Here is a 72,089-nt window from a genome sequence, read left to right as displayed (position 1 = left end):
ACCTGAACCCGAGGGGGACCAGTATCCTTGCAGGCAGGTTTGCTAGAGTTGTTGGGGAGAGTTTAAACTAATTTGGCAGGGGGATGAGCACCAGAGTGATCGGGCTGAGAACGGGGTAGTTAGTATTCAAGTTGATGCCACATGCAGTGAGACTGTGAAGGAGGACATGCGGATGACAGGGTAAACTTGCATTCAGCAGGATGAGTTTAAGTGTAACACCCTAAAGGTTGAGTTGGTGGTGAGGAAGACAAATGCCATGTTAGCATTCATTTCAAGAGGTCTAGAATACAAGAGCAGGGATGTGATGCTGAGGCTTGATAAGGCACTGGTGAGGCCTCACCTTGAGTATTGTGTACAGTTTTTGGCTTCTCATCTAAGAAAAGATGTGCTGGCATTGGAGAGGGTCCAGAGGAGGTTCACAAGGATGATTCCAGAATGAAAGGGTTATCATATGAGGAACATTTGATGGCTCTGGGTCTGTACTCACTGGAATTCAGAAGGACGAGCGGGGATCTCATTGAAACCTTTCGAATGTTGAAAGGCCTAGACAGAGTGCATGCGGAAAAGATGTTTCCCATGGTGGGAGAGTCTAGGACAAGAGGGCACAGCCTCAGGATAGAGGGGCGTCCATTTAAAATAGAGATGTGGAGAAATTTCTTTAGCCAGAGGGTGGTGAATTTGTGGGATTTATTACCACGGGCAGCTGTGGAGGCCAGGTTGTTGGATGTATTTAAGGCAGAGATTAATAGGTTCTTGATTGGACACAGCATCAAAGGTTACGGGGAGAAGGCTAGGGAATAGGGTTGAGGAGGGGATAAAAGAATCAGCCATGATTGAATGGCGGAGCAGACTTGATGGGCCAAATGGCCTAATTCTGTTCCTATCTCTTATGGTCTTATAGTAACATAGGGGCAAAATCAAAAAGGATGATGAATACAGGACTGAAGGTGTTATATTTGAATGCATGCAGTATATGGAATCAGTTAGAGATTGGCTGGTATGACATTGTGGCAAGTGTAGCACTTGTTCTGCTTTCTGATTTCCACAGGGATCGCTCCCTACGTGACTCCCTTGTCCATTTATCCCTCCCGACTGATCTCCCTCCTGCTACACCTGTCCCTACATCTCTTCCCTCACTACCATTCAGGGCTCCGAACAGTCCTTCCAGGTGAAGCGACACTTCACCTGCGAGTCTTTCAAGGTCATCTACTGTATCCAGTGCTCCCGATGTGGTCTCCTGTATATCGGTGAAACCCAACGTTGATTGGGAGACCACTTCATCGAGCATCTACGTTGTCCACCAAAAAAGGCAGGATCTCCCAGTGGCTACCTGTTTTAATTCCACTTTCCATTCCCATTTTGACATGTCCATCCACGGCCTCCTTTACTGCCATGATGAGGCCACACTCATGTTGGAGGAGCAACACCTTATATTCCATCTGGGTAGCCTCCAACCTGATGGCATTAACATTAATTTCTTGAACTTTATGGCCTCATTTGGTATCATTTTGTATATTATTGACTAGCTTATCTTTATATTTCATTTTTTGTTGCCATAGAACCATAGAACCATAGAACACTACAGCACAGAAAACAGGCCATTCGGCCCTTCTTGTCTGTGCCGGAACTTTATCCCGCTAGTCCCATTGACCTGCATCCAGTCCATAACTCTCCAGACCTCTCCCATCCATGTACCTATCTAATTTATTTTTAAAACTTAAAAGTGAGCCCGCATTTACCACGTCAGATGGCAGCTCGTTCCACACTCCCACCACTCTCTGAGTGAAGAAGTTCCCCCTAATGTTCCCCCTAAACCTTTCCCCTTTCACCCTAAAGCCATGTCCTCTTGTATTTATCTCTCCTAATCTAAGTGGAAAGAGCCTATTCACATTTACTCTGTCTATACCCCTCATAATTTTGTAAACTTCTGTCAAATCCTCCCTCATTCTTCTACGCTCCAAGGAATAGAGTCCTAACCTGTTCAATTTTTTCCTGTAACTCAACTCCTGAAGACCTGGCAATATCCTAGTAAATCTTCTCTGCACTCTTTCCATCTTACTGATATCCTTCCTATAGTTAGGTGACCAGAACTGCACACAATACTCCAAATTTGGCCTCACCAATGTTATATACAACCTCACCATAACATCCCAACTCCTATTCTCAATACTTTGATTTATGAATACCAGGATGCCAAAAGCCTTCTTTACAACTATGTCTACCTGTGATGCCACTTTCAGGGAATTATGTATCTGACTGAACTCCCAGATCCCTTTGTTCCTCCGCACTCCTCAGTGCCCTACCATTTACTTTGCATGTCCTACCTTGATTTGTCCTTCCAAAATGCAATATCTCACACTTGTTTTCATTAAATTCCATCTGCCATTTTCTGGCCCATTTTCCCAGTTGGTCCAGGTCCCTCTGCAAGCTTTGAAAGCCTTCCTCACTGTCCAAAATGCCTCCAATCTTAGTGTCATCAGCAAACTTGCTGATCCAATTTACCACATTATCATCTAGATCATTGATATAGACAACAAGCAACAATGGTCCCAGCACAGATCCCTGAGGCACACCACTAGTCACAGGCCTCCAGTCTGAGAAGCAATCATCCACTACCACCCTCTGTCTTCTCCCACACAGCCAATTTCGAATCCAGTTTACAACCTCTCCATGGATACCGAGTGTCTGAACCTTCTGAACTAATCTTCCATGTGGGACCTTGTCAAAGGCCTTACTAAAGTCCATGTAGACAACATCCACAGCCTCTCCTTCATCTACTTTCTTGGTAACCTCCTCAAAAAACTCCACAAGATTCGTTAAACACGATCTACCACACACAAAACCATGTTGACAATCCTTAATCAGACCTTGGCTGTCCAAATACTTGTATATCCGATCTCTCAGAACACCTTCCAATAATTTACCTACTACTGATGTCAGGCTCACCGGCCTGTAATTACCTGGTTTACTTTTGGAGCCTTTTTTAAACAGAACAACATGAGCTACTCTCCAATCCTCCGGCACCATACTCACGGCTAAGGACATTTTAAATATTTCTGCCAGGGCCCCTGCAATTTCTACACTAGTCTCTCTCAAGGTCCGAGGAAATATCATGTCAGGCCCGGGGGATTTATCTACCTTTATTCGCTGTAAGGCAGCAAGCACCTCCTCCTCTTTAATCTCTGTATGTTCCATGACACTACTGCTTGTTTCCCTTCCTTCCATGTACGCTATGCTAGTTTCCTGAGTAAATACTGATGCAAAAAAAGTGTTTAAGATCTCAACCATCTCGTGAGGCTCCACACATAGATGACCACTCTGAATTCTAGGGGACCAATTTTGTCCCTTACAATCCTTTTACTCTTAATATCCTTGTAGAAACCCTTCGGGTTTACCTTCACATTATCCACCAAAGCAACCTCATGTCTTCTTTTTGCCTTCCTGATTTCCTTCTTTAGTATTTTCTTACATTTTCTATACTCTTCAAGTACCTCATTTGTTCCTTGTTGCCTATACCTGCTATACACCTCTCTCTTTTTCTTAACCAGATCGCCAATATCCCTTGAAAACCAAGGTTCCCTATGCCTATTAACTTTGCCTTTAATCCTGGCAGGAACATGCAAACTCTGCACTCTCAGAATTTTGCCTTTGAAGGCCTTCCACATACTGAACACATCCTTGCTAGAAAACAACTTATCCCAATCCACTTTCCCTAGATCCTTTCTCATTTCCACAAAATTGGCCCTTCTCCAATTTAGAACCTCAACTCGAGGACCAGACCTATTCTTATCCATAATTAACTTGAAACTAATGACATTACGGTCACTGGACCCAAAATGTTCACCTACACATACTTCTGTCACCTCTCTCACAGGTACCTCTATATATTGATTTAGAAAACTTTCCTGAACACATTTGACAAACTCCAAGCCATCCAGCCCTTTCACAGTGTGGGAGTCCCAGTCAATATGTGGAAAGTTATAATCTCCTACTATTTCAACTTTCTGTTTCTTGCATCGGTCTGCTATCTCTCTACAGATTTGCTCCTCCAATTCTCTCTGACTATTGGGCGGTCTATAATACAACCCTATTAGTGTGGTCACACTTTTCCCGTTCCTCAGCTCCACCCATATGGCCTCTGTAGACAAGCCCTCCGGGCTGTCCTGTCTATGCACAGCTGTGATATTTTTCCTGACTAGTAATGCCACTCCTCCCGCTTTCATCCCTCTCCCTCTATCACCTCTGAAACAACAGAACCCTGGAACATTAAGCTGCCAGTCCTGCCCCTCCTGCAACTAAGTCTCAGTAATAGCAATAATGTCGTAATCCCACATGCCAATCCACGCCCTAAGCTCATCTGCTTTACCCACAATACTCCTTGCATTGAAGTAGATGCACCTGAGAACATTTCTATCATGCACAAACCTTTGATTTCTGTCTATACATGCAGTTTTTGCATGACCTTTATCCTCCTCCACCTCACTATCTGCTCTAACACTCTGGTTCCCCTCCCCCTGCAAATCTAGTTTAAACGCCCCAGAGCAGCACTAGCAAACCTACCCACAAGGATGTTAGTCCCCCTCCAGTTCAGGTGCAAACTGTCCCGTCGGAACAGGTCCCACCTGGAACAAAGCCCAATTGTCCAGAAACATGAAGCCCTCCCTCCTGCACCAACTCCTTAGCCACGTATTCAGCTGCATTATCTTCCTATTTCTAGCCTCACTAGCACGTGGCACGGGTAGCAATCCTGAGATCGCAACCCTGGAGGTCCTGTCCTTCAACTTTGCGCCTAACTCCCTAAGCTCTTTTTGCAGGACCTCCTCCTCCTTCCTATCCACATCATTGGTCCTTACATGGACAACGACATCTGGCCCTCCTTCCTGAGAATACCGAGAACTCGCTCTGAGATATCACGGACCCTGGCACCAGGGGGGCAACAGACCATCTGGGATTCTCGATCTCTCTCACAGAACCTCTTATCTGTCCCCCTAACTATCGAATCCCCTGTCACTACTGCCCTCCTCTTTTCCCTCCTTCCTTTCTGAGCTGAAGGTCCAGTCTCAGTGCCAGAGACGCGACCACTGCAACTTGTCCCTGGTAGGTCGTCGTCACCAACAGTATCCAAAACGGTATACTTATTATTGATGGGAACGACCACAGGGGTGCTCTGCTCTTTCTGTCTATTCCCCTTCCCTCTCCTGACAGTCACACAGCTACCTGCATCCTGACTTTTAGGGGTGACTATCTCCCTGAAACTCCTGTCTATTTCTGCCTCTGCCTCCCGAATGATCCGAAGTTCATCTATCTCCAGCTCCAGTTCCCTACCTCTATTTGTCAGAAGCTGCAGCTGGATGCACCTTTTACAGGTGTAGTCATCAGGGACAATTGTGCTGTGCCTGACTTCCCACATACTGCATACAGAGCACTCAACTGCCCTAACTGCTGCCTCCATTACCTACTCCTAAGTTAATTAAATTAATTAAGGAACTTACCCGGCCTTACCTCACTGGCAGCAGGCTCGTCCTCAGCCTCTCCTCACCGAAGCCTCTCGAGCCAAAGCCTCAAAGCTCCACTCCTACCCTGAGCCACTCACACACTGGCCGCTCCTCTTCAGTTACCCCTCCTTTTATTTGTCCTTGCCAATTATCTCAAGTACTCACTCCCTCAAATCAACTAATCAACACTCTGCCTAACCCTTCAGTTGCCCTCCACGCTCCTTTTAAAGCACACTCACCTCAGGTCCTCAGCTGCTTCCTAGCAGTCAGCGCTCTCCCAAGCCCCTGGTTCCTCCTCCTGCTGCGACAGTCCCGCGATCACACTGTCCTCTGTTGGTTTTTAGAAATTTCCCAATCCTCTAACTTCCCACCAATTTTTGATCTATTATATGCCTTCTCTTTTGGTTTTATGTTGGCTTTGACTTTTCTTGTCAGCGATGGTTGTATCATCCTGCCTTTAGAATACTTCCTCTTCTTAGGGATTTATCCATCCTGTGCCTCCCAAATTGCTTCCAGAAACTCCAGCCATTGCTGTTCTGCCGTCATCCCTGCCAGTGTTCCCTTCCAATCAACTTTGGCCAGCTTCTCTCTTATGCCTCTATAATTCCCTTTAATCCACTGTAATACTGATACATCTGACCTTAATTTCATCCTCTCAAATTGCAAGGTAAATTCTATCATAGCATGATCACTGTTTCTTAACTTTATTTTAATCTTCCTAATCATACCTCGTTCATTACGCAACAGTTCAGTGGTTGGTAAGTTGATAGAGAAGATCTTGAGAACCAGGATTTATGAACATTTGGAGAGGTATAATATGATTAGGAGTAGTCAGCATGGAATTGTCAAGGGCAGGTCATGCCTTATGAGCCTGATTGAATTTCTTGAGGATGTGACTAAACACATTGACGAAGGGAGAACCGTAAATGTAGTCTATATGGATTTCAGCAAGGCATTTGATAAGGTACCCCATGCAAGGCTTATTGAGAAGATAAGGAGGCATGGCATCCAAGGGGACATTGCTTTGTGGATCCAGAACTGGCTTGCCCACAGAAGGCAAAGAGTGGTTGTAGATGGGTCATATACTGCATGGAGGTTGGTCAGCAGTGGTGTGCCTCAAGGATCTGTTCTGGGACCCTTACTCTTTGTGGTTTTTATAAATGACCTGGATGAGGAAGTGGAGGGATGGGTTAGTAAATTTGCTGATGACACAAAGGTTGGAGGTGTTGTGGATAGTGTGGAGGGCTGTCAGAGGTTACAGTGAGACATTGATAGGATGCAAACTGAACTGAGAAGTAGCAGATGGAGTTCATCCCAGATAAGTGTGAAGTGGTTCATTTTGGTAGGTCAAATATGACGGCAGAATATAGCATTAATGGTAATGCTCTTGGCAGTGTGGAGGATCAGAGGGATCTTGGGGTCCAAGTCCATAGGACACTCCAAGCTGCTACGCTGGTTGACTCTGTGGTTAAGAAGGCATACGGTGCATTGGCCTTCATCAATCGTGGGATTGAGTTTAAGAGCCAAGAGGTAATGTTGCAGCTATATAGGACCCTGGTCAGACCCCACTTGGAGTACTGTGCTCAATTCTGGTTGCCTCACTATAGGAAGGACATGGAAACCATAGAAAGGGTGCAGAGGAGATTTACAAGGATGTTGCCTGGATTGGGGAGCATGCCTTATGAGAATAGGTCGAGTGAATGTGGCCTTTTCTCCTTGGAGCGACGGAGGATGAGAGGTGACCTGATAGAGGTGTACAAGATAATGAGAGGGATTGATCGTATGGATAGTCAGAGGGTTTTCCCCAGGGCTGAAAAGGCTAGCACGAGAGGGCACAGTTTTAAGGTGCTTGGAAGTAGATACAGAGGAGATGTCAGGGGTATGCAGAGAGTGGTGAGTGCGTCAAATGGGCTGCTGGTGGTGGTGGTGGAGGCGGAAACGATAGGGTCTTTTAAGAGACTCCTGGATGGGTACATGGATCTTAGAAAAATAGAGGGCTCTGGGTAAAGCCTAGGTAGTTCGCACAGTTTTGTGGGCCAAAGGGCCTGTATTGTGCTGTATGTTTTTTATATTCCTATGTAACACGCAGTCCAGAATTGCTGATCCCCTGGTGGGCTCAACCACAAGCTGCTCTTAAAAGCCAGCTTGGAGGCAAATTCCACAAATTCTTTCCCATGGGATCCTGCATCAACTTGATTTTTTCAATCTATCTGCATGTTGATTAACATAACGTTGCCTTTTTGGCATGTTTTCTGTCTCCCAGTGTAATTTTTAACCCTATCCTGGCTATTGTTCAGAGGACTGCAAATAACTCTCATGAGTGTCTTCTTGTCCTTGCAGTTTCGTAACTCTACCCACAAGAACTCTACGTTTCTTGTTCCTTTATCACCTCTTTCTAAAGATTTGATTTCATTTTTCACCAGCAGAGCCACTTCTCCTCTGCCTTCCTGCCTGTCCCTTCGACAGATTGTGTATCCTTGGTAATTAAGCTCCCAACTACAATCGCCTTTCAGCCATGTCTCCATGATACCCACAACGTCTACCTGCCAATCTCTAACTGCACTACAAGAACATCTACCTTATTCCTTGTGTTTCTCCTTCCCCTTCCCACATCTTTTAAATCTACTTCTCATTTTTTTTTCTCCAGTCCTGCTGAAGGGTCTCGGCCCAAAAGGTCGACTGATCTCTTTTCTTTAGATACTGCCTGGCCTTCTGAGTTCCTCCGGCATTTTGTGTGTGTTGCTTGGATTTCCAGCACCTGCAAATTTTGTATGTGATTACCTTATTCTATATACTGCCTGCATTCAAATATAACACCTTGTACTGTATTTATCACCTTTTTTATGAAACACTCTGGTTTCCTTTGCTGCATAAGTCTAGGGTAAACAACCCCTGTCCCTGCCAAACTTTAGAGATTGAGGTGCACTGGATCCCATCCCAAACCTCAGTTTGTGTGGATGCTACCCTGTTACAAATTAATGCTACGAAATAACCGACAGCACACTGCATACGATTAAAAGAATTATAGTTATGAATCTTAACTGAAGGGTTAGTAAAGAATAACAAAAAGAAAAGGGCCCATTCTAATTAAACAGTCAAATGTGCACAAGTTGGATTCATCTTGAACTTCACTCACCCGCTGGGCCCTCGGTCAACATGAAAGCACACACCACCTTCCGAACGTTGCTCGCAATCCATCTCGAACAAACGGGTCTCCCACTGGATCGTACGCTACGACCAGTTCTCCCCAGCGTCTTCTCTCTTCATCTCCTCTCGAACAAAAGCCCAAAACCAACCTTATTGTCCCTCTCCAAGAAAAGCCTCCCGCTAATTAGATGGCACACATTCCACAACATCCCTTCAACAGTAACCCAAACAGGCTGAAATCAGAACACGTAGCTCTTACAGAGCTGCACAAAATTAAATACATGCTGCATAACAGTAATAAATATGAACCAGGGCATTACAATTAATTTTTTTCCCAATTACACTGCAACACATCCCACTGACTACAATTTTGCCCTATCATCTTCCTGTCCTTCCTTACAGTCTGATTATATATAACCTCGGCTTGTAGACCAACATCCCTATCCTCAGCCCTTCACTTCAGTTCACACTCCCCTGCCAATTTAATTTAAACCCTCTCTAACTGCTCCAGCAAGCTGTGCTGCCCTTGAAGAGGATCCAGAGGAAGTTCACAAGAATGATTAGATTAGATTATGAGGACACTCAGTCCTCTTTTATTGTCATTTAGAAACACATGCATTAAAAAATGATACAATGTTCCTCCAGTACGATACCACAGAAACACAGGACACACCAAGACTAAAACTGACAAAAACCACATAATTATAACATATAGTAACAACAGTGCAAAGCAATACCGTAATTTGATAAAGAGCAGACCATGGGCACAGTAAAAAAAGGTTCAAAGTCCCGATAGTCCCACCATCTCACACAGACGGTAGAAGAAAGAAAAACTCTCCCTGCCATGAACCTCCAGCGCCGCAAACTTGCCGATGCAGCACCCTGGAAGCACCCGACCACAGCCGACTCTGAGTCCGTCCGAAAACTTGGAGCCTCCGACCAGCCCTCCGACACCGAGCACCGAGCACCATCTCTGCCGAGCGCTTCGACCCTGCCCCGGTTGCCGAGCAACAAGCAAAGCCGGGGACTCGGGGCCTTCCCCTCCGGAGATTCCGGATCACACAGTGGCAGCGGCAGTGAAGACGCTTCAGAGGTTTCTCCAGATGTTCCTCCCTGCTCTCACGTCTGCCGCCATCAAATCAGGATTGTGCACGGCACCCTACCTGACAAATAACAGACATCACCAGCGGAGTGGCCGCTGCGAGCTGCGTTGCGCCGCCATCTTCTCCTCTCCACTGACTACAATTCTTACAGAATGATTCTGAGAAAGAAAGGGTTAATATATGAGGAGTGTTTAATGGTTTAGGGCCTGTACTCATTGGAGTTCAGAAAAATGAAGGACTTTGAATGTTGAAAGGCCTAGATAGAGTGGATGTGGAGAGGATGTTTCCTACAGTGGTGGAGACTAGGACCAGCAAGTACAGCCTCAGAATAGAGGGATGTCCACTTAGAACATGATGAGGAAGAACATCTTTACCCAGAGGGTGTTAAATCTGTGGAGTTCATTGCCACAGACAGCTGGGCAGGCCAAGTCATTGGGTATATTTAAAGCAGAGATTGATAGGTTCTTGATTTGTCAAAGTGTCAAAGGTTACAGGGAGATCGCAGGAGAATGGGTTTGAGAGGGAAAATAAATCAGCTATGATGGAATGGTGAACTAGACTCGATGGGCTGAATGGCTTAATTCTGCTCCTACAGTTTGTCTTATGGTCTTATGTTTTTATAGATGCTGTCTGACCTGCTGAATTCCTCCTGCATTTTGTGTGTGTTTTTATCGTCACTTTATGGTGGTGGAGAGGTTTGTGAGTTTCTGAAATCCCAAGAGCAATGTCATCTGGAGCTTAACTCCTAGTAGGGTCACCCATGCCGGTATGGTCAAGGGTGTTCCAGACAAAGAGCGATCTAATCAAGACCTGTGGTGGAGCTGGAGGAGGATAATGACACGTCACAAGGGCAGTGAAGGTGGAGGAAGGCTGCAGCTGTGAAGGGTCCCCAGTCATCTTGCACTCCACGTCACCGGAGCCTGACTCCGATCTGTCAAGGACGGTGTGGTGGCTGCCCGTCCATCAGCCTCCCCGTGTTAAACAGTCATACGCAGGCTGGTGGATTCACCACGAAGGGAATCCGCCCTAACATTTGGTTATATGGACCCCAGACTGGCCTCCACAGCCACCTGAGGACATCACCAATATACAACACTTTCATGCGAGTCCTGCCCTGGTTTTTCACAAAATGCACGGTGATTGCTGGTTTGTTTACACCAGCAAATGCTTTGATTTCTGATACAGGAGCTCAGCTGCACTCTGCTGTTCCAAGTTCCCTCAATTACAATGACGAATGACAACTCTGGCAGTCACTTCCTCAAGGTAACCATTCACTGGAGCTCCCTGGCGAGACCTGACGTTGATGGGAGGGCCGCTTCGTTGAGCACTTTTGCTCCTTCTGCAACAAGCAGGAATTCCTAGTGAACAACCATTTTAATCTCGGTCTCCATTCCCTTTCTAACATGTTGGTCCATGGCCTCCTCCACTGCCATGACGAGGCCACACTCACGTTGGAAGAGTAACGCCACATATTTCGTAACCTCCAACTTGGTGTCATGAACTTTGATTTCTCTACCTACCGGTAAATTCTCCCCACTCCCCCCCTCTCTTTTTCCATTCCACACACCCCACTCTCACCCTTTCTCTTCTCCTCACCTGCCCATCGTCACCCATTGGTGACCCACCTTTTCCCTTTTTCCCATGGTCCACTCTCCTCTCAGAATCTTTCTTCTTTAGCCCTTTCCCTCTTCCACCTATCCCCTCCCAGGTTCACACTTCATCTCCCGCCACCTCCCACTCACCTTCCCCGTCATCTGGTCTCACCTATCACCTGCCAGTTTGTACTCATCCCCTCCCTCCTATTCAGGCTTCTGTCCCCTTCCTTTCCAGTCCTGATGAATTGCGTAGACCCAAAATTTCAACTGTTTATTCCCCTTCATAGATGCTGCTCGGCCTGCTGAGCTCCACCAGTATTTTGTGCATGCTACTCTGACTGCCAGCATCTGCAGAACCACTGTGTTTCTGGTGTATGTCATTTGTGGTTAAGGGGTGGGGACAGGAATAGACAATATGTCTTGTTGTGTAATGACCATGGTGTGACTCATGCTGTTCAGCTGCTAGAATTTTACGATAAATTACTTTGGAGTATTCAAAATCAGAATCAGGTTTAATATTACTGGCATTTACAGACAGATTGAAAGAGCAGCCTCAACATTCGCCAGGCTGACAAAGAGAGTCTGGGAGAACAGAAAGCTGACAACGCACACCAAAGTTGCAGTCTGCAGGGCCTGCGTCCTCAGCACACTGCTTTACGGCAGCGAGACCTGGAGCCTCTACTCCAGACAAGAGCGGTGTCTCATCACCTTCCACCTTCACAGCCTGAGACGCATCCTGAACGTCACGTGGACTGACCGAGTCACCAACAATGAGGTCCTGGCCCACGCCCAGATACCCAGCCTCTTCACCCTGCTCCAACAACGCCATCTCCGCTGGCTGGGCCACGTACACCGCACATCAGACGGGAGGATCCCGAAAGACCTGCTGTACGGGGAACTGGCCTCCAGCAAGAGAGCACAAGGACGGCCCCATCTTTGTTTCAAAGACATTTGCAAGAGAGACTTGAAGTCACTGAAAATGAACGTCGAGAGGTGGGAGGACATCGCAAGCAGTCGCTCTCACTGGAGGCTGGAACTATGCAGAGGTCTAAAAAGAGGAGAAGAGAAGCTGAGGCTTGCTGCCAAAGAAAAGCGCACTCGTCAGAAAAACAGCACCAAGACAACACTGGAGGACAGCGCCTTCAAGTGCAGTCGCTGCTGCCGAGACTGTCATTCCCGTGTGGGACTCTACAGCCACAACAGACGCTGCTCTAACACAGACTGAAGCAAGACTTTCCAGGCGCAGATCTGTGGTCTCGTGAGACTAACGGATGCCACCATCATTCAGAATCAGAATCAGGTTTAATATTACTCGCATATACCATGAAATCTGTTGTTTTGCAGCAGAATACTTTGCAATATATAATAATAAAAATATAAAATACAATAAAAAATATATAATTAAATTAAATAAGTAATGCAAAAAGGGAGGGGAAAAGGAAGATATAGTGAGGTAGTATACATGGTTTCATTGTCAATTCAGAAACCTGATGGCAGAGGAGAAGAAGGTGCTCCCGAAACATTAAGTGTGTGTCTTCATGCTCCTTAATGGCAGCAATGAGAAGAGGGCATGTCCTGGGTGACAGGGTCCTTAATGATGGACGCTGCCTTTTTGAGGCATCGCCTTTTGAAGGTGTCTTCAACGTTGGGGAGGCTGGTGCCCCTGATGGAGCTGGCTGAGTTTTCAACTTCCTGCAGCTTTTTCCGATCCTGTGCAGTCACCCCTCTGTACCAGGTGGTGATGCAACCAGTTAGAATGCTCTCCACATTACGTCTGTGGAAACTTGCTCGAGCTTTTGTGTTCATTTCTGGTCCCCTCCTTATACAAAGGATGTGGAAACTTTAGGGAGGCTGCAGAGGAGATTTAGATTAGATTAGATTATGAGGACACGCAGTCCTCTTTTATTGTCATTTAGTAATGCATGCATTAAGAAATGATACAATGTTCCTCCAGAGTGATATCACAGAAACACAAGACAAACCAAGACTGAAAAACTGACAAAAACCACATAATTATAACATGTAGTTACAACAGTGAAAAGCAATACCGTAATTTGATAAAGAACAGACCATGGGTACAGTAAAAAAAGTCTCAAAGTCTCTCGAAAGTCCCATCATCTCACACAGACGGTAGAAGGAAGAACAACTCTTCCTGCCATGAACCTCCAGCGCTGCAAACTTGCTGATGCAGCACCCTGGAAACACCCGACCACAGCCGACTCTTGAGTCCGTCCGAAAACCTCGAGCCTCCGACCAGCCCTCCGACACCGAGCACCGAGCACCATCTCTGCTGAGCGCTCCGACCCCGGCCCCGGCAACAGGCAATAGGCAAAGCCGAGGATTTGGGGCCTTCCCCTCCGGAGATTCTCGATCGCACAGTCGCAGCGGCAGCGAAGCGGGCATTTCAGAAGTTACTCCAGATGTTCCTCCGTGCTCCTCACGTCTGTTCCCATCAAATCAGGATTGTGCACGGTACTCTAATTAACAAATACGATATAATTTTGGAGTGGTCGCGCGTGCCGCCATCTTCTCCTCCCCTCTGATCCAGGATGCTGCCTGGATTAAGGAGCATGTTGTATGAGGAGAGAATGAGTGAGCTGGTAAGATACACAATCCATTCACCATGCAATCAATTGGCCACACGTGGAGAGGGGTGGAGAGGGAAAGATGTGCTTAGTGGTGGGGTCCTGTTGAAGGTGGCGGAAGTTGCAGAGGATAATGTGCTGGATCCGGAGGCTGGTAGGGTTGTAGGTGAGGACAATGGGAACTCTGTCCCTGTTGTGGTGACGGGAGGATGGGGTGAGGGCTGAAGTGTGGGAAATGGAGGAGATGCGGGTGAGGGCATCATTGATGACAGTAGAAGGGATACCATGATCCTTAAAGAAAGAGGACATTTGAGATGTCCTGGAACGGAAAACCTCATCCTCGGAGCAGATGCGGCAGAGACGGAGGAACTGGGAATAAGGAATGGCATTTTTGCATGTGGCGGGCTGGGAAGAGGTATAGTCGAGGTAGTTATGAGAGTCAGTCGGCTTGTAGAAGATGTCAGTGGACAGTCTGTCTCCAGAGATGGAGACCGAGAGATCAAGAAAGAGGAGAGAAGTGTCCGAGATAGACCAAGTGAATTTGAGGGCTGGGTGGAAGTTAGAAGTAAAGTTGATGAAATTGACGAGCTCAGCATGGGTGCAGGAAGCAGCACCAATGTAGTCGTCAATGTACTGAAGGAAAAGTTGGGGAGCAGTACCAGAATAGGTTTGGAGCACAGACTGTTCCACATAACCAATGAAGAGGCAGGCGTAGCTGGGTCCCATGCAAGTTCCCATAGCTACACCCTTAGTCTGAAGAAAGTGGGAAGAGCCAAAAGAGAAGTTATTGAGTGTGAGAACCAATTCCGCCAACCAGAGGAGGGTAGTGGTGGTGGGGAACTGGTGAGGTCTATTATCCAGAAAGTAACGGAGGGCTTTGAGGCCTTCTTGATGGGGAATGGAGGTGTATAGGGATTGGACATCCATAGCGAAAATGAAGCTGTTGGAACCAGGGAACTGGAAGTTATTGAAGAGGTGGAGGGCATGGGATGTATCCCGGATGTAGGTTCCGCCTCCTTCTACTACCCATTGTGTTTTCCCCTATTCCTTCTTCACTTTTCTTGCCTATCACCTCCCTGCTTCCCCTCCCCCACCCCTTCATCTTTCCCCTTACGGGTTTTTCACCTGGAGCCTACCAGCCTTCTCCTTCCCACCCTCCCCCCACCTTCTTTATAGGGCCTCTGCCCAATCCCCCTACAGTCCTGACGAAGGGTTCCAGCCCGAAACATTGACTCATCGTTTCCACGGATGCTGCCCGACCTGTTGAGTTCCTCCAGCGTGTTGTGAGTGTTGCACATGATTATTACTCCTTGGTTGCCCAGTGAATTACGAGCATTTTTCCGGCAGTTTGGTGCCAGAGGTGTGGTGACACTTGTGGCCTGACCAGCTCATCCTACACAGATTTGATTTGACACTAGTAACACATTTCACTACATGTTTCGATTTATATGTGATAAATAAAGCTTATTTTTTAATTATCCTGACTGGGAACTTTATCACTTTTTCTTGATCATCACGACAACTCCCTTCATCTCCTGAGCCAGCACATAGATATAATCAGAGGAAAAACACACAGCATCTTGACTTTCTTAGAAGGTCGAAGAGGATCAGTATGTCACCAAAACCTGACAAATTTCTGCAGATTCACTGTTGGAAGTATCCTGACTGGCTGCATCATGGTCTGGTACAGCAATGCACAAGAACATAAGAATCTGCAGAGAGAAGTGGACAGCCTGATCCACCACAGGCACATCCCTCCCCACCACCACTTGTACCTACAGGAGGTGCTGCCTCAGAAAGACACCGTCCGTCAACAGAGATCCCTCCCGAGTCTCCTTCTCGTAGCTCCCATCGGGCAGGAGATACAGAAGCCTGAAGTCTCCCACCACCAGGGTCAGGAACAGCTACTTCCTATCAACCATTCAGTTCTTGAGCTGACCGGAACAATTCTAATCACTACCTCAGTCCAGCAGCACTGTGACCACTTTCACCACTTTGCACTAAACTGGACAGGTTTCTTTATTCTAATTGTGTTTCTTCACGTAAAAATCGTGCATAGTTTTTGATTAATTTGTTTTTCTTGTGAACGATGTTTATCTGATAGAAACATAGAAACATAGAAAATAGGTGCAGGAGTAGGCCATTCGGCCCTTTGAGCCTGCACCGCCATTCAGTATGATCATAGCTCATCATCCAACTCAGAACCCTGTACCTGCCTTCTCTCCGTACCCCCGATCCCTTTAGCCACAAGGGCCTTATCTAACTCCCTCTTAAATATAGCCAATGAACTGGCCTCAACTGTTTCCTGTGGCAGAGAATTCCACAGATTCAGTACTCTCTGTGTGAAGAAGTTTTTCCTCATCTCAGTCCTAAAAGGCTTCCGCTTTATCCTCAAACTGTGACCCCTCGTTCTGGACTTCCCCAACATCGGGAACAATCTTCATGCATCTAGCCTGTCCAATCCCTTTAGGATTTTATACGTTTCAATAAGATCCCCCTCAATCTTCTAAATTCCAATGAGTATAAGCGTAGTCGATCCAGTCTTTCATCATATGAAAGTCCTGCCATCCCAGGAATCAATCTGGTGAACCTTCTTTGTACTCCCTCTATGGCAAGGATGTCTTTCCTCAGATTAGGGGACCAAAACTGCACACAATACTCCAGGTGTGGTCTCACCAAGGCCTTGTACAACTGCAGTAGTACCTCCCTGCTCCTGTACTCAAATCCTCTTGCTATGAACGCCAGCATACGATTCGCCTTTTTCACCGCCTGCTGTACCTGCATGCCCACTTTCAATGACTGGTGTACAATGACACCCAGGTCTCGTTGCACCTCCCCTTTTCCTAATCGGCCACCATTCAGATAATAATCTGTTTTCCTGTTCTTGCCACCAAAGTGGATAACCTCACATTTATCCACATTAAATTGCATCTGCCATGAGTTTGCCCACTCACCCAACCTATCCAAGTCACCCTGCATCCTCATAGCATCCTTCTCACAGCTAACACTGCCGCCCAGCTTCGGGTCATCCGCAAACTTGGAGATGCTGCATTTAATTCCCTCATCCAAGTCATTAATATATATTGTAAACAACTGGGGTCCCAGCACTGAGCCTTGCGGTACCCCACTAGTCACTGCCTGCCATTCTGAAGCTGCGTGCTGGTGATGCTGCTGCAAGTGAATTTTTCAAGTTCAAGTTTAATGTCACCTCACTGTACATGTATACAACCAAGTGTGTCTCAGGAACTGCTGATCTCCTGAGAGTTTCATGCACAGTAATTTCTGGAACTTGCAGAGAATGGTGTGAGAAACGGGAAAAAAAAACATCCAGTGAGCAGCAGTTCTGTGGGGGGAAACACCTCGTTACTGAGAGAGGTCAGAGGAGAATGACAAGACTGGTTCAAGCTGACAGGAAAGTGACAGTAACTGAAATAACCACGTGTTACAACAGTGCTGTGCAGAAGAGCATCGTCGAACGCACAACATGTCAAACCTTGAAGTGGATGGGATACCACAGCAGAAAACCATGAATATACACTCAGTAAACAACAGGAATTCTGCAGATGCTGGAAATTCAAGCAACACACATCAAAGTTGCTGGTGAACGCAGCAGGCCAGGCAGCATCTGTAGGAAGAGGTGCAGTCGACGTTTCAGGCCGAGTTGGGTCCTGACAAAGGGTCTCGGCCTGAAACGTTGACTGCACCTCTTCCTACAGATGCTGCCTGGCCTGCTGTGTTCACCAGCAACTTTAACATACGCTCAGTAGATACTTTATTAGATCCGGGAGGAACCTGATAAAGTGGCCAAGTTTACCTCAGTGATAATAAGCCTGATTCTGACCCTCTTTCAGATATTAACCCTGACTTCCTGGACACCCTCAAGAGACAATGGTTCAAGAAGGTGAGATGCATTCCTGAGGACCCTCAGCATCCAGAACGTGGGCTCTTCTCTCCTCAAAACTGGTAATTGGTAAAAACCGGTTTCTTATTGAACATGTATTGAGATAGAATGAAAAGCATTGTTTTCAATCCATACAGAGCATTACACAGTGCACTGAGGTAGAACAAGGTAAAACAATACAGAATGCAGAGTAAAGTGTAACAGCTACAGAGAAAGTGCAGTGCAGGTAGACAATTGGGACACCACAGTTGCATAGCAGTTAGTGGAATGTTATTACAGCTCAGGGCACCGGAGTTTGGTGTTCAATCCCGGCGTCCTCTGAAAGGAATCTGTATGTCCTCATCATGGAATGTGAGTGTTTCCTCCGGGTCTCCGGTTTCTTCCTACAGTCCAAAGATATACTGGTAAGTAGGTTAATTGACTGCAAGTTGTCCTGTGATTAGGCTAGGGTTATATAGGTGGGTTTATGGATGACATGGCTGGATAGACTGGGAGGACCTGTTTTGACTCGTATCTCTGAATAAAAAAAATAAACAAATAAACAAACTGGGAGGGAGGAGAAGATGGCGGTGCGACACAGCGCCTGCGGCCGTTCCGAATGAATTTGATATGTGTAGCTAGGGGGCCGTGCACAATCCTGATTTGATGCAGACAGCCGTGAGAAGCGCAGAGGAACATCTGGAATAACTTCTGAAATGCCCGCTTCGCTGCCGCTGCTACTGTGCGACCGAGAATCTCCGGAGACGAAGGCCCCAAATCCTCGGCTTTGCGTATCACCTGTTGCCGGGGCCGGGGTCGAAACGCTCGGCAGAGATGGTGCTCGGTGCTCGGTGTCGAATATCTGGTCGGAGGCTCGGAGATTTTCGGACGGACTCAGAGTCGGACTGTGGTCGGATGCTTCCGGGATGCTGCATCGGCAAGTTGGCGGCGCTGGAGGTTTACCGTCTGCGTGAGATGATGGGACTTTCGAGAGACTTTGAGACTTTTACTGTGCCCATGGTCTGTTCTTATCAAATTACGGTATTGCTTTGCACTGTTGTAACTATATGTTATAATTATGTGGTTTTTGTTAGTTTTTAAGTCGGTTTGTTATGTGTTTTCGTGATATCATTCTGGAAAAACACTTTTATCATTTCTTAATGCATGCATTACTAAATGACAACAAAAGGGGACTGCATGTCCTCATAATCATAAACAAATACCAAGGTGCAAGACCATAGTGAGTTAGAATTTGATATCAAGTAGCTGTAACAAGAGAGCTGTGGATGGTGGCAAACCCACATGCAGAGTAAGTTCGAGAATACACCCAGACTCAGACTTCAAATAAACAAAATGATACAAATGAAATCTAAAGGCGAAATCACAAACAGCAGTACTCATGGAACTCATACGATTGAGCACTGAGTGCTCAGCCCAAGCCCTTTAAATGCCGACTTTCCATGAAGGAACGTGGCAGACGATATTGCCAGTCTGAGTCTTAACAGGATAGTGGCAGCTGGCCATACTTCGGAGAATTGGAGCACCAAAACTTGGATGCCTGCCGCTGTTCAGTCGGGACCATGACAAGCAGGATAAACAAAGGAGGGTGGGTGAACATTGTGTACTTGGACTTCCAGAAGGCCTTTGAGAAGGTGCCACACATGGAGCTGTTTAAGAAGCTAAGAGCTGATAGTATATCAGGAAAGATACTGGCATGGTTAAAGCAGCGGCTGATAGGCAGGAGACAAAGAGTGGGAACAAAGGGAGCCTTTTCTGGTTGGCTTCCAGTACCTTGTGGTGTTCCACAGGGGTTTGTGTTGAGAACACTTCTTTTTATGTTATATGTCAATGACTTGGATGACAGAATTGATGGCTTTGTTGCAAAATTTTCATAGAATACAATAAGTAGACATGCAGGTAGTTTTGAGGATATAAGAAGGCTACAGAAGGACATAGACATATTAGGAGAATGGGCAAAGAAGTGGCAGATGGAATACAGTGCCGGGAACTGTATGGTCATGCACTTTGGTTGAAGAAATAAAAGCATAGACTATTTTCTAAATGGAGAGAAAATACAAAAATCTGAGGTATAAAGGGACTTAGAAGTCTTTATGCAGGATTTGCTAAAGGTTAATTTGCAGGGTGACTCTGTAGTGAGGAAGGCAAATTTGATGCTAGCATTCATTTGAAGAGGACTAGAATATAAAAGCAAGGATGTAATGTTGAGACTTTATAAAGCACTGATAATGCCTCACTTGGAGTATTGTGAGCAGTTCTGGGCCCCTTATCTTAGAAAGGATGGGCTGACACAGGAGAGGGTTCAAAGAAGTTTCACAAAAATAATTCCAGGGATGAATGGCTTGTCATATGAATAGCCTTGATGGTTCTGGGCCTGTATTCACTGGAATCCAGAAGCGTGAGGGGTGACCTCATGGAAACCTATTGAATGTGAAAGGACTTGATAGAGTGGATGTGGAGAGGATGTTTCCCATCATGGCAGACTCTAAGGCCAAAGGAGACAAGCCTCAGAATAGAGAGGCACTCTTTTAGAACAGAGATGAGGAGGAATTTCTTCAGCCAGAGAGTGGTGAATCTGTGGAATTCTTTGGCTCACACAGCTGTAGACACCAAGTCTTTATGTATATTTAAGGCAGAGGTTGATAGATTCTTGATTGGTCAGGGCATGAAGGGATACGGGGAGAAGGTAGGAGATTGGGGCTGAGAAGGAAAATATATCAGAAATGGTGGAGCAGAGTCAATGGGCCAACTGGCCTAATTCTGCTGCTATATCTTATGGTCTTATGTTCTGAGGTACAGTGACATCATGCTGAACCGCATAAACAGTATGCAGATATACTGTGTACTGTTATCTGCAAAGTTAACATTGGATACCTCTACCTAGAAATATCAGAGTAAAATGTTACAGAGAAAGTGCAGAGCAGGCAGACGATAAGGTAGCTTTTGAGATCAAGATTCTACGTCTGATAACAACAAGATAGAAGCCGTTCTTGTGCCTGGTGGCACGTACTTTCTGCCTTTTGTATCTTCTGCCTGTTGGGAGAGGGGAGATGAGAGAATGCCTGGGATGGGTATATCATGGGTATCCTCATCGTATACTCTGTGCCTCTATTTGTATCTCCATGGTCCATGGTATTTTTTCTTTCGGAATTTTTTCCTCTAGTTTATTTTTGATATCTTCTTGTTTTCAGAGAGTCACAACTTTGTAGAGCATGCTGAAAGGTCCTTTGGCCCATAACTGTCCATACCTGCTCAAATGTATATCCAAGCTAATCACGTTTCCCAACACTTGACCCATATTACTCTAGACTCTTGTCATGCATATTTCTGTCCACACACTTCTTCAATGTCCACCTTCTTCAACGTCCACCCACTTTGATGACGCAGTGATGATGAAGGGAGAGCTGTAGATGTTGTCCACGTGGACTTTACAAAGCCATTTGACAAGGTCCCTCATGGGAGGCTCATCCAGAAGATTAAGATGCAAGGGATTCATAGTGAATTGGCTATTTGGATTCAGAACTGTCTTGCACATACAGTAGGTATTTATTCAAGCTGGAGGTCTGATTAGTGGTGTTCCACAGGAATCTGTGATGGGACCTCTGCTGTTTGTGATGTATATAAAGTAAATGATCTAGATGAAAATGTAGATGAGGTTAGTAAGTTTGCATATGATACAAAAAGTGGTGATGTTGTGGATAGTGTGGAAGACTGGCAAAGTATACAGCAAGGTATAGATCATTTGTAGATATGGGCAGAAAAATGGCAGGAGAAGTTTAACCTGGTCAAATGTAAGGTGTTGCACCTTGGTAAGTCAAATGTAAAGAGACCATGCACTAAAGGCAAGGCCCTTAGTAGTTCATGTGCAGAGTAATCTTGGAGTCTAAGTTCATAGCTACCTGAAAGTGGCTACACAGGTTGATAAGCTGGTTAAGAAGACAGATAACAAGCTTGTCCTTAATATTCAAGGCATTGAGTAGAAAAGTCAAGAAGATATGTTGCAGCTTTATAAAACTCTAGTTAGGCCACATCTGGAGTATTGTATCGAGTTCTGGTTGCTCTATTATAGGAAGAATATTGAAGCTTTGGAGAGGGTTCAGAAAAGGTTTACCAAGATTCCGTGTGGATTACAGGGTATGTGTTATAACGAGAGGTTGGGCACACTAGGGTTATTTTCAATGTAATGGCAGAGGCTGAGGGAAGATCTGATAGAGGTTTATAAGATTATGAGAGGCATAAATAAAGTAAACAAATTTGACCTTTTACCCAGAATTGGAATGTCTAATACCAGAAAACATGCATTTAAAGTGAGAGGGGTAATTTCAAAGGAGATGTGAGGGCAAATTTTTTACACAGAGTGGAGGGTGCCTGGAATGTGCTGTCTGGAAAGGTGATAGAGGCAGATACATAGGGACCTTTAAGAGACTTTGAGAAAGCAACATGAGTGGGAGTAAAATGGATCCTCAATTTCCTCACTTGCAGAGCCAGTCTGGATTGACAACAACATCTCCTCCACAATCACCGTCAGCACAGGTGCACCACAAGGCTGTGAGCTTAGCCCCCTGCTCGACTTGCTTTACATTATGACTGTGTGTCTAAGCACAGCTCCAATGACACATTCAAGTTTGCTGATGAGACCATTGTAGGCTGAATCAAAGGTGGTGATGAATCAGATATACTTTATACTTCATTGTCGCCAAACAATTGATACTAGAATGTACAATCATCACAGTGATATTTGATTCTGCGCTTCCCGCTCCCTGGATTACAAATATTAAATATTAAAAATATTAAAAACAGCAAAAATTAGTAAATATACAAAATTAAATTATAAATCATAAATAGAAAATAGAAAAATGGACGGTAAGGTAGTGCAAAAAAACCAAGAGACAGGTCCGGATATTTGGAGGGTACGGCCCAGATCCGGGTCAGGATCCGTTCAGCAGTCTTATCATGGTTGGAAAGAAGCTGTTCCCAAATCTGGCCTTACGAGACTTCACAAAATAATCTGCAGATGCTGGGGTCAAAGCCTCATATACCGTCTAGGTAGTCTCCAGCCCCTTGGTATGAACATAGGATTCTCCAACTTCCGGTAATTCCCTCCCCCTCCCTTCTCCTATCCCTATGTTGCTCTGCCCCCCTCCCCCAGCTGTCTATCACCTCCCTCATGGTTCTGCCTCCTTCTACTACCCATTGTGTTTTCCCCTATTCCTTCTTCACTTTTCCTGCATATCACCTCCCTGTTTCCCCTCCCCCACCCCTTTATCTTTCCCCTTACTGGTTTTTCACCTGGAACCTACCAGCCGTCTCCTTCCCAACCTTCCCCTACCTTCTTTATAGGGCCTCTACCCCTTCCCTCTACAGTCCTGACAAAGGGTTCTGGCCCGAAATGTTGACTGATCGTTTCCACGGATGCTGCCCGACCTGCTGAGTTCCTCCAGCGTGCGAGTCTTCAAGCTCCTGAGCCTTCTCCCGGAGGGAAGAGGGATGAAGAGTGTGTTGGCTGGGTGGGTCATGTCCTTGTTATCCTGGCAGCACTGCTCCGACAGCGTGCGGTGTAAAGTGATATAGGAGGGAGATTGAAGTTCTGACTGAGTGGAACCACAACAACGACTTCTTACTCAATGTCAGCAAGACCAAGGAGCTGACTATTGACTTCAGGAGGGAAAAACCAGAGGATCATGTGCCAGTCCTCATCAGAGGATCAGAGGGTCAGCAATTTTTAATTCCTCGGTGTTAGGATTTCAGAGGACCTGTCCTGGATCCAGCATGTAAGTGCATTATGAAAAATGCACATTAGCGCTTCTACATCCTTAGGAGTTTGCGAAGATTAAGCATGCTATCTAAAACTTTGACAAACCTCTATAGATGTGTAATGGAGAGTATATTGACTGGATGCATCACAGCCTGGTATGGAAACACCAATGCCCTTGAACAGAAAATCCTACAAAAATAGTGAATACAGCCTAGTCCATCACGGGTAAAGTCCTCCCAACCATTGAGCACATCTACACAAAGTGTTGTCACAGGAAAGCAGCATTCGTCATCAGAGACATCCAGTAAAGAGCACATGCTATCTTCTCACTGCTGCCATCAGGAAGAAAGTGCAGGAGCCTCAGAACTCACACCACCAGATTCAGGAATAGTCAAGTCAAATTTATTTATATAGCACATTTAAAAACAACCCACGTTGACCAAAGTGCTGTACAGATCAGAGCAAAATACAAGAAACACAGACGTAACCAAAAAGGCAAGCAGCTTATAGGCACAAAAGAAACAGCACAAGGGCCTAGGCACAAGCCAAAAATCAGCCACATCAGGGGGATACAAACGCTAGTGAATAAAATTAAGTTTTGAGCCTGGATTTAAAAGAGTGGATGGAGGGGGCAGATCTGATAGGGAGGGGAATCCTGTTCCACAGTCTAGGGGCTACAACAACAAAGGAGCGGTCACCCTGAGCTTAAGTTTAGATCGTGGGACAGCCAGGAACAGTTATTACCCCTCAACCATCAGGTTCTTGAACCAAAGGGGATAACTACACACAATTTCACTCACTCCAACACTGAAATGTTCCCACAACCAACGGACTCACTTTCAAGGACTCTTCATCTCACTTTCTCCATATTTATTGCTTCTTTAGTTATTATTATTTATTTCTTTTTGTATTTTCACAGTTTATTGTCATTTGCACTCTGGTTGAATGCCAAGTTGGAGCGGTCTTTCATTGACTCTATTATGCTTATTATTAACCATATAACCATATGGTGCCAAGCTGTATGGGTCCTAATGCCCTTCCCTTGGACAACATTGGTGTCATGGAGAGGGGAGACTTGCAGCATGGGCAACTGCTGGTCTTCCATACAACCTTGCCCAGGCCTGCGCCCTGGAGAGTGAAGGCTTTCCAGGCGCAGATCCAGGTCACAGCATGGAAACAGGCCATCTCGGCCCTTCTAGTCCATGCCAAACTCTTACTCTCACCTAGTCCCACTAACCTGCACTCAGCCCATAACCCTCCATTCCTTTCCTGTCCATATATTTATCCAATTTAACTTTAAACGACAACATCGAACCTGCCTCAACCACTTCTGCTGGAAGCTCGTTCCACACAGCTACCACTCTCTGGGTAAAGAAGTTCCCCCTCATGTTACCCCTAAACTTTTGCCCTTTAACTCTCAACTCATGTCCTCTTGTTTGAATCTCCCCCATTCTCAATAGAAAAAGCCTATCCATAATAATCGATTATTATTATCAATTGATTGAGTATGCCTGCAAGTAAATAAATTTTGAGGTTGTATATGGTGACGTATATATACTTTGATAATAAATTTACTTTGACCTTTAAACTCTGGAAGATACGGACATTGTTTAGGCAGAGGGGGTTAGTTAGGTTGACCGTTTGATTACTGATTTAATTGGGTCAGCATAACAATGTGGGCTGAAGGACCTGTTCCTGTTCCGTACAGTTCTATGTTCTATGTAATGTTCCTGCCTCAACCACTTCCTCTGGCAGGTGGTTCCTAATATCTACCAGATATACGTAAAGAAAGTTGCCTTTCAGGTGCTTGTTAAACTTCTCTTCAGTGAACTTAAAACTATATCTTCATGCTTTAATTCCCCATCACTGGGAAAAAAAAGACCACACAGCCTATCTATGCCCCTCAGGATTTTAGAAAACTCATACCATCTGGTATGGGGAGGTATCTGGTATTACTGTAATTCACACATTTTATTATTATTATGTATTACAATGTACTGCTGCCACATAACAACTAATTTCATGACATATGCTGGTGATATTAAACCTGATTCTGCTCCTGCTTCTGATAAACCTCTGTAAGATCAGCCCCCAGTCTGCTGCACTCTGGGAAGTAATATACCTCAGCTCCTCAGGGCATCACAGGCACATTCCTCCCAACCATTGAGGGATCTACGGGAGAAAGCAATATCCATCATAAAACATCCCACCATCCAGGCCGTACCGTCTCCTCTCAGTTACCGTCAGGCAGGAGAAACAGGCCTGAAGTCCCCCACCACCAGGTGCAGGAACAGCTACTTCCTTTCAACCGTTCAGTTCTTGAACCGACCTGCACAACTCTAATCATTACCTCAGTACAGGAACACTGGGACCACTTTCACCACTTTGCTCCATAATTACCTGTGTTTTTCATTTGAATTATGTTTTTTACTTGTAAAATATAATGTTTATATGCAGGATTCCCCGACGGTTAATTTGCAGGTTGAGTTGGTGGTAAGGAGGCCAGAGGGTGGCGAAACTGTGGAATTCATTGCCACAGACTGCCGCGGAGGCCTAGTTGTTGGGTATATTCTAAGCAGAGGTTAATATGTTCTTGATTAGTAAGGGACATAGGGAGGAGACAGGAGAATGGGATTGACAAATCAGCCATGATGGAAAGGTGAAGCAGACTCGATGGGCTGAATGGCCTAATTTCGCTCCTAGGTCTTATGCATTCAGATGCTTCTGATCCACTACTTAGTTTTGAATGACTTACAGGGATAGGTGGGACAGGCTGGGAAGTTTTCCTTTCTTTTTTAGTCTTTTTATTAGTTTCATAAAATATAAACATGACATAATAATAGTACAAAGTTATTGGGAATACATTGTTATACTTAACATGAGTAATTATAAAACCAAGTAGTACTTAATTGACAAAACTCCCAATCATATAGGATACCAATGAATAATACAGAGCAAAAAAAAAGTTTTCCTTCTGAGTGTGGGTGACTGAGAGGTGATCTTATCAATGGTGCAATCATGAGAAGTATAGATAAGGTGAACACACTCTGACTTTTCCCAGTGAAGGAGGACTGAAAAGCAGGGGGCATAGACTACGATGCACAAAAACTAGAACAGTCAGGATGGGAAATAGCTTCTTCCCCCAGGCCATTAGGCCATTAGGCTTCTGAACTCCCAGCCGCATCGCATTCAAAGTATAACTGGATAATTTGTACTGTCCCTACAATATTAAATTTAAGCACTTAGTTTATCTATGCATAATTCATTTGTAGATTCAATCCTCCAGAACCTCTCCCATCCTCATTGATGATTCAATCCTTACTCGCCTAAGTTATTGTGTGTTATATGTGTGTTATGGGCACCACTGTCCTGTCTACACCCTGGTCCAGAGAAACAATGACTCGTTTGACAATAAACTTGACTTGGGATCAACAGGCATTAAGGAATCCTAGAAGCAGGTCAAATTCAAAAAGTAGGTTTTTAGAAGTGCTTTGAAACATTGCAAAGTACTAGCCTGGGGTATCTCAGTTGGTAGAATGTTCCAGATTTTTGGTGCGTAAGAGCAAAAGGCCGTATCACCTGTTCTTATATTATCGGCTCCAGAAACACTAAGCAAACCAGTATTCATAGATCTAAGATTATGAATGAGGATGTAAGGGGGTAGACACTCCAACGTATATAGAAACATAGAAAACCTACAGCACAATACAGGTCCTTCGGCCCACAAAGCTGTGCCGAACATGTCCCTACCTTAGTACTATCTAGGCTTTACACTTACTCTCTATTTTACTAAGTTCCATGTACCCATCCAGGAGTCTTTTAAAAGACCCTGTCGTTTCCGCCTCCACCACCGCCGTCGACAGCCCATTCCACGCACTCACCACTCTCTGCGTAAAAAACTTACCCCTGACATCTCCTCTGTACCTGCTTCCAAGCACCTTAAAACTGTGCCCTCTCATGCTAGCCATTTCAGCCCTGGGAAAAAGCCTCTGACTATCCACACAATCAATGCCTCTCATTATCTTGTACACCTCTATCAAGTCACCTCTCATCCTCTGTCGCTCCAAGGAGAAAAGGCCGAGTTCACTCAACCTTTGCTCATAAGGCATGCTCCCCAATCCAGGCGACATCCTTGTAAATCTCCTCTGCACCCTTTCTATGGTTTCCACATCCTTCCTGTAGTGAGGCAACCAGAACTGAGCACAGTACTCCAAATGTGGTCTGACCAGAGTCTTATATAGCTGCAACATTACCTCTCGGCTCCTAAACTCAATCCCACGATTGATGAAGGCTAATACACCGTAAGCCTTCTTGACCACAGAGTCAACCTGTGTAGCAGCTTTGAGTGTCTATGGACTCGGACCCCAAGATCCCTCTGATCCTCCACACTGCCAAGAGTCTTACCATTAATGGGAGTCTTACCATTGGGAGGAGAAGATGGCGGCGTGACGCAGCTTGTAGCGGCCACTCCAGTGAATGATATCTGTTATCTGTCAAGTAGGGTGCCGTGCACAATCCTGATTTGATGGAGCCGGACGTGAGAACACAGAGAAACATCTGTGAAACTTCTGAAATGCCTGTTTCACTGCTGCTGCTTCTGTGTGATACAGAATCTCCAGAAGGCAAGGCCCTGAGTCCTCGGCTTTGCTTGTTGCTCGGCGGCCGGGGCGGGTCGAAGCGCTCGGCAGAGATGGTGCTCGGTGTTGGAGGTTCAAAGTTTTTGGACGGACTCAGAGTCTGTCGCGGTCGGGTGCTTCCAATGGTGCTGCATCGGCAAGTTTGCGGCGCTTGGAGGTTCATGGCAGGGAGAGTTTCTCCCTTCTACTGTCTGCGTGAAATGATGGGGCTATCGGGACTTCGAGACTTTTTTTAAACCGTGCCCATGGTCTGCTCTTATCAAATTAGGGTATTGCTTTGCACTGTTGTAACAATATGTTATAATTATGTGGTTTTGTCAGTTTTTGTCTTGGTCTGTCCTGTGTTTCTGTGATATCTTTCGGGAGGAACGTTGTATCATTTTTTAATGCATGCATTTCTAAATGACAATAAACAAGGACTGAGTGTCCTCATAATCTAATCTAATCTAATCTAATCTAATCTAATCTAATTAATGCTATATTCTGCCATCATATTTGACCTATCAAAATGAACTACCTCATATTTATCTGGGTTGAACTCCATCTGCTACTTCTCAGACCAGTTTTGTATCCTAGCAATGTCCCACTGTAACCTCTGACAGCCCTCCACACTATCCACAACACCCCCAACCTTTGTGTCATCAGCAAACTTACTAGCCCATCCCTCCACTTCCTCATCCAGGTCATTTATAAAAATCACGAAGAGTAGGGGTCCCAGAACAGATCCCCGAAGCACACCACTGGTCACCGGCCTCCATGCAGAATATAAACCGTCTACAACCACTCTTTGCCTTCTGTGGGCAAGCCAGTTCTGGATCCACAAAGCAGTGTACCCTTGGATCCCATGCTTCCTTAATTTTTCAATAAGCCTTGCATGGGGTACCTTATCAAATGCCTTGCTGAAATCCATATACACTACATCTACTGCTCTACCTTCATCAACTTGTTTAGGCACATCCTCAAAGAATTCAATCAGGCTCGTAAGGCAGGACCTGCCTTTCACAAAGCCATGCTGACTATTCCTAATCATATTATGCCTCTCCAAATGTTCATAAATCCTGCCTCTCAGGATCTTCTCCATCAACTTACCAACCACTGAAGTAAGACTCACTGGCCTATAATTACCTGGGCTATCCCTACTCCCTTTCTTGAATAGGGGAACAACTTCCGCAACCCTCCAATCCTCCAGAACCTCTCCCATCCTCATTGATGATGCAAAGATCATCGCCAGAGGCTCAGCAATCTCCTCCCTTGCCTCCCACAGTAGCCTGGGGTACATTTCATCCGGTCCCAGCGACTTATCCAACTTGATGCTTTCCAAAAGCTCCAGCACATCCTCTTTCTTAATATCTACATGCTCAAGCTTTTCAGTCTGCTGCAAGTCATCCCTACAATCACCAAGATCCTTTTCCGTAGTGAATACTGAAGTAAAGTATTCATTAAGTATCTCTGCTATTTCCTCCGGTTTCATACACACTTTTCCACTGTCACACTTGATTGGGCGTATCTCTCACATCTTATCCTCTTGCTATTGATCCTATTCTCTCACGTCTTATCCTCTTGGAGGAACTAGATTATTCCAAGTCTTATCTACAATTAAGAGTATTTTTAAATTGATCCTAAAGGTCACAGTCAGCCGGTGTAATGATGCCAAAACCAGTGAAATGTGCTCAGATTTTCTTTTTTTGGTTAAGGTTCTTGCTGCTGCATTTTCAACAAGCTGCAGCCGATTTATAGCTTTCTCAGGCAGTCCAATCAGCTAAAAACAAAAGCTGTATCAGCCCTGCAGAAGGCCCACAAGGTCGACTGTCTATTCATCTTCATAAATGCTGCCTGACCTGCTGAGTTCCTCCAGCATTTTGGGTGTGTTGTCATCAATTCAACATTCAACATTGAATTGAATTGAAAATACACTTGGACTAAGATGTTAACTGTCCTGTGCTATCACCAGTGGGATCATCAATTGATCTGCCACCTGTCTTCAGGAGTTTCGGCCCGCTTATGATCAAGACTCCCTCGAGGTGGTGGGCCAGCAGTGCTAAAGCACCACCTCCCACTGGTGAGCTTAAAAACTTGGCATCTGCCTCTATCAGAGTTGTTGGTCGCTTCCATCCAACAGATAGTCTGCTCTTCAGGTGTCTATGCAACTACTGAAGGGTTTGAAAGATATGTATAGACTGTCTGACTATCTGCCCCTCTGGACATACTTGGTCCACACCCATGCTGATCCTTTCTCTGCTGCCTCAGCTACAGCCCTGCTGGTTGACTTGATCTCTCTTCTAGTGAAGCCAAGGTCACGCAGCCACTTCTGGAAAGTGAACGCTATAAAGCCATGGCAAACTTCCAGGTTGTTTAATGTCATATCCAGTACACAAGTGTAAAGGGGAATGAAATATTAATTACTCCAGATCTCATGCAGCTCAAAAACACACAATAAGATAAAAGAACACAATAAACATTACTGCTAGATAGCTTATGTACATAGATCAATTGTATGAGAAGAGTCTGAATGGGTACTTCAACCCTGGACTCTCTCAGGCTATAAATCTGATGCTCTGCCAGCTGAGTTTAACCAGGAAATTATAAAAAGTGGAGAGACTAATTTAAATGCTGGCTAAAGCAGAACTGAATTATAACATGAGGTTTGGGAAATACCACAGTTACGCAACGTTGAATGAGCATCAGACCTACTGCTGCTAAGAGGGTGTTGTGTAATCAGCAGTGTAATCCATATGCAGTAGCATTGTACTGTTTGTTTTTAACCTGTGTTGTAAATGCACCTTATTATTTGTTAATTTATTAGTGGTAATATTACTTCGTGTGTGTGAGTTATATGTACTTAGTCCTCCAGAGGAACACTATTTCATTTGGCAGTATACACTATACTGTTGTGTGACATTAAACTTGAGCTCGACTTTTGTCACTTATTGACGTAACTACCCACTACTAGATCAACTCCATCCTCTTGAAATTTTTCACACTTCTTCTGTGTGTGTGTTTGTGTTCTTCAGTCCTGAAGAAGGGTCTCGGCCTCAAATGTCGACTGTTTGTCCATTTCCATTGATGCTGCCCGAGCTGCAGAGTTCCTCCAGCATTTTGTATGCATTGCTATGTATGTTCATGTGTTCTTGCATGTGTGTGTGTGTGTGTGTGTGTGTGTGTGTGTGTGTGTGTGTGTGTATGTGTGTGTGTGTGTGTGTGTGTGTGTGTGTGTGAGTGTGTGTGTGTGGGATTGCTTCTACACAGGAGCACAGAAGTGCCAACTCTGCACAGCATAGTAAACACGGTGCCCACTCTTGAAGAAATGGCCCCATGCCCGTGCATGAGGTAATTCTGCCACTATTCTCCTACTGCCATTCTCGGAGTCTAAATTTGTGCCTCTCACAGATTACAACATTCCCTGGGCTTTATGTCAACCATAAGTTTGCAAAGTCAATTCATTCTAGAAGCAACACACACAAAATACCGGAGGAACACAGCAGGTCAGGCAGTATCTATAGAGATGAATAAACAGTTGACATTCTGGGCTGAGACCCTTCATCAGGACTGAGGAGGAAGTGGAAAGACGCCAGAATAAGAAGGTAGGGGAGGGGAAAGGAGGATGTCTAGAAGGTGATAGGTGAAGTCAGGTGGGTGGGAAAGGTAGAGGGCTGGAGAGGAAGGAATCTGATAGGAGAGGAGAGTGGACCATAGGAGAAAGGGAAGGAGGAAGGGACCCAGAGGAAGGGGGAAGGTGATAGGTAGGTGAGAAGAGGTAAGAGGCCAGAGTGGGGAATAAAAGAAGAAGGGAGGGGGAGAAATGTTCATGCATCAGGTTGGAGGCTACCCAGACTGAATATATGGTGTTGCTCATCCACCCTGAGCATGGCCTCATCTTGACACAAGAGGACGCCATGGAGCAACATGTTGGAACGGGAATGAGAATCGGAATTAAAATGTTTGACCACTGGGAAGTCCTACCTGTGGTGGATGGTGTGGCAGTACTCGATGAAGGGATCCCCAGTTTACGACGGGTCTCACCAATGTAGAGGAGGCAGCGGTGGACACAATAGACAACCCCAGCAGACTCACAGGTGAAATGTTGCCTCACCTGGAAGGACTGTTTGGGACCCTCAGTAGAGGTGAGGGAGAAGGTGAATGGGCAGGTATAGCACTTGGCCACTTGCAGGAATAAGTGCCAGGAGGGACACTGGTGGGGAGAGATGAATGGACAAGGGAGTCACGGAGAGAGCAATCCCTGCAGAAAGTAGAGCGCTTGGGGCGTCAGAGTTCAGAGTTCAAACCGAGCGTCTTCTTTCACATCCTCCCCGTGGAATGCCTGTGTTTCCTCCAGGTGCTCTGGTTTCCTCCCACAGTGCAAAGATATATCAGTTAGCAGGGTAATTGGTCATTGTAAATTGTCCCACGATCAGGATAGGGTTAAATAGACTTTTTTTTTGGCAGCATGACTTGAAGAGCTGGAAGAGCCCATTCTGTGCCGTGTCACTAGCGAAATAAATAAAGTAAATAATTTAAGAGTCTCTTAAGTGCTCCTAATGTATCTGCCTCTGTCTCTACCCAGGCAGCGAGTCCCACACACCCGCCTAACGAAGAGTCTCGGCACAAAATGTCGACTGTTTATTGCCATCCATAGATGCTGCCTGACCTGCTGAGCTCCTCCAGCACATTGTGTGTCTTGGTCTACATCTGTACTGTCCTCCGATCATCTTAAAATCATGCTCTCTCCATTTCCATCCTGAGAAGAAGTCTCCAGCTATCCTCTCGATCTGTGCCTCTTATCTTCTCCGCCTCTATCAAGCCGCCTCTCATCCTACTCTGCTCCAAAGAGGAAAAACCCCGAGCTCACTCAACCCAGCCTCATAAGACATGCTCTCTAATCCAGGCAGCTTCCTGGTAAATCTCCTCTGCACCCTCTCTAAGGCTTCCACATTCTTTCTATAATGAGGCGAACAGAACTGAGCACCAATGATGGGGGATGGAACATGGATGTGCTGGCATTGGAAAGGGTTTGAAGGAGTATATGAGAGTGATCCAGGAATGACAAGGTTAATGAATGAGGAGCATTTGATGGTCCTGGGCCTATATTCACTGGAGTTTAGAAGAATAATGGGGGATCTCATTGGAACCTATTGAATATTGAAAGGCGTAGTTAGAGTGGATGTGGAGACGATGTTTCCTATTTTGGGGGAGTTTAGGTCCAGAGAGCACAGCCTCAGAATAGAGGGACATCAACTTAGAACAGAGATGAGGAGGAACTTCATGAGCCAGAGGGTGGTGAATCTGTGGAATTCATTGCCACAGATAGCTATGGAGGCCAAGTCACTGGCTATATTCAAAAAAGGGTTTCATAGGTTCTTGATTGGTCAGAGCATCAAAGGTTATGGGGAAAAGGCGAGAGAGTGGAATTGAGAGGGGAAAATAAATCAGCCGTGACTCAATGTTGGAGCAAACTCAAAGGGCCACGTGGTTTACTTCTGTGATGTTTTATGGTCTTATGAATTGTTGGTATTGGGAGCTAGCATGGACTGATGGGCTGAATGAGCTCACTCTGGCGTAATAAAGAAGTATGCGAGGTACTGCAGTCCAAGGTATGTGCCTCCCAATACAGTTTATAATATGGCAACAATTTTGTCTTGGCTTTCAATCATTGGCCTTCCACTCATTCCCAGAGGGAGCTCCTTGTCAGAATTGCCTGCCATCCAGTATTTACTATGGCTCTAAAGATTTTGTCTCAGTTAGAACGCGTCACCTTTCTCTGTGATGATCTGGAGAAGTAACCATTCCTTAACCAAATTCAGGTTACTTTAGGTCACCACAGAGTTCTAGGGAAAGGACTTTATCCCCTGGAGTGCAGGAGAATGAGGAGAGACATACACTTAGTGGCCACTTTATTAGGTACACCTGTATGAGCTCGATAATGCACATATCTAATCAGCCAATCACTTGGCAGCAACTCAACTCATGAAAGCACACAGACAGAGTCAAGAGGTTCAGATGTTGTTCAGACTAAACATCAAGTTGCAGAAGAAATGTAACCTGAGTGACTTTGACCATGGAATGAATGTTGGTGCCAGACGGGGTGGTTTGAGTATCTCAGAAACTGTTGATCTCCTGGGGTCTTCATGCACAACAGTCTCTAGAGTTTACAGAGAATGGTGTGAAAAACGAAAAAAAAACATCCAGTGAGTGGCAGTTCTGTGGATGAAAATGCCTTGTTAATGAGAGAGGTCAGAGGAGAATGGCCAGACTGGTTGAAGCTGACAGGAAGGCAACAGTAACTCAAATAACCACACATTACAACAGTGGAGTGCAAAAGAGCATCTCTGAATGCACAACACGTTGAAACTTGAAGTGAATAAGCTACAGCAGCAAAAGACCATGAACATACACTCTGCAGTCACTTTATTAGGTACAGGGTGCACCTAACATACACTTAGAGGCTTTGGCTCATCAGGCTTGAGCGAGATCATGTTCGGGTGAGGCAAACTATCTAGTAAGTTAGTCTGTTTCTGTTCTTATTTGTTCATTCCTCAACTGTTAGGGCATAGTAGTTAGTGAGTTATGGTTCCAGGGCAGTGGTTTTGTACCGTATGTGGGATTTGGGAAGTGTGTGTGACCACCAATCTTCCAGATAAACACACTTGCACATCTGCTCAGCTCCTGACAGAACATACCAAGAAGCTGGAGCTGCAGCTCAAGGACCTTCGACTCATACAAGAGGTGACAGACAGGAGCTGCAAGGAGGTAGTCACCCCGAGTTTGCAGGAGACAGGCAGCTGGGTGACCGTCAGAAGGAGGGGAAATGCACAGCCAGAGCTCAGTACGCTTGTGGCCGTCCCCTCAATAATAAGCAAACAACTTTAGATAATATTGAGGGGGAGAGTCAACCTAGCGGGGGAGCCACACTGGCACTGAGTCTGGTGCTGTGGCTCGGACGAGCAAAGGGGTGAGGAGGACTGCAGTGTTGATAGGAGATTCCATAGTCAGAGAAACAGAGACAAGGTTCTGTGGGCTCGATAGAGATAGAGACACCCAGATGGGATGTTGCCTCCCTGGTGCCAGGATCAGGGATACCTCAGGTTGGGTCCATGGCATTCTCAAGAGCGAGGGTGAGCAGCCAGACGTCTTGATAATGTACATGTTGGTACCAACGACACAGGTAGACAAGATGAGGTCCTGAGGAGAGATTCTGGGGAGCGAGGTAGAAAGCTGAGAAACAGGACCTCCAGGGTAGTAATCTCTGGATTGCTGTCTGTGCCACATGCCTGTGAGGGTAAAACTAGGATGATTTGGCAGGTGATTGTGTGACTGAGGATCTGGTGCAGGGGGTAGTGGTTCATACTTATGGATCATTGGGATCTCTTTTGAAGAAGGTACGACCTGTACAAGAGGGACGGGTTCCACCTGAACCAGAGGGGTCCGATATCCTTGCGAGCAGGATGGCTAGAGTTGTTTGGGAGGGTTTAAACTAATTTGGCAGGGGGATGGGAACCGGAGTGGTGGTGCTGAAGAAAGAAAGATAGAAATATGGAAAACTTACAACACAATACAGGCCCTTCGACCCACAAAGCTGTGCCAAACATGTCCTTACCTTAGAAATTACTTAGGGTTACCCATAGCCCTCCATTTTTCTGAGCTCCATGTACCTGTCCAGGAGTCTCTTAAAAGACTCTATCGTATCTGCCTCCACCACCATTGCCGGCAGCCCATTCCACACACTCACCACCCTCTGCATAAAAAACTTACCCCTGACATCTCCTCTGTACCTGCTTCCAAGCACCTTAAAACTGTGCCCTCTCATGCTCGATGAGGTAGCTGGTTTACAAACAGAGGCAATGCATAGTGAGGAGAGGCTGTTGATAGGGCAAAATTACAGTCAACAGGATGAGTTGCGACGTAAAAGGTAGAGAAATTCAGAAAGGGTGAATACAGGACTGAAAGTGTTACATTTGAACGCGTGCAGTATACAGAATATGGTAGGTGAACTTGCAGCACAGTTTCAGATTGGCGCATATGATCTTGCAGGCATCACTGAATCTGTTCGTAAAAATTGATATCAAATTATTAGAAAGAGGTGACATAGGGTCAGAAGGTGTTGAATCATTGTGGGTAGAGCTAAGGAACTGCAAGGGTAGTCTCTGATGGGAGTTATAGAGACCCCCAAACAGCAGAAAGGATTTGGTCTAAAGATTACAACGGGAGATAGAAAACGCGTGCCATAAGGCAAATTTTACAATAGTCACTGGGAATTTCAATATGCAGGTAGACTGGAAAAATCTCGTTGGTGCTGGATTCCATAGAAACATAAAAACATAGAAAAACTACAGCACGGTACAGGCCCTTCAGCCCACAATGCTGTGCTGAACATGTACTTACTTTAGAAATTACCTAGAGTTATCCATAGCCCTCTATTTTCTAAGCTCCGTGTACCTGTCCAGGGTGTATGGGGTGGATGGTCCTGACTAAATATCAGGAAATGCCAATAACGATTATATAGCTTCTCCCACCCAAGACAACTCTGCCTTCACGTAGGACTTAGGTCCGGGTGCACCCTGTCTCGCTGAAGGAGCTCTGTCTACAGCGAGTGTTTGGTGCCAGAAAAATAGCCAGACCACTGGTGTTGGTGTCACCTAAACTCACTGAGGTGTTCGGCAGCAGGGAGATGGATTCCAAGCTTTGGTGGAGTTTGTTGTCTTTGTACAACAACAGCAGAGGTTGGGGGATGTCTGGTGTATGATTCCCAATTGGAAACACCAGCAGAGGTCAAATGCTCTAGTTAGATGAGCACTGCGGCAACAGAAGGCAACAGCAAACCACTGTTGAAATTTCTGCCTAGTCAATCATGGAAAGAAACAAAAGGAAACCAGACAACAGCGTGAATGGGGTTGATTCTAAACAACAGAACAACACCTCGCTCGGTAGGGGTAGTCATGGGCTGCAGGTGACACCAGACCGTCATCCAGAGACTGTAAGCAATAGGGAAAGGCTAAAAGTAGCAACATGGAACATCCATACACTTTACCAGAAAGGAAAGTTGGACAACACATTAACTGAAATGAAAAGGTTGGAAGTTGATATCTTAGGCCTGTCAGAAATTAGATGGACCGACAATGGCAAATTCACTAAGAATAGTTCTCTGATAATGTATTCTGGAGGTCAACAGCATACGTATGGAGTTGGAATTATTTTAAACAAACAAGTATCAAAATGTCTTATGGGATTTTGGGCGAAATCTGACCGGCTGTTTTTAGTTAAATTAAGGGGTAATCCTTGTAATATTAGCATAATCCAAGCCTATGCGCCAACAAATGATGCGGATGAAGAGGATATCAACAAGTTTTATGAAGATCTCGACAGTACTTATGAGCGATGTTAATCTCAGGATATAAAACTAGTCATGGCAGATTTTAACTCCAAAATTGGACAAGAAAGGGTTGATAACACCATAGGACCTTAGGATTAGGGGAGAAAAATGAAAATGGAGAAAGATTTACTGATTGGTGTGTCGGAAACAACCAAGTGATCACCAATACTTGGTATAAGAACCATCTGCATAGATTGTGTGCTTAGATTAGCCCTGGAGATAGAACAAGGAATCAAATAGATTTCATTACCATCAATTAACGCTTGGGGATGGTATTAAACAGGAAATTAGAAATGTGTGCAATAAAGGAACAGCAGTTATAATGGGTGACTTCAATCTACATGTAGATTGGGTGAACCAAATTGGTAAGGGTGCTGAGGATGAGGATTTCCTGGAATGTATGCGGGATGGTTTTTTGAACCAACATGTCGAGGAACCAACCAGAGAGCAGGCTATTCTAGACTGGGTATTGAGCAGTGAGGAAGGGTTAATTAGCCATCTTGTCGTGAGAGGCCCCTTGGGTAAGAGTGACCATAATATGGTGGAATTCTTCATTAAGATGGAGAGTGACATAGTTAATTCAGAAACAAAGGTTCTGAACTTAAAGAAGGGTAACTTTGAAGGTATGAGACGTGAATTAGCTAAGATAGACTGGCAAATGACACTTAAAGGGTTGACGGTGGATATGCAATGGCAAGCATTTAAAGAACTACAACAATTGTTCATCCCAGTTTGGCAAAAGAATAAATCAAGGAAGGTCGTGCACCCGTGGCTGACAAGAGAAATTAGGGATAGTACCAATTCCAAAGAAGGAGCATACAAATTAGCCAGAAAAAGTGGCTCACCTGAGGACTGGGAGAAATTCAGAGTTCAGCAGAGGAGGACAAAGGGCTTAATCAGGAAGGGTAAAAAAGATTATGAGAGAAAAAACTGGCAGAAAACATAAAAACTGACTGTGAAAGCTTTTATACATATGTGAAAAGAAAAAGATTGGTTAAGACAAATGTAGGTCCCCTACAGACAGAAACCGGTGAATTGATTATGGGGAGCAAGGACATGGCAGACCAATTGAATAATTACTTTGGTTCTGTCTTCACTAAGGAGGACATAAATAATCTTCCGGAAATAGTACAGGACAGAGGGTCCAGTGAGATGGAGGAACTGAGGGAAATGCATGTTAGTAGGGAAGTGGTGTTAGGTAAATTGAATGGGATTAAAGGCAGATAAATCCCCAGGGCCAGATGGTCTGCATCCCAGAGTGCTTAAGGAAGTAGCCCAAGAAATAGTGGATGCATTAGTGATAATTTTTCAAAACTCTTTAGATTCTGGACTAGTTCCTGAGGATTGGAGGGTGGCTAATGTAACCCCACTTTTTAAAAAAGGAGGGAGAGAGAAACCAGGGAATTATAGACTGGTTAGCCTAACATCGGTGGTGGGGAAACTGCTCGAGTCAGTTATTAAAGATGTAATAACAGCACATTTGGAAAGCGGTGAAATCATCGGACAAAGTCAGCATGGATTTGTGAAAGGAAAATCATGTCTGACGAATCTCATAGAATTTTTTGAGGATGTAACTAGTAGAGTAGATAGGGGAGAACCAGTGGATGTGGTATATTTGGATTTTCAAAAGGCTTTTGACAAGGTCCCACACAGGAGATTAGTGTGCAAACTTAAAGCACACGGTATTGGGGGTAAGGTATTGATGTGGATAGAGAATTGGTTGGCAGACAGGAAGCAAAGAGTGAGAATAAACGGGACCTTTTCAGAATGGCAGGCAGTGACTAGTGGGGTGCCGCAAGGCTCAGTGCTGGGACCCCAGTTGTTTACAATATATATTAATGACTTGGATGAGGGAATTAAATGCAGCATCTCTAAGTTGGCGGATGACACGAAGCTGGGCGGCAGTGTTAGCTGTGAGGAGGTTGCTAAGAGGATGCAGGGGTGACTTGGATAGGTTAGGTGAGTGGGCAAATTCATGGCAGATGCAATTTAATGTGGATAAATGTGAAGTTATCCACTTTGGTGGCAAAAACAGGAAAACAGATTATTATCTGAATGGTGGCCGATTAGGAAAAGGGGAGGTGCAACGAGACCTGGGTGTCATTATACACCAGTCATTGAAAGTGGGCATGCAGGTACAGCAGGCGGTGAAAAAGGCGAATCGTATGCTGGCATTTATAGAGAGAGGATTCGAGTACAGGAGCAAGGAGGTACTACTGCAGTTGTACAAGGCCTTGGTGAGACCACACCTGGAGTATTGTGTGCAGTTTTGGTCCCCTAATCTGAGGAAAGACATCCTTGCCATAGAGGGAGTACAAAGAAGGTTCACCAGATTGATTCCTGGGATGGCAGGACTTTCATATGATGAAAGACTGGATGAACTAGGCTTATACTCGTTGGAATTTAGAAGATTGAGGGGGGATCTGATTGAAACGTATAAAATCTTAAAGGGATTGGACAGGCTAGACGCAGGAAGATTGTTTCCAATGTTGGGGAAGTCCAGAACGAGGGGTCACAGTTTGAGGATAAAGGGGAAGCCTTTTAGGACCGAGATTAGGAAAAACTTCTTCACACAGAGTGGTGAATCTGTGGAATTCTCTGCCACAGGAAACAGTTGAGGCCAGTTCATTGGCTATATTTAAGAGGGAGTTAGATATGGCTCTTGTGGTTAAAGGGATCAGGGGGTATGGAGGGAAGGCTGGTACAGGGTTCTGAGTTGGATGATCAGCCATGATCATACTGAATGGCGGTGCAGGCTCGAAGGGCCGAATGGCCTACTCCTGCACCTATTTTCTATGTTTCTATGTTTCTATGTTTCTTTAGAAATAATATCACAAATTCTAAAGCCTACCCAGGAGCAGACTGTGGTTCAGATCACCATCCAGTAATAGCTACCATTAAAACAAAATTAAAGAAACTGAAACATGGAAAAAAGAGAAAGGAGTATATGTTGGGAGACCTTAAAATGATAGCATACTTAAGCAACAATCCAAAACAGCTGTAGAAGAACACCTTAACGAAAACGAAACAACACCTATTTGGGACAGATTTAAATATGCAATACAGCAATCAGCAGAGGAGATAATCCCAGTACAAGAAATCCAACACACCAACAAGGAGCAGATAACCAAAGAAATTCTAGATCTGATGGATCAAAGGAGGTTAGTGAAGAATAATGAAGTGTAATACAGAGAGCTAGACAGACAGATCAGACAATTGTGCAATATTGCAAAGGAAGAATGGCTGACTCAAAAATGCAATGAAGTAAAAGGTCATATTAACAACAGCAAAGAAATGCACAAGAAAATTAAGGAAATTACTGGAATTAAGAAAACCTCCTTTACAGGATGCATAAGATCAGCAGACGGATCCATACTAACAGATCCAGATAAAGTACATGAGAGATGGATTCAGTATATAGAGCAGCTTTTTGAAGATAATAGAGGGGAACCCCCAGATATTAATCACCCTGATTCTGGCCCATCTAAGCAATGAAAAGCATGAAACATGGTAAAACCACTGGACCTGATGAAATTTTAGTGGAAATGATACAAGCCCTAGAAGATCTGGGCATAGATATTCTTTTTGAACTGTTTAATGCCATATATGAGTCTGGTGTATTGCCTGATGATCTCTTGAAGTCAGTGTTTATAACTCTGCCAAAAATTCCTGGAACTATTAACTGCAATAATTATAGAACAATCAGTCTTATGAGTCACCTAATAAAGATTTTATTGAGAATTGTTCTGAGTCGAATTCAAAACAAGTTAAGGCCAGAAACTTCTAAACTGCAATATGGGTTTATTGAGGATAGAGGAACTAGGAACGCAATTTTCATACTACGAATGCTTTCAGAAAGGGCAATTGAATATCAGAATGATGTCATTTTATGTTTTATTGATTTCACTAAAGCATTCGACAAAGCGTAACTTGAAAAATTATCTCAAATTCTGGCTAAACTAGACATTGATGGAAGGGACCAACAACTGCTTAAAAATTTATATTGCAATCAAATGGCGGCAGTAAAAATTGATGATAATATAAGCAGTTGGACTAAAATTCAAAGAGGCGTTAGACAGGGATGCGTTGCCTCACCGTAATGATTTAATATCTATAGTGAAATGATTCTCAGAGAAATAGAAGACCTAGATGGGATAAAAATTGGAGGTGTTAACATCAACTATATAAGATATGTAGACGACACCACCCTAATAGCAAGCGCTGCAGAAGACCTACAAATCCTCCTAGACAAAATAGTACAAACAAGTGCAGATTTTGGTCTAATCATCAACTGTAAAAAAAACCAGATGTATGGTAATATCAAAACAGCAGGATACTCCCAACTGCCAATTGTACATCGGTAACCAAGAGATTGAACAAAAGACCAGCTTTAATTACCTTGGTAGCTTTATATCACAAGGTGCTAGAAGTAAAGTAGAAATAAAAAGAAGAATTGCCATTGCCAAAACCAACTTCCAAAAAATGAAACCCATTTTTACCTACAGAGACATTTCTATGACAACAAGGCTTAGGCTACTAAAATGCTACATCTGGTCAATCTTGCTGTATGCTTCCGAAACATGGACTATAACACCAGAACTCCAAAGAAACTTAGAAGCAACAGAAACTTGGTTTCTCAGAAAAATGCTGAAAGTATCATATAGAGATAGGGTAACTAATGAGACAGTACTCTAATGTGCCCATACAAAAAGATCTTTAATGAGAACATTAAATGAGAGGAAACTTAAATTCCTAAGCCATGTTATCAGAAAGGGAGAAATAGAATGCCTTACATTACAAGGCCGTATGCCTGGGAAACGCGGAACAGGAAGGCAAAGAAGAAACTATATGGACGCTGTTAAAGAACTAACAGATCTAAGTGTACGAGATATCATTGACGCTGCTAGGGATCGTTCGATGTGGAAAGCCATGATCACCCAAGTGTGTGACACGCAAGGCACGTGAAGAAGAAGATGTACCTGTCCAGGAGTCTCTTAAGATACCCTATTGTATCCGCCTCCACCGCAGTTGCCGGCAGCCCATTCCACCCACTCACCACTTGCCCCTGACATCTTCTCTGTACCTACTCCCAAGCACCTTAAACCTGTGCCCTCTTATGCTAGCCACTTCAGCCCTCGGAAAAAGCCTCTGACTATCCACACGATCAATGCCTCTCATCATCTTATACACCTCTATCAGGTCACCTCTTATCCTCCGTCACCCCAAAGAAAATGAAGAGCATTTGATGACTCTGGGCCTGTATTTACTGGAATTCAGAAGAATGAAAGCTGACGCAATTGAAATGGTGAAAGGCCTTGAAAGGGTGAATGTGGAGAGGATGCTTCCTATCGTGGGACAGTCTCAGACCAAAGAACACAGCTTCAGAATAGAGGGGTGTCCTTTTACAATGGAAATGAGGAGGGATTTCTTTTGTCAGACACTGGTGAATCTGTGGAATTCTTTGCCAAGACAGCTGTGGAGGCCAAGTCTTTTATCTAAGGCAGAGGTTGATAGATTCCTGATTGTTCAGGGCATGAAGGGATACAGGGAGAAGGCAAGAGATTGGAGCTGAGAGGGAAATGGATCAGCCATGATGAAATGGCAAAGCAGACTCCATGGGCCAAATGGCCTAATTCTGCTCCTATATCGTATGATCTTATTGTCTTATGGTTTGTTAGTCATAGTCGTAGTCATAGTCATAGTCATAGTCATAGTCATACTTTATTGATCCCGGAGGAAATTGGTTCTCGTTACAGTTGCACCATAAATAATAAATAGCAATAAAACCATAAATAAATAGTAATATGTAAATTATGCTAGAAAATAAGTCCAGGACCAGCCTATTGGCTCAGGGTGCCTGACCCTCCAAGGGAGGAGTTGTAAAGATTGATGGCCACAGGCAGGAATGACTTCCTATGATGCTCAGTGTTGCATCTCGGTGGAATGAGTCTCTGGCTGAATGTACTCCTGTGCCCACCCAGTACATTATGTAGTGGATGGGAGACATTGACCAAGATGGCATGCAACTTGGACAGCATCCTCTTTTCAGACACCACCGTCAGAGAGTCCAGTTCCATCCCCACAACGTCACTGGCCTCACGAATGAGTTTGTTGATTCTGTTGGTGTCTGCTACCCTCAGCCTGCTGCCCCAGCACACAACGGCAAACATGATAGCACTGACCACCACAGACCATAGGTACAGGAGGCATCTAATAAACTGGCCACTGAGTGTACAAAATTACTGGGGGTATAGATAGGGTAAATGCAGGCAGTCTTTGCCCCTGCAGGTTGGGTGAGACTAGATCTAGAGGTCATAGATTGAGAGTGAAAGGTGAAATACTGAGGGGAACTTCTTCACTCAGGGGGTTGTGAGAGTGTGGAACAAGCTTTCAGCAGAAGTGGGTTTGATTGCAGCATTTAAGAGACGTTTGGATAGATACGTGGATGGGAGGGGTATGGAGGGCTATGATCCAGGTGCAGGTCAGCGGGACGAGGCAGAAGACCAGGCTGGCACAGACTAGGTGGATTAAAAGACCTGTTTCTGTGCTATAGTGATCAATGATTTTAGTTGCAGTCACACAACATGGAAGCATGCCACTGACCCACAAAGTTCATATCACCATCATACATCCATTCAACTAAATCGTAAACTGATCTCATTTTCTTTCCTCATCACAGAGCACTACACACAGAAAAAAGACTTTTCAGCCCATCTAGTCCATGTCAAAAACTATTAATCAGCTTAGGACCTTTAACCTGCACCCAGACTATAGATCTCCATATCAAGTTATGGTATTGCTTACACTGTTGTAACTATATGTTATAATTATGTGGTTTTTGTCAGTTTTTTTAGTCTTTGGTTTGTCTTGTGTTTCTGTGATATCATTCTGGAGGAACAAATTGTATCATTTCTAACGCATGCATTACTAAATGACAATAAAAGAGGACTGTGTGTCCTTATAATCTAATCTAATCATATCCCTTCCACTCACGTATTTATCCAAATTTCTCTTAAGTGTTGCAATCGCCCCATATCCGTGACTTGCTCTGGCAGCTCATTCCAAACTCTCACCACCCACTGTGAAAAAGATCCCCCTCGTGTTCCCCTTAAACACTTCATCTTTCATCCTTAAACCATGACCTCTAGTTCCAGTCTCGCACAACCTCAATGGAAAAGCCTGCTTGCATTTATCCTATCTGTACCCCACATAATTTTGTAACCTAAATCCTCCCATCAAAATGTGCGGTGAGGAGTGTGGACCGAGTCCACGGAGGGGAGGTTGGTTCCCGTCGTGTGCTGACCTGCGTCCGCAACTCTCTGCAGTTTTGTGCGGTCACGGGCCAAGCAGTTCCTGTACAAAGCCATCTGGATCGGAAGCTTTCAAAGGTGCGTCAATAAAAGTTGGCGAGGTTCCAATTTTATTTAGATACACAGTGAGCTGCACCAAGCAGCAACCCATCTATTTAATACTAGGACAATTTACAATGACCAATTTACTAACCTATGTGTCTTTGAACTGTGGGAGGAAACCAGAGCACCTGGAAGAAACCCATGCATGCATGACAAGGACATACAAACATCTTACAGACGGCATCGGAATTGATCTCCAAACTCTGACGCCTGAGCTGCAGTAGTATCGCGTTAACTGATACACTACCATAGTGCCTCTAACCGGGAACTGGTAATAAATATTGATCTTTTTCCTTCCAATCCTTTTTACTCACTCTTTTGATCTGGGAGCGATTTCCTCTCATCACTGCTGCCAAATTTGAACATCTCCCTCCTCCCAACTGATGTCTCCACACCATATATACAGAAGGGTGCCGGTAACATCGCAAAGAATCCCACCCACCCTGCTCATGGACCGTTTGTCCCACTCCCATGAGGGAGGAGGCTACGTAGCGTCCACACCAGGACCACCAGACTCAAAAACAGTTACTTTCCCCAAGCAGTGAGGCTGATCAACACCTCCACCCACTAACCCACCCCTCCACACCCCCAACCACCACTACTTTATCGTTTCCTGTCAGAGTCACCTTATGTACAGACGCTCCTGTGCCTAGCGTCACTTTATAGACATACAATCAATCTGTGTATATAAGCTATCTGATGTATTATGACCCGGCTGGTGGCGTAGTGTCATCAGTGCCGGACTTCGGGACGAAAGGTCCCGAGTACGAATCCAGCCGACTCCTTTGCACGCTTTCCATCCGTGCTGGTTTGCGAACTGCCGATCTCTTTTGCAGAAGGCAATAGCAAACCACTGCTGTAGCTTGCCTCGTACGCGGTACTACGTTAGAGAGGCGTGGAGGGAAATTGTCCGCTAACCGGAGAAACTCCGGATGCGACGTACCCTTTCCTATGTATTTATGTTTATTGTGTTTTATTGTTATCGTGTTCTTTATCCCATTGCATTTTTTGTGCTACAAAAAATTTTCTGGAGTAACAATTATTTCATTCTCCTTTACACTTGTGTACTGGAAATGACATTAAATAATCTGGAATTCTGAAACATGAATCTTGGATCATTGGGCACCGCGACCGCGAACCGTTCAGCTCTGCCCTGCCTCCCTCCTCTCCCAAGCCTGGCCATATCCCCCAGTGTACTGGTGATGACTTCGCTGCGTGCGAACTCCGAGAACTGATGTCAAAATCTCTCCCTACGTGGGAACACAATCCGTGTCGAGGTCACGAAGCTGACCCCCGCAGTCCCCTTCATCCGGCGCCTGCTAACCCGAAGCACTGCCAGGATTAAACCGGATTCATCGCTCCACCGACAGTCTGAGGTAAGATTACTGACGGCCCGTGCGCGTGTTAAAACAGGGTTGCCGAAACCCTGCTTTAGAAAGCAGCACTTCAAGAGAGAGAGACAGACAAAAATAAATCTATTGCATCACTTTCTACACAGAGACGTCGTTGTCTGGACTTAAGAACCCAACGAAGATGTAACTGTAAACAACAGGAATTCTGCAGATGCTGGAAATTCAAGCAACACACATCAAAGTTGCTGGTGAACGCAGCAGGCCAGGCAGCATCTGTAGGAAGAGGTACAGTCGACGTTTCGGGCCAAGACCCTTTGTCAGGACTAAATGAAAGAAGAGCTAGTAAGAGATAGCTCTTCTTTCAGTTAGTCCTGACGAAGGGTCTCGGCCTGAAACGTCGACTGCACCTCTTCCTAGAGATGCTGCCTGGCCTGCTGCGTTCACCAGCAACTTTGAAGATGTAACTGTTCTTTTTTTTATTTAAAATATATGAATAACAACAATAATGTTAGGTCGTCCGTGGTATTCAACAACAGCAGAGGAACCTATGCGGGAGTGTTTCTAAGGAGGAAAAGCGCTTGCATTGGTACAGTTCCACTCTCTCGGAAGTCCTTTTAAGTGTAGGCGTCACAAATGGGTGTTCCTTGGTTGTAGTGGATAACCGTGACTTCCACTCTGCCTTCTCCAGTCCTTTGCTGTCTATAAAGCGTTGCAGTACCGCCTTCCCGACCATTGGATCGCACTGTGAAATCTCATCTGCCCATTCCGCCGGAGCTGACTTCACACGCCAGGTCAGGCGTGTTCTTATTTCACCCGGGTATGAGGCCCGTCGGCTGGCCTCACCTGGTTTAGCCCACCTGTCGAAGCGGTGTACCCGCTGACGCATGCAGACGGCTACTTGGAGCCACAGGTGAGAGTTGAGTGTCTGGTGAGGGCCAAAGGTGAGCGAGCTGTCCCGGAATGGGCACGACAAGCCCCCTCACCAGAAGCGCAACCCCTCCCTGGACATCCCAGTAGTAATTATAATAATAAAAATAATAACAACAATGCATAATAATAATTATTATAGTTATAATTATAATGATGTTATTGATATTATTATAAATAATAATACATAATAAATAATATTATTGTTTATATAAGACTTTTTATACGGATGATGTAGTTCAATGTGTTTTATAATGGGATAAAATGCAAACACGATTTTTTTTAATTAACAAGGTCAACTCAATGGGTTTGAGCTCCTGTTTAAAATCGTCAACTGAGTCTGCATCTCTTGTAGTTTTAGGTATCGAGTTCCAAGTTCAGGAGCGGAGTTCCAAAAAGCCGATCTGCCAATGATCCTTTGAGGGAGATTGTTTAAATTTAAGATACCGGCGGCAGAAGACCTGAGAGCTCAAGCCGGATTATAGAACGAAAATGGTTCTGTGATGTACTCCGGTCCCAGACTACTGAGAGCTTTAAAAACAAGTAAGAGCACTTTAAAATCAATTCTGAAAGTTACAGGCAGCCAATTCGGAGCAGCTAGCACGGGAGTGATAATGCTTTCAGTCTGGCTTTACTTTAGTTAAAAGCCCAGTGGCGTATAGTGGAACGTGTTAGGAAAAAGATCTGCATAGGAGCTGGAACCGAGTGGGGAAATTGCTCTCGGATTGGCAGCTGGCAGAGAGTCTGATTATGTTGGTGTAATTGGGTGGATGTTGAGGGTTGTAACTATTAGTCAATATTTCCGCATTTCATACTTTAATCTTTTATTCACCAGTCTCCAGCGAGCACCTCGCTGGAGCGGAGTTTTAGAACGTAGAATTGGATAGACCAACTGTGTTGTGCCGACCTTGATACCAATACTTACTGCCTGTTATGCCGCTGGCGTTTAGTGCTTCCTCCACTAAATCTGTAGCTTCCTCTCGGTTTTCATTACTGTTAGTCATGCAAGTTCCGTGTGGACACGAGGGAATACAGTCACACTCAGATGCAGAATTGTCTGGTGACATGGTGCGAAGACAATAACCTATCCCTCAACGTCAGCAAGACGAAGGAATTGGTTGTTGACTTCAGAAGGAGTAGCGGACCGCACAACCCAACTTACATCGGTGGTGCGCAAGTGGAACAGGTCAAAAGCTTTAAGTTCTTCGGGGTCAATATCACAAATGACCTGACTTGGTCCAACCAAGCAAGAAGGCCCACCAGCACCTTTACTTCCTGAGAAAACTAAAGAAATTTGGTCTGTCCCCTAAAACCCTCACTAATTTTTATAGATGCACCGTAGAAAGCATTCTTCTAGGGTGCATCCCAACCTGGTATGGAAGTTGTCCTGTCCAAGACCGAAAGAAGCTGCAGAAGATCGTGAACGCGGCGCAGCACATCACACAAACCAATCTTCCGTCTGTGGACTCACTTTACACCGCACACTGTCGGAGCAGTGCTGCCAGGATAATCAAGGACACGACCCACCCAGCCAACACACTTTTCGTCCCTCTTCCCTCCGGGAGAAGGCTCACGAGCTTGAAGATTCGTACGGCCAGATTTGGGAACAGCTTCTTTCCAACTGTGATAAGACTGCTGAACGGATCCTGACCCGGATCTGGGCCGTACCCTCCGAATATCCCGACCTGCCTCTCGTTTTTTTTTGCACTACAGATACAGAGGAGCAGATTGGGAGGCAGATTTTGGAAAGGTGCAAAAATAACAGGGTTGTTATCATGGGTGACTTTAACTTTCCTAATATTGATTGGCACCTGGTTAGTTCCAAGGGTTTAGATGGGGCAGAGTTTGTTAAGTGTGTCCAGGATGGATTCCATAGATTAACCATAGATTAACCATAGAAACTACAGCACAGAAACTGGCCTCTTGGCCCTTCTTGACTGTGCCGAACCATTTTTTGCCCAACCCCACTGTATGTGGACAGGCCGACTAAGGAAAATGCCATACTAGATCTAGTACTAGGTAATGAACCGGGTCAGGTCACAGATCTCTCAGTGGGTGAGCATCTGGGGGACAGTGACCACTGCTCCCTGGCCTTTAGCATTATCATGGAAAAGGATAGAATCAAAGAGGACAGGAAAATTTTTAATTGGGGAAGGGCAAATTTTAAGGCCATAAGGCTAGAACTTGCAGGTGTGAATTGGGATGATGTTTTTGCAGGGAAATGTACTATGGACATGTGGTCGATGTTTAGAGATCTCTTGCAGGATGTTAGGGATAAATTTGTCCTGATGAGGAAGATAAAGAATGGTAGGCTGAAGGAACCATGGGTGACAAGTGAGGTGGAAAATCTAGTCAGGTGGAAGAAGGCAGCATACATGAGGTTTAGGAAGCAGGGGTCAGATGGGTCTATTGAGGAATATAGGAAAGCAAGAAAAGAGCTTGAGAATGGGCTGAGAAGAGCAAGAAGGGGGCATGAGAAAGCCTTGACGAGTAGGGTAAAGGAAAACCCCAAGGCATTCTTCAATTATGTGAAGAAAAAAAGGATGACAGGAGTGAAGGTAGGACCAATTAGAGATAAAGGTGTGAAGAGGTGTCTGGAGGCTGTGGAAGTGAGCGTGGTCCTCAATGAATACTTCTCTTCGGTATTCACCAATGAGAGGGAACTTGATGATGGTGAGGACAATATGAGTGAGGTTGATGTTCTGGAGCATGTTGATATTAAGAGAGAGGAGGTGTTGGAGTTGTTAAAATACATTAGGACAGATAAGTCCCTGGGGCCTGACGGAATATTCCCCAGGCTGACCCAGAAGGCAAGGGAAGAGATTGCTGAGCCTCTGGCTAGGATCTTTATGTCCTCGTTGTCCACAGGAATGTTACCGGAGGATTGGAGGGAGGCGAATGTTGTCTCCTTGTTCAAAAAAGATAGTAGGGATAGTCCGGGTGATTATAGACCAGTGAGCCTTACGTCTGTGGTGGGAAAGCTGTTGGAAAAGATTCTTAGAGATAGGATCCATAGGCATTTAGAGAATCATGGTCTGATCAGGGAGAGTCAGCATGGCTTTGTGAAGGGCAGATCGTGTCTAACAAGCCTGATAGAGTTCTTTGAGGAGGTAACTAGGCATATAGATGAGGGTAGTGCAGTGGATGTGATCTATATGGATTTTAGTAAAGCATTTGACAAGGTTCCACATGGTAGGCTTATTCAGAAAGTCAGAAGGCATGGGATCCAGGGAAGTTTGGCCAGGTGGATTCAGAATTGGCTTGCCTGCAGAAGGCAGAGGGTGGTGGTAGAGGGAGTACATTCAGATTGGAGGATTGTGACTAGTGGTGTCCCACCAGCATCTGTTCTGGGACCTCTAGTTTTTTTGATTTTTATTAACAGCCTGGATGTGGGGGTAGAAGGGTGGGTTGGCAAGTTTGCAGACGACACAAAGGTTGGTTGTGTTGTAGATAGTGTAGAGGATTGTCAAAAATTGCAGAGAGATGTTGGTAGGATGCAGAAGTGGGCTGAGAAGTGGCAGATGGGGTTCAACCCGGAAAAGTGTGAGGTGGTACACTTTGGAAGGACAAACTCCAAGGCAGAATACAAAATAAATGGCAGGATACTTGGTAGTGTGGAGGAGCAGAGGGATCTCGGGGTACATGTCCATAGATCCTTGAAAGTTGCCTCACAGGTGGATAGGGTAGTTAAGAAAGCTTATGGGGTGTTAGCTTTCATAAGTCGAGGGACAGAGTTTAAGAGTTGTGATGTTATGATGCAGCTCTATAAAACTCTGGTTAGGCCACACTTGGAGTACTGTGTCCAGTTCTGGTCGCCTCACTATAGGAAGGAGGTGGAAGCATTGGAAAGGGTACAGAGGAGATTTACCAGGATGCTGCCCGGTTTAGAGAGTATGCATTATGATCAGAGATTAAGGGAGCTAGGGCTTTACTCTTTGGAGAGAAGGAGGATGAGAGGAGACATGATAGAGGTGTACAAGATAATAAGAGGAATAGATAGAGTGGATAGCCAGTGCCTCTTCCCCAGGGCACCACTGCTCAATACAAGGCGACATGGCTTTAAGGTAAGGGGTGGGAAGTTCAAGGGGGATATTAGAGGAAGGTTTTTTACTCAGAGAGTGGTTGGTGTGTGGAATGCACTGCCTGAGTCAGTGGTGGAGGCAGATACACTAGTGAAGTTTAAGAGACTACTAGACAGGTATATGGAGGAATTTAAGGTGGGGGCTTATATAGAAGGCAGGGTTTGAGGGTTGGCACAACATTGTGGGCCGAAGGGCCTGTACTGTGCTGTACTATTCTACGTTCTATGTTCTATGTTCTGCCTTACTTCCCATTTTTCTGTTTTCTATTTATGATTTATAATTTAAATTTTTAATATTTACTAATTGTAACTATTTTTAATATTTAATATTTGTAATCCAGGGAGTGTGAAGCGCAGAATCAAATATCGTTGTGATGATTGTACGTTCTAGTACCAATTGTTTGGCAACAATAAAGTATAAAGTAAAGAAAGATTCTTCATCGCTGTTTCGGTAACAATTCTGATAAACGGGTCAGGGTTGTTAGCCGCTGAGCTGAACCCCTAAACCTGGAGGACCGGTGGACCACTCTACCCTTTGACCTGTTTGGCATGAGCGACCCTACCAAGAGCCAAAGCATAAAGCCCTGACTCTGGGTCATTCAGGCATGCAAGCCTCCAAACCCTAGAACAAGAACCATAGAAACCATAGAAACTACAGCACAGAAACAGGCCCTTTGGCCCTTCTTGGCTGTGCCGAACCATTTTCTGCCTAGTCCCACTGACCTGCACATGGACCATATCCCTCCATACACCTCCCATCCATGTATCTGTCCAATTTATTCTTAAATGTTAAAAGAGAACCCGCATTTACCACCTCGTCTGGCAGCTCATTCCACACTCCCACAACTCTCTGTGTGAAGAAGCCCCCTCCGCCAATGTTCCCTTTAAACTTTTCCCCCCTCACCCTTAACCCATGTCCTCTGGTTTTTTTCTCCCTTTGCCTCAGTGGAAAAAGCCTGCTTGCATTCACTCTATCTATACCCATCATAATTTTATAAACCTCTATCAAATCTCCCCTCATTCTTCTACGCTCCAGGGAATAAAGTCCTAACCTATTCAACCTTTCTCTGTAACTGAGTTTCTCAAGTCCCAGCAACATCCTTGTAAACCTTCTCTGCACTCTTTCAACCTTATTTATATCCTTCCTGTAATTTGGTGACCAAAACTGAACACAATACTCCAGATTCGGCCTCACCAATGCCTTATACAACCCATCATAACATTCCAGCTCTTATACTCAATACTTCGATTAATAAAGGCCAATGTACCGAAAGCTCTCTTTACGACCCTATCTACCTGTGACGACACTTTTAGGGAATTTTGTATCTGTATTCTCAGATCCCTCTGTTCCACTGCACTCCTCAGTGCCTTACCATTAACCCTGTATGTTCTACGTTGGTTTGTCCTTCCAACGTGCAATACCTCACACTTGTCAGTATTAAACTCCATCTGCCATTTTTCAGCCCATTTTTCCAGCTGGTCCAAGTCCCTCTGCAAGCTCTGAAAACCTTCCTCACTGTCTACTACACCTCCAATCTTTGTATCATCAGCAAACTTGCTGATCCAATTTACCACATTATCATCCAGATCATTGATATAGATAACAAATAACAATGGACCCAGCACTGATCCCTGTGGCACACCACTAGTCACAGGCCTCCACTCAGAGAAGCAATTCTCTACCACTACTCTCTGGCTTCTTCCATCGAGCCAATATCCAATCCAATTTACCACCTCTCCATGTATACCTAGCGACTGAGTTTTCCTAACTAACCTCCCATGCGGGACCTTGTCAAAGGCCTTACTGAAGTCCATGTAGACAATATCCACTGCCTTCCCTTCATCCACTTTCCTGGTAACCTCCTCGAAAAACTCCAACAGATTGGTCAAACATGACCTACCACACACAAAGCCATGTTGACTCTCCCTAATAAGCCCCTGTCTATCCAAATGCTTGTAGATTCTGTCTCTTAGTACTCTCTCCAATAACTTACCTACTACTGACGTTAAACTCACCGGCCTATAATTTCCCAGATTACTTTTCGATCCTTTCTTAAACAACGGAACAACATGAGCCACTCTCCAATCCTCCGGCACTTCACCGGTAGACAGCGACATTTTAAATATTTCTGCCAGGGCCCCCGCAATTTCAACACTAGTCTCCTTCAAGGTCCAAGGGAACACCCTGTCAGGTCCTGGGGATTTATCCACTTTAATTTTCCTCAAGACAGCAAGCACCTCCTCCTTTTCAATCTGTACAGTTTCCATGGTCTCACTACTTGATTCCCTCAATTCCATAGACTTCATGCCAGCTTCCTTAGTAAATACAGACGCAACAAACCTATTTAAGATCTCCCCCATTTCCTTTGGTTCCGCACAAAGCCGACCACGCTGATCTTCAAGAGGACCAATTTTATGCCTTACAATCCTTTTGCTCTTAATATACCTGTAAAAGCTCTTTGGATTATCCTTCACTTCAACTGCCAAAGCAACCTCATGTCTTCTTTTAGTCCTGCTGATTTCTTTCTTAAGTATTTTCTTGCACTTCTTATACTCCTCAAGCACCTGATTTACCCCCTGTTTCCTATACATTTCATACAACTCCCTCTTCTTCTTTATCAGAGTTGCAATATCCCTTGAGAACCAAAGTTCCTTATTCCTATTCAATTTGCCTTTAATCCTGACAGGAACATACAAACTCTGCACTCTCAAAATTTCCCCTTTGAAGGCTTCCCACCTACCAATCACATCTTTGCCAGAGAACAACCTGTCCCAATCAACGCTTTTTAGATCCTTTCTCATTTCTTCAAATTTGGCCTTCTTCCAGTTCAGAAACTCAACCCTAGGACCAGATCTATCCTTGTCCATGATCAAATTGAAACTAATGGTGTTATGATCACTGGAACCAAAGTGCTCCCCTACATAGACTTCTGTCACTTGCCCTAATTCGTTACCTAACAGGAGATCCAATATTGCATCCCCTCTAGTTGGTCCCTCTATATATTGATTTAGAAAACTTTCCTGAACACATTTTACAGAAGGTCGTGATCCTTCTTGTGGAGGTATTGATATCAATTTATACTAAATAAGACCATAAGGATTATGCCAATCAGCCCAACAAGTCTGCTCTGCCATTCCATCATGACCGATTTATGTTCCCTCTCCACCCCATTCTACTGCCTTCTCCCCATAACATTTGAACTCTTGCTAATCAAGAACCTCTGAACCTCCACTTTGAATATACCCAGTGACCTGGCCTCCACAGCTGCCTGTGGTAATGAATTCCACAGATTCTCTGGCTAAAGAAATTCCTCTTCATCTCTGCTCTAAATGGAAGTCTCTCTATTCCGAGGCTGTGCCCTCTGGTCCTAAACTCTCACATTATAAGAAACATCTTCTCCACAACCACTCTATCTAGGCCTTTCAACACTCAGTGCTTCAAAGAGATCCTCCCTCATTCTTCGAAACTCCAGCGAGTACAGGCCCAGATCCATCAAATGCTTCTCATATGTTGCCCCTTTCATTCCTGGGATCATCCTCGCGAGCCTCCTCTGGACCCTCTCTAAGGAGACCAAAACTGTCCGGTTTGTCCTGTGCCTCAGCCATCTCCCTCCATTTGCTTCATATTCACGTGTCTATCTACAAGCTTCTTAAACTCCACCAAACTGCCCGGTTCCACCACTACCCCTGGTAACCCATTTGCTTCTTAGACCCAGTGAAACATGATTTATTCCTGGATAGTTCAGTCTGTTAATTTCACTATCACGTTCAGAATCAGAATGAGGTTTACTTTCACTGGCATATGTAGTGAAATGTGTTGTTTTATAGCAGCAGTACAGTGCAATATATAAAACTTTACCATAAGTTATAAGCTACAATAAGAAACACATTAAAAAATAAATAAGTACTGCAAAAAGAGGTCAAAATACTGAGATAGCGTTCATTGACCATCTAGAAATCTGAAGGCAAAGGGGAAGAACGTTATAGAACCATAGAACCATAGAAACTACAGCACAGAAACAGGCCCTTTGGCCCTTCTTGGCTGTGCCGAACCATTTTCTGCCTAGTCCCACTGACCTGCACACGGACCATATCCCTCCACACACCTCCCATCCATGTATCTGTCCAATTTATTCTTAAATGTTAATAAAGAACCCGCATTTACCACCTCGTCTGGCAGCTCATTCCATACTCCCACCACTCTCTGTGTGAAGAAGCCCCCACTAATGTTCCCTTTAAACTTTTCCCCCCTCACCCTTAACCCATGTCCTCTGGTTTTTTTCTCCCCTTGCCTCAGTGGAAAAAGCCTGCTTGCATTCACTCTATCTATACCCATCATAATTTTATATACCTCTATCAAATCTCCCCTCATTCTTCTACGCTCCAGGGAATAAAGTCCTAACCTATTCAACCTTTCTCTGTAACTGAGTTTCTCAAGTCCAGGCAACATCCTTGTAAACCTTCTCTGCACTCTTTCAACCTTATTTATATACTTCCTGTAATTTGGTGACCAAAACTGAACACAATACTCCAGATTCGGCCTCACCAATGCCTTATACAACCTCATCATAACATTCCAGCTCTTATACTCAATACTTCGATTAATAAAGGCCAATGTACCGAAAGCTCTCTTTACGACTCTATCAACCTGTGACGACACTTTTAGGGAATTTTGTATCTGTATTCTCAGATCCCTCTGTTCCACTGCACTTCTCAGTGCCTTACCATTAACCCTGTATGTTCTACGTTGGTTTGTCCTTCCAACGTGCAATACCTCACACTTGTCTGTATTAAACTCCATCTGCCATTTTTCATCCCATTTTTCCAGATGGTCCAAGTCCCTCTGCAGGCTCTGAAAACCTTCCTCACTGTCTACTACACCTCCAATCTTTGTATCATCAGCAAACTTGCTGATCCAATTTACCACATTACCATCCAGATCATTGATATAGATGACAAATAACAATGGACCCAGCACTGATCCCTGTGGCATACCACTAGTCACAGGCCTCCACTCAGAGAAGCAATTCTCTACCACTACTCTCTGGCTTCTTCCATCGAGCCAATGTCCAATCCAATTTACCACCTCTCCATGTATACCTAGCGACTGAATTTTCCTAACTAACCTCCCATGCGGGACCTTGTCAAAGGCCTTACTGAAGTCCATGTAGACAATATCCACTGCCTTCCCTTCATCCACTTTCCTGGTAACCTCCTCGAAAAACTCCAACAGATTGGTCAAACATGACCTACCACGCACAAAGCCATGTTGACTCTCCCTAATAAGCCCCTGTCTATCCAAATGCTTGTAGATTCTATCTCTTAGTACTCCCTCCAATAACTTACCTACTACTGACGTTAAACTCACCGGCCTATAATTTCCCGGATTACTTTTCGATCCTTTCTTAAACAACGGAACAACATGAGCCACTCTCCAATCCTTCGGCACTTCGCCGGTAGACAGCGACATTTTAAATATTTCTGCCAGGGCCCCCGCAATTTCAACACTAGTCTCCTTCAAGGTCCGAGGGAACACTTCTGTCAGGTCCCGGGGATTTATCCACTTTAATTTTCCTCAAGACAGCAAGCACCTCCTCCTTTTCAATCTGTACAGTTTCCATGGTCTCACTACTTGATTCCCTCAATTCCATAGACTTCATGCCAGCTTCCTTAGTAAATACAGACGCAAAAAACCTATTTAAGATCTCCCCCATTTCCTTTGGTTCCGCACAAAGCCGACCACTCTGATCTTCAAGAGGACCAATTTTATCCCTTACAATCCTTTTGCTCTTAATATACTTGTAAAAGCTCTTTGGATTATCCTTCACTTTGACTGCCAAAGCAACCTCATGTCTTCTTTTAGCCCTCCTGATTTCTTTCTTAAGTATGAGGTTGTCTGATGAGGTTGTATAAGTGGAATGTTATGATGAGGTTGTATAAGGCATTGGTGAGGCCGAATCTGGAGTATTATGTTCAGTTTCTGTGCTGTAGTTTCTATGGTTCTAAGAAGCTGTTTCTAAAACGTCTGTGTGCCTTCAGGCTCTTGTACATCCTCCCTGATGATAGTAATGAGAAGAGGGCATGTCCTGGGTGATGGGGGTCCTTAATGATGGATGCAGCCTTTTTGAGGCATCGCTCCTTGAAGATGTCCTCGGATGCTGGGGAGGCCAGGGCCCACGATGGAGTTGGCTGATTTACAACTTTCTTTAGCTTTTTCTGATCCTGTGCACTGGCCCCTCCATACCAGACGGTGATGCAATCTGTAGAAATTTGCTAGTCTTTGATGTTGTAATAAATCTCCACAAAATTCTAATGAAATAAGGCTGCTGGCATGCCTCATATGTAATTGCATCCATATGTTGGGCCCAGAATAGATCCATGGAGATGTTGACACCAAGGAACTTGAAACTGCTCACCCTTCCCACTGTCGATCCCTCTCTGAGGACTGGTGTGTGTTCCCTCAGCTGAAGTCCACAATCAATTCCTTGGTCTTACAGATTACATTGGACAAAGTTTTTTTTTTAACGTGTTGCTTCTTCGGACATTTATTGTGCGTAAGATAAACTACTTGAAGCTGAACACAAATATAATTTCAGACTGCTTGTATCTCGTAGGAATTTGGAGAAATAAGAAATTAACTTTTATTGAATATAATGTGTTTAATTCCATAATAGCACTGATGCTTTACAATCATTCAACTAAGCTAAAAGATTTTCGTTGTTGATTTTCGTTTGTACTCAGTGCCTGAGGCTTCTTGCTTAAGTGACCAACAATAATCAGCCAGCACTGATGGATTCCAGTTGCCCTGATACCGTTTCTCCATGACTGCAATGTCCTGGTGAAACCTTTCACCATGCTCATCACTGACAGTGCCAAGATTTGCAGGGAAGGAGTCTAAATGGGAATGTAGAAAATGAATCTTTAGTGACATGTTACACTTCATGGTTTTGTATGCCCAAAGCATGTTGTCTACCAGCTGCATGTAGTTCGGTGCTCTGTAGTTGCCAAGAAAATTTTCAACATCCGTGAATACCTTCCATGCGATTTTCTCAGTCCCACTAGAAGTTCTTTGAATTGCCTGTCATTGATGACCTGTTTGATTTGTAGATCAATAAGAATGCCTTCCTTAATCTTGGCATCAATTATTCTGACTTGAATTATGAATTAAAATAACAAATATTGGCTATTTTTTTTAAAAATGGTGCATGATAGGACATTTCAAGGTGATTTTCATGATCAGCAGCCCAAAATCAATAAGGTACACCCAAAAGTATTCAGGAAGCAAAATCTTTGTTGTCCAGTGATATGAGGCATTGAGAAGACCATAAGACATAGGAGCAGAATTAGGCCATTCAGCCCATCGAGTCTGCTCTGCCATTCTATCATGGCTGATCCTGGATCCCACTCAACCCATACACCTGCCTTCTCACCATATCCTTTGAGGCCCTGACTGATCTGGAGACAACAAAAGGCTAGATGGAATCCAAAGAAGGGATGGTGATTTGGAAAAATAAACTCACCCTCTGTTAATTCTCAATTCCAGATTCTCCTTGGCAACCATGAACCACAGTAACAGGAGCCATGTTGAGTTCATTCTGCAAGGAGTCCCCAATAGTGATGGGTACGAGTCGATCATCTTCAGCATCTTTCTGTTGGTTTACATTGTTATCCTGATTACCAACCTCACAATCATATATCTGGTCAAGTCAGAGTCCAAGATGCATAGCCTCATGTACTATCTGCTCTGCCTCCTGGCTGCCATCGACATTGTTCTCAGCAACGTGACCATCCCCAAGCTCCTGACCATGTACTTCTCCCAGTCCAAGGTCATCTCCCTGGAGGCCTGCGCCACCCAGATGTTCTTCGTCTACTGCACAGCGCTGAGTGAGTCCACTCTGCTGGTGGCCATGGCATACGACCGCTACGTGGCCATCTGTCACCCCTTCCACTACCACAAGCTGACGCTGAGCCGGATTCTCCTGGCGGTGGGGTTGGTCATCATTCTCCGCGCATCCTGCTTCATAGTGGTCACCGCCCTGCTGACTCAAGCCACATACTGCGGCTCCAACTACATCCAGAACTGCTACTGCAACTATGGCTCCCTGTCCAAGCTGGCCTGTCGCGGGGTGACGGCGAGCGACGCCATCACGTACCCCTTATCGTTCCTCATCACACTGCCTGACAGCTCACTCATCGGCTACTCCTACTTCAAGATCTACCGGGAGGCGTCCAAGAGCGACCAAGGCAGGGCATGCAGCAAGGCCCTCCACACTTGCACTACTCACGTCTGCATCCTGACGCTCTTCTACACCAGCGCCCTCTTCGAGTTCGTCATGTACCTGGTACCGAGCCTGTTCACTGATAAGCTCCACTTCGTGGTGGCGGTCACTTTTGTCATCTTCCAGCCCATCTTCAACCCTATCATCTATGGGGTGAGGACTAAGGAGATCAGGAACGCCTTCCTGAAGCTAATGGGCAGGAGGAGGGTGGCGGGCGGCCCCTGAGCAATGCGCACACACAAATCACTGGAAGAACTGAAGAAAGGCAGGGCCCCTGGAGGGAAACGGGCGGTCGACCCATCAGAATCAGGTTTAATATCATTGGCTTATATTGTGAAGTTTGCTGTTTTGTAGCAGCAGTGCAATGCGATACATTAAAATAAAGAATAAATTACAATAAGAAGTATATATAACTTTTAAAAATTAAATAAGTATTGCAAAGAGAGATTAATAAAAAAGAAAACAGAAAAAAAATAGTGAGGTAGTGTTCGTGGGTTCAATGTCCATTCAGAAATCTGATGAGAGAGGGGGAAAAACTGTTCCTGAAACATTGGGTGTGTGTCTTCAGGCTCCTGTACCTCCTCCCTGATGGTAGTGATGAGAAGAGAGCATGTCCTGGGTGATGGGGGTCCTTAATGATGTATTACCTTTTTGAGGCTTCACCCTTTGAAGGTGTCCTCGATGTTAGGGAGTTTACAACTTTCTGCAGCTTTTTCCAATCCTGTGCGGTGGCCCCTCCATACCAGCCAGTTAGAGTGCTCTCCGCAGTATAGCTGCAGAAATTTGTGGAAGTATTTCATGACACATCCTTCAAGACTGTCCTGATGGACCATGAAGCGCTCTCGATGTAGGGAAAAGCTCCACCTAATTTCAAGTCATTTCTCTTTTCCGTGTGTACAATCCCCAATTTCCCTTTAACCCCAAACACAAGAGATTCTGCAGATACTTGAAATCCAGCATAACACTCACAAAATAGTGGAGGAACTCAGCATGTCAGGCAGCATCTATGGAGAGGAATGAACAGTCAATGTTTTGGGTTGAGATCCCTCGTCAGTACAGATGAAGATTTCTGACAAAGAATCTCGGGTCAAAATGTCGACTGTTTATTCCTCTCCACAGATGTTGCCTGACCTGAGTTCCTTCAACATTTTCTGTGTGCTTACCTCAACCTTATATTTTCCATTATCACCATGAGCTCATCTTAGAGTCAGAGAGAGAAACAGCCCAATTTCAAACTTCAAAATAAATTTATTGTCAAAGTATATCACCAAATACAACACCAAGATTCATTTTCTTGCAGTGATTCACGTTTGAACAATAAATACAATGGAACTGATGAAAATCTACACACAAAGACTGACAAACAACTGTTTTACAAAAGACAAACTGTGCAAATAGGAATAATAATAATAAATTAATATGTGTTGTAGAGTCCCTGAAAATGAGTCCATTGGTTGTGAATCAGTTCAGAGTTGGGAAGAGTGAAGTTATCACCTCTGACTCAAAAACCTGGTGGTTGAGGGGTAAGAACTGATCCTGAACATGGTTTGGGTTCTAAATCTCCTGTACCTCCTTCCTGATGACAGCAGCAAGAAGAGAGCATGGTCTGGGTGATGGGGGACCTTGACGATGGATGCTCCTTTCTTGCAGCTGCAATCCTCATGAAAGCGGTCAATGTGGGGAGGGCTTAGCCTGTCTGGGCTGATCTCCATGTTTTCCATTCTTGGATATTGGTCCTCCCATTCCAGGACATGACACAACCAGTCAGAGTACTCCGCACAGTGCACCTATGGAAATGTGCTAATGTTTAAAGTTCAAAGTAAATTTATTATCAAAGTACATATGTGTCACCATATATTATTTCTTCAGCGGTTCGATCAGGGCACGACTGCGCAAGCGCATGGACGTCAGCCAGTGAGAAGAGTTTAAAAGGAGACAGCTATATAGAGCGGGCGCAGTGTAGAGGGAGACAGAGTAGGAAGGCTTTGGCTCAGCGGGGCTTTGGCGATAACAGGTCGAGGCCAGTTAGGTTATCTGTGCAGAATACAGATAGGAAGAATGTGTGTGAGGCCAGTGTTCTGCGCTCGGTGGCAGATGGGGGAAGTCCGGGAGACTCTCAGCCTCCAAGACAGCCACATCTGCCCCAGGTGCGTCGAGCTGCAGCTCCTTAGGGACCGGGTTAGGGAACTGGAGTTGCAGCTCGGTGAGCTTCGTCTGGTCAGGGAGAGTGAGGAGGTGATAGAGAGGATCTATAGGCATGTAGTCACTCCAGGGTCTGGGTAACTGTCAGGAGAGGGAAGGGCAGAGTCAGAGGCTAGAGAGCACCCCTGTGGCTGTACCCCCTTGACTACATGAGTACTGTTGGGGGGTGGGGGGACAGCCTAGCTGGAGGAAGCAACAGTGGCCGCACCTCTGGCACTGTGGCTCAGAAGGGTAGGGAAAGGCAGAGAATGGCAACAGTGATAGGGGACTCTATAGTTGGGGGGGGGGGGGGTCAGACAGGCGATTCTGTGGATGCAGGAAAGAAACACAGATGGTACTTTGCCTCCCAGTTGCCAGGGTCTGGGATGCTTCTGATCACGTCCAAGATATCCTGAAGTGGAAAGGAGAACAGCCAGAGGTTGTGGTACATATTGGTACCAATGACATAGGCGGGAAAAGGGAGGAGGTCCTAAAAACAAACTACAGGGAGTTAGGAAGGAAGTTGAGAAGCAGGACCACAAAGGTAGTAATCTCAGGATTACTGCCTGTGCCACATGACAATGAGTATAGGAATAGAGTGAGATGGAGGATAAATGCATAGCTGAGGGATTGGAGCAGGGGGCAAGGATTCAGATTTCTGGATCATTGGGACCTATTTTGGGGTAGGAGTGACCTGTACAAAAAGGACGGGTTGCACTTGAATCCCAGGGGGACCAATATCCTGGCAGGGAGGTTTGCCAAGGCTACTGGGGAGAGTTGAAACTAGAATTGCTGGGGTTGGGAACCGAACTGAGGAGACGGAGGAAGAGGCGGTTGGCTCATAAATAGAGAAAGCTTGGAGACAGTGTGAGAGGGAGGATAGGCAGGTGATAGAGAAGGGACACGCTCAGAGCGATGGTGTGAGATGTGTCTATTTTAATGCAAGAAGTATTATGAACAAAGCAGATGAGTTTAGAGCGTTGATCAGTACTTGGAGCTATGATGTTGTGGCCATTACAGAGACTTGGATGGCTCAGGGGCAGGACTGGTTACTTTGAGTGCCAGGCTTTAGATGTTTCAGAAAGGACAGGGAGGGAGGCAAAAGAGGTGGGGGCGTGGCCCTGTTGATCAGAGATAGTGTCACGGCTGCAGAAAAGGAGGAAGTCATGGAGGGGTTGTCTACGGAGTCTCTGTGGGTGGAAGTTAGGAACAGGAAGGGGTCAATAACTCTACTGGGTGTTTTTTATATACCACCCAATAGTAACAGGGACATTGAGGAGCAGACAGGGAGACAGAGTCTGCAAAGGTGTAATAACAGGGTTATCGTGGTAGGAGGTTTTAATTTCAAAAATATCAATTGGTATGTCCTTAGAGCAAGTGGTTTATATGGGGTGGAGTTTGATAGGTGTGTTCAAGAAGGATTCTTGACACAATATGTAGATAAGCCTACAAGAGAAGAGGCTGTACTTGATCTGATATTGGGAAATGAACCTGGTCAGGTGTCAGATCTCTCAGTGGGAGAGCATTTTGGAGACAGTGATCACAATTCTATCTCCTTTACCATAGCATTGGAGAGGGATAGGAACAGGCAAGTTAGGAAGTGTCTAATTGGAGAAATGGGAAATATGAGGCTATCAGGCAGGAACTTGGAGGCATAAATTGGGAACAGATGTTCTCAGGGAAATGTATGGTAGAAATGTGGTAAATGTTCAGGGGATATTTGCGTGGAGTTCTACATAGGTACGTTCCAATGAGACAGGGAAAGAATGGTAGAGTACAGGAACCATGGTGTAGAAAGACTGCTGTAAATCGAGTCAAGAAGAAAAGAAGAGCTTACGAAAGGGTTCAAGAAACTAGGTAATGATAGAGATCTAGAAGATTATAAGGCTAGTAGGAAGGAGCTTAAGAATGAAATTAGGAGAGACAGAAGGGGCCATGAGAAGGTCTTGGCGGACAGGATTAAGGAAAACCCCAAGGCATTCTACAAGTATGTGAAGAGCAAGAGGATAAGACGTGAGAGAATAGAACCAATCAAGTGTGACAGTGGGAAAGTGTGTATGGAACCAGAGGAGGTAGCAGAGGTACTTAATGAGTACTTTGCTTCTGTATTCACTACAGAAAAGGATCTTGGCAATTGTAGGGATGACTTACAGTGGACCAAAAAACTTGAACATGTAAATATTTAGAAAGAGGATGTGCTGGAGCTTTTGGAAAGCATTAAGTTTGGTAAGTCACCAGGACCAGAGGAGATGTGCCCCAGGCTACTGTGGAAGGCGAAGGAGGAGATTGCTGAGCATCTGGCGATGATCTTTGCGAGGTTCCGGAGGATTGGAGAGTTGTGGATGTTGTTCCATTATTCAAGAAAGGGAGTAGGGGTAGCCCAGGTAATTATAGACCAGTGAGTCTTACTTCAATGATTGGTAAGTTGATGGAGAAGATCCGGAGAGGCAGGATTTATGAACATTTGGAGAGGCATAATATGATTAGGAATAGTCAGCATGGCTTTGTGAAAGGCAGGTCCTGCCTTACGAGCCTGATTAAATTTTTTGAGGATGTGACTAAACACAGTGATGAAGGTAGAGCAATAGACATAGTGTATATGGATTTCAGCAAGGCATCTGATTTGGTACCCTATGCAAGGCTTACTGAGAAAGCAAGGGGACATTGCTTTGTGGATCCAGAACTGGCTTGCCCACAGAAGGCAAAGAGTGGTTGTGGACGGGTCAAATTCTGCATGGAGGTCGGTCAGCAGTGGTGTGCCTCAGGGATCTGTTCTGGGACCCCTATTCTTCGTGATTTTTATAAATGACCTGGATGAGGAAGTCAAGGGATGGGTTAGTAAGTTTGCTGATGACACAAAGGTTGGAGGTGTTGTGGATAGTGTGGAGGGCTGTCGGAGATTACAGCAGGACACTGATAGGATGCAAAACTGGGCTGAGAAGTGGCAGATGGAGTTCAACCCAGATAAGTGTGAGATGGTTCATTTTGGTAGGTCAAATATGAAGACAAAATATTGTATTAATTGTAAGACTCTTGGCAGTGTGGAGGATCAGAGGGATCTTGGGGTCCAAGTCCATAGGACATTTAAAGTTGCTGCACAGGTTGACTCTGTGGTTTTGAAGGCATATGGTGCATTGGCCTTCATCAATTGTGGGATTGAGTTCAGGAGCCGAGAGGTAATGTTACAGCTATATAGGACCCTGGTCAGACCCCACTTGGGGTACTGGGCTCAGTTCTTGTTGCCTCACTACAGGAAGGATGTGGAAACCATAGAAAGGGTGCAGAGGAGATTTACAAGGATGTTGCCTGGATTGGGGAGCATGCCTTATGAAAATAGATTGAGTGAACTCGGCCTTTTCTCCTTGGAGCGGCGGAGGATGAGAGGTGACCTGATAGAGGTGTATAAGATGATGAGAGGCATTGATTGCATGAATAGTCAGAGACCTTTTCCCAGGGCTGAAATGGCTAGCTCGAGAGGACACAGTTTTAAGGTGCTTGGAATCAGGTACAGAGGAGATGTCAGGGGTAAGTTTTTTACTCAGAGAGTGGTGAGTGTGTGGAATGGGCTGCCGGCGACGGTGGTGGAGGTGGGTACGATAGAGTCTTTTAAGAGACTCCTGGATAGGTACATGGAGCTTAGAAAAATAGAGGGCTATGGGTAACCCTAGGTAATTTCTGAGGTAAGGACATGTTCGGCACAGCATTGTGGACTGAAGGGCCTGTATTGTGCTGTGGGTTTTCTATGTTTCTATATACAACCCCGATATTCATTTTCTTGCAGGCATGCACAGTGATCCAAGCAAAACTAGAATCAGTGCAAGACCAGATTCACCAGGACTGACGAACAGCCAGTGTGCAAAAGGCAACGGATTGTGCAAATACAAAAAGTGAAAATATAATAATAAATGGACAACGTTTCTCACGCTCTGCATGCCACTTTGGCGGAACAGAGGAGCACTTTTAGTCAACTGCGCTACTCCAAAGAGTCCTGTATGAGGTTATTCTTACCCTCAGCCATTAGGCGCTATAATGAGTCAACCTATAGCCAGGACAGTGATGTCCCCTCCTGTCAGACTGTTCGTGGTAACTTGTTGTTTATTCTTTCTACTTCTCTTCTAATATTTATATCTGTGCACTTGTAATTTCCTTTGGGATCACTAAATTATCTATCTATCTATCTAAATAAATAAAAAATAAATGTCGAGAATATGAAATGAAAAGTCCTTGAAAGTGAATCCATAGGTTGTGGGAGCAGTTCAGTGATGAGGGCTAGTGAAGTTGAGTGAAGTTATCCCCTTTGGTTCAAGAGCCTGGTAATTGAGGGGTAATAACTGTTCCTGAACCTGATGGTGTGAGTCCTGAGGCTCCTGTACCTTCTCCCTGGTGGCAGCAACGAGAAGAGAGCATGGCCGGGGTTGTAGGGGTCCTTGATCATGGATGCTGCTTTCCTGCGACATTACTCCGCGTAGACATGCTCAATGGTGGGGAGGGTTTTAAAGTTTTCTTGAATGTTTTAGATGACATGCTGAATGTGCATAAACTTCTGAGAAAGTAAAGGCTCTGCCATCCCTTCTTTGTAATGGTAATTGAGGACCTTCAGCCCACCGTTTGCCTGCTGAGCATCAAATGCCTGTCTGTGCTAACACTACTTAGAGTCATGAAGATCCTCACTTCCCTTCTCGATTCCACCCAACCTGCTCAACCTTTCATCATCAGACTTGCTTAGAGAGGTTGGTTATGACTAGACTGAACTCCTGCCTCAGCAAGGACCTGGACCTGTTACAATTTGCCTATCGCCAGAATAGGTCAAAGGCAGATGCAATCTCAATGGCTCTCCACATGGCTTTAGACCACCTAGACAACACAAACACCTATGTCAGGATGCTGTTCATCAACTATAGCTCAGCATTTAACACCATCATTCCACAATCCTGACTGAGAAGTTGCAGAACCTGGGCCTCTGTACCTCCCCCTGCAATTGGATCCTCGACTTCCTAACCAGAAGACCACAGTCTGTGCGGATTGATGATAACATATCCTCCTCCTGACGGTCAACAGGGGTGCACCTCAGGGTTGTACAGGAGTGAGATATGCCAACTAGTGGAGTGGTACTGCAGTAACAACCTGGCACTCAACGTCAGTAAGACAAAAGAGCTGATTGTGGACTTCAGGAGGGATAAGATGAAGGAACACATACCAATCCTCATAGAGGGATCAGAAGTGGAGAGAGTGAGCAGCTTCAGGTTCCTGGGTGTCAGGATCTCTGAGGATCTAACCTGGTCCCAACATATCGATGTAGTTATAAAGAAGGCAAGACAACACCTGTACTTTATGAGGAGTTTGAAGAGATTTGGCATGTCAATAAATACACTCAAAAACTTCTATAGTTGTACCATGCAGAGCATTCTGACAGGCTGCATCACTGTCTGGTATGGAGGGGCTACTGCACAGGACCGAAAGAAGCTGCAGAAGATTGTAAATCTAGTCAACTCCATCTTGGGCACTAGCCTACAAAGTACCCAGGACATCTTTAGGGAGCCGTGTCTCAGAAAGGCAGCGTCCATTATTAAGGGCCTCCAGCACCCAGGGCATGTCCTTTTCTCACGGTTACCATCAGGTAGGAGATACAGAAGCCTGAAGGCACACACTCAGTGATTCAGGAACGGCTTCTTCCGCTCTGCCATCCGATTCTTAAATGGACATTGAAGCTTTGGACACTACCTCATTTTTTTTAATATACAGTATTTCTGTTTTTGCACATTTTAAAAAATCTATTTAATATATTTAATTGATTTACTTGTTTATTTATTATTATGTTTTATTTTTTTCTCTCTGCTAGATTATTGTACTGCTGCTGCTAAGTTAACAAATTTCACGTCACATGCCAGTGATAATAAACCTGATTATGATTCTGATTCAGTACAAAATATATTCCAGTTAAACTTCCCTGAATGGTGTCATTTCTAAGAGCATTGAGCTGATCATTGACTTAGAGAGTCACACAGCACAGATGCAACCCTTAGGCTCAACCAGTTCATGCCGAACACAGTGCCCAATCAGTCCAAATTTCCTGCGTTTGGCCAATATACCTCCAAAGTTCAAAGTAAAATTTATTAATAAAATCAATGTTATTGTCAAGCTCCACCCTCAATGTACCTGTCCAAGTGCTTCTTAAACAATACTGTTGTACCTGCCTCAACCATTTCCTCTACAGCTCATTCCATATCCTCTGTGAAAACGTTGACCCACAGGTCGTTTCTAAACCTTTCCCCTCTCTCCCTAAACCTGCCAGTTTTGGACTCCGCTACCCTGGTAAGACTTCCATCGGCCTCCCTACCACTGAGCACTTCTACACAGAGCATTGTCGCAGGAAAGCAGCATCCATCATCAAGGAGGCCCTCTACCCAGGGCATGCTCTCTTCTCACTGCTGCCATCAGGAGGAAGGTACAGGGGCCTCAGGACCCACATCACCAGATTCAGAAACAGTTATTACCCCTCAGCCATCAGGCACTTGAACCAAAGGGGATAACTTCACTCATCTTCACTCGGTCACTGAACTGTAGACTCACATTCAAGGACTCTTCATCTCATGTTCTCAATATTTATTGTTTTTTTATTTATTATTGTTATTTTGAATTCTTTGTACTTACACACACACGGTGTCTTTCACACATTGGCTTTTTGTCCATCATGTTGGGTGCAATCTTTCATTGATTCTCTTGTGTTCCTTGGATTTAGTGTGTATGCCTGCAAGAAGATAAATCTCAGGGTTGTATATGGTGACATATATGTAGTTAGGCTCCTTAAGGCTGTTAGAGCCGAGGGTGGTACTGGGGACAAGCTCCCACTACCTATTAAATGCACCCAATGGCTCCCAATCCAACTCCTGGCCTTCACGTGTGGCTTATCTACTAAGTCCAGCAGAGTTGTTTCTACTGACAGGAGAAGGGGCAAAGGTGGGTTACTGGCAACTTGAAACCAGTCAGACTCATCAGCTGTGGTTGGCAGCTCATCTAGGATTACAAAAATTCTGATCTCAAACGTCCGCTGCCTTGCTGACCCCCTCATGGGGAAGGCTTTGGGAGTAAATCCCGAGGGAAAAGTCTGGAGCTGGAGTCCCTAAGGCAGTCCTACATTGAGTCCAACACTGACTGGCAACTCCTGTGATGCCAGCGGCGCCAAACTGTGTCGGCCTCTGCCACTCCTCTGGGTTTGTCAGATGCGTGGAGAGATGGAGTCTGCTACATGGGCAACAGCTTGCTCTCCATATCATACTGCCCAGGCTTGCATATCATGTAGACAGCTAGGACACAACACCCTGAGACCAACGGAGGCCCCTGTCTTATACTTTAACAGTAAATGTACTATGAACTTTGAACCATATCTATGATTCTCATAGCCTTACACATTTCTATAAGGTCACCCCTCATTTTGCAATGTTCCAAGCAATAAAGGCCAACCTCTTCCTATAACTGAGGATCAGTTTGATTCCTAGTGTAGTCCATCGCGGGTGAAGGACGTGTCCCTGCCTCGTGTTTTTCACTGCTCCATGTACAATGATAAATCAATCCAAACAAACTCAGCCGGATGAATATGGACAGTACATCAAACAAACTTCCCATAAAAATGACCGAGTGAGCTCAGGCTTTTCTCTTTGGAGCGAAGGAGGATGAGAGGAGACTTGACAGAGGTGTACAAGATGATAAGAGGCATGGATCCAGTGGACAAAATGTTAAGATGATTGGAGGAGAGTATAAGAGGGATATTAGAGGTAGTTTTTTTTACACAGAGAGTGGTGGTGCTGCTAGTGGAGACAGACACAGAAGGGACATTTAAAAGGCTCTTACATAGGCACCTGGATAAAGGAAAGGGAGAGGGCTCTGTGGGACGGGATGGTGAGGCTGATCTTGGCGTAGACTAAAAGATTGACCGCGCATTTTGGGCTGAAGGGCCTGTACTTTTCCGCAATCGGTGGCCATTTTATTAGTTACACCTGTACACCTGCTCGTTGACGCAAATATCTAATCAGCCAATTATACGGCAGCAACTCAATGCATAAAAGCATGCAGACGTTGTCAAGAGGTTAGTTGTTGTTCAGTCTAAACGTCAGAATGGAGAAGAAAGGTGATCTCAGTGACTTTGACTGTGGAGTGAATAACTATTGGTGTCAGACGGCGTGGTCTCAGTCACCAACTGCTGATCTCCTGGGATTTTCATGTGTAACAGTCCCTAGAGTTTACAGAGAGTGGTGTGAAAAATTTTAAAAAAACATCCAGTGAGTGGCAGTTCTGTTGGAGAAAATGCCTTTGCCGATGAGAGAGGTCAGAGGAGCTCGGCCTGACAGGAAGGTGACAGTAACTCAAAGAACCACATGTTACAGCAGTGGTGTGCAGAAGAACATCTCTGAATGCACAACATATCGAAGCCTCAACAACAGACCATGAGCAAGACCCTTAACAATGCTGATAAGTGCAGGGATCTTGGGGTCCAAGTTCACAGCTCCCTGAAAATGGCCATGCAGGTTGATAGGGCGGTCAAGATGCCATATGGTGCTGGCTTTTATTTGTCGAGGCACTGATTTAAAAGTCAGGAAGTTATGTTGCAACTTTATAAAACTCTAGTTAGGCCGCAGTTGGCGTACAGTATAGCATTCGGTTCTGGCCACCCCATTATAGGAAGGATGTTGAGGAGAGGGTGCAGAAGAGGTTTACCAGGATGCTGCCTGGATTAGAGGGCATGTGCTATCATGAGAGGATGGACAAACTTGGGTTGTTTTCTCCGGAGTTGCTAAGGCTGAGGGGAGATCTGATCGAGGTTTATAAGGTTATGAGAGACAAAAATAGAGTAGACAGACGGTATCTTTTTTCTAGGTTTGAAATGTCTAATACCAGGGGGCATGCACTTAAGGTGGGAGGGGGTCATTTCAAAGGAGATGTGAAGGGCAAGATTTTTTACAGAGTGGTGGGTGCCTGAAATGTGCTGCCTGGGGTGATGGTAGAGGCAGATACATTACAGACTTCTATGAGATTTAAATAGGCACATGAACGTGAAGGATTATCATCATTATTATCATCATCGTTAAACACCGTGTCATATGACATCATCACTACGCGCCGTGTCAAATGACGTGGCTGATCGTGGTCTTTCCATGACCATGATTGTTCTTGACTATTTCTTCCTACAGAAGTGGTTTGCCATTGCCTTCTTCTGGACAGTGTCTTTACAAGACAGGTGACCCCAGTCATTATCAATACTGTTCAGAGATTGTCTGCCTGGTGTCAGTGGTCGCATAACCAGGACTTGCGATCTGCACCGGCCGCTCATCCAACCATCCACTACCTGCTCCCGTGGCTTCATGTGACCCTGATCGGGGGGCTAAGTGGGTGCTACACCTTGCCCAAGGGGGATCTGCAGGCTAGCAGAGGGAAGGAACGTCTTACATCTCCTTTCGTAGAGACGTATCTCCACCCCACCACTCAAGAATGAGAGGAAAATAGACATTGTGTCAGCAGAAGGAATTAGTTTAGTTAGCCATTTCATTACTAATTTAGTTGGCTTAGTATAACAAGCACATAGATGAAGATAGAGCAGTGTATGTAGTGCATATGGATTTCACTAAGGCATTTGATAAGGTTTCCCATGCGAGGCTCATTCAGAAAGTAAGGAGGCATGGGATCCATGGAGACCTTGCTTTGTGGATCCAGGATTGGCTTGCCCACAGAAGGCAAGGGGTGATTGTAGACGGGTGATATTCTGCAGGGAGGATGGTAGCATTGGTGTTCCACAGGGATCTGTTCTGTGGCCCCTCCTTTTTGGGATTTTTCTAAATTACCTGGATGAAACATAGAAACAGAAAAAAAATGGAAAACTTACTGCACAACACAGGCCCTTCAGCCCATGAAGAAGTAGAAGGGTGGGTTAGTAAGTTTGCTGATGACACAATGGTTAGGGGTGTTGTGGATAGTCTGGAGGATTGTCAGATGTTACAGCGGAACATTGATAGGATACAGAACTGGGCTGAAAAGTGGCAGATAGAGTTCAACCCAGGTAAGTGTGAAGGGGTTCATTTTGGTAAGTCAGATATGAAGGCAGAATATCGTATTAATGGTAAGACTCTTGGCAGTGTGGAAGATTTGAGAGATCTTGGGATCACTGCGCAGGTTGACAGTGTTGCCAAGAAGGTGTATGGTGTGTTGGCATTCAACAACCATGGGATTGAGTTCAAGAGCCGTGGGGTAATGTTCCAGCTAGATAAGACCTTGATCAGAACCCACTTG

General features: G+C 44.9%; 1 protein-coding gene across 4 annotated transcripts; it reads left to right on the top strand.

Moving 5' to 3' along the window:
- The first annotated feature begins 46,214 nt into the window (after positions 1-46,214).
- LOC134349802 (olfactory receptor 52E2-like) lies at positions 46,215-65,938 on the top strand. 4 transcript variants are annotated; one of them, XM_063054688.1, is made up of 3 exons: positions 46,215-46,367; positions 47,626-47,813; positions 58,895-60,117. In XM_063054688.1, exon 3 carries the CDS (start codon positions 58,911-58,913, stop codon positions 59,853-59,855), a length of 945 nt encoding a protein of 314 aa, XP_062910758.1. In that variant the 5' UTR covers positions 46,215-46,367; positions 47,626-47,813; positions 58,895-58,910; the 3' UTR covers positions 59,856-60,117. The 4 variants fall into 4 exon arrangements, 3 of the variants coding, with proteins under 3 accessions (XP_062910758.1, XP_062910757.1, XP_062910759.1); XR_010018775.1 differs by lacking the exons at positions 46,215-46,367; positions 58,895-60,117 and adding exons at positions 46,958-47,253; positions 65,593-65,938; XM_063054687.1 differs by lacking the exon at positions 46,215-46,367 and adding an exon at positions 46,958-47,253.
- Positions 65,939-72,089: the final 6,151 nt, after the last annotated feature.

The sequence above is a fragment of the Mobula hypostoma genome, chromosome 7, assembly GCF_963921235.1.
Source record: "Mobula hypostoma chromosome 7, sMobHyp1.1, whole genome shotgun sequence".
In the NCBI taxonomy this organism is placed as follows: domain Eukaryota; kingdom Metazoa; phylum Chordata; class Chondrichthyes; order Myliobatiformes; family Myliobatidae; genus Mobula; species Mobula hypostoma.
The sequence above is the reverse complement of the archived record's forward strand: the minus strand, read 5'-3'. Positions and strand labels throughout refer to the sequence as shown.

Coding starts and splice junctions, on each gene's coding strand:
- LOC134349802 (XM_063054688.1), top strand. CDS start 58,911: ATGAACCACAGTAACAGGAGCCATGTTGAGTTCATTCTGCAAGGAGTC.